Below are 72,089 nucleotides of genomic sequence, written 5' to 3'. Positions count from 1 at the left end.
AAATGACAATTCTACAAGAGTGACATGGAACCACACAAATAGTAGCAGAAATGTTCAAATCCTAGAAGAATGAAAGCATGCAAAAATGGTAAGAACCAGAGAAAGTGTTATGGACCCAGGGAATTATGATAATGGATGGTAGAAAGGATGTAATATTTCTCAAATGATGTCACATTCTTTTAGGCTCTGATAAGAACTGCGACTATGGGGCTGAAAACACAAAAGTGTGTAAGAGTATGGTGAAACCCAAGTTTGGGGAAAACGTTACTGATCCCTTTTGAAATCCAATCTGGGACCAGACTTGGTGGTCCAGTCTATGGATCAAGTGGCATACATTTGCCTATCTCCAAACTTTCTTCCTACTAAGTATTTTTAATCATATTTCAGCAAGTTGATCTTAAAATTCTTGCAGAAGCTACATGATATCATTCTTTTGGGTCAGAAAAACTTCTCCCAATTGCATTCTCTCTTTTACTATCAGAGTTTTATAACTGGATACATTAAAGCTGGTTTTAATTGAAGGTTTAACTGGCTACAGAAGGATAGTTTGTAAAGTCCTCAGCAGGATCCTGTTTATATCTCTATCTCTAGGCAAAGAAATCTTAATTAAGGTATTCCACCTTTACCAATGAAAATTGAAATATGTTGGAGTTTCTTAAGAGTTGTCTAGAGTAATTTCTCTTAAAATAACTTAGAAAAATGAGTGTCATCTTTTACAACAACTATGGGGTTAGCCCATAATCAATACAGCATTTTATGACATTCAAGAACAGGTAAAACTGATCTGTGGGGATATAAATCATAATAGTGGTTGCCAGGATAGATGGGGCAGCGATAAAATGGAAAGGAACCCTAGTGAACTTCCTAGCGTGATAGCATATTCTATTTTTCTTTTTTTTAAAGTCTTTTTTTAAAAGTCTTTTTTTTTTTAAGATTTTTATTTGAGAGAGAGAGTGAGAGAGAGCATGAGAGGAGAGAGGGTCAGAGGGAGAAGCAGACTCCCCGCTGAGCGGGGAGCCTGATGCGGGACCCGATCCCAGGACTCCGGGACCATGACCTGAGCCGAAGGCAGTCGCCCAACCGACTGAGCCACTCAGGCACCCCGTATTCTATTTTTCAACTGGAATGTTGGTTACATGGATACATGCATTTGTCAAAACTCATCAAACTGTCACTGTCACTGTATGTAATTATCCCTCTATAGAGTACATAAAAAGAATATAATAACTCTGGGCAGTGATATAAAGAGAAAAAGGAATGATTTTCTATGATGACTTGACAGTAATTAAATAAAGTTAACATAGTCAAGGAATCAGAGAAAAGCAGAGGCTCAGAGTTTAAAATTACCAGTGCTCTCGAAGTAGATTTAGAGAAAAGTATGTCTCACCAACACCATCGAGTTGTTAATTTCCCATCAGCAAAGTTTTCCCTGTTGCAGAGAAAGGGCATCATTACCTTATACCCAAGTATCAGTGGTTTACAAACTTCCATGCACATAAATATCACCTTGGGTGCTTGCTAAAAATGCAGTTTCTGGGTCCATACCTGGAGATTCTGATAAGGTAAATCTAGGTTAGTGTCTAGGAATCTGCATTTAATAAACACCCTTGGTAGTTTGATGTAGGAAGTCCATGAACCTACACTTTGATCAAACACTTCATTTGAGAATCAAATCATAAAACTAGCTACTACTTCCTCTAATTTCAGGCTCTCCAAGCAATCTTCTGATAATAAACCATTTTTCCACGCCTTCACAGAAAAAAATGTTGCTTCCACCAACACATGTATTCCATCTGACATGACAGTACTTTCTCATTCTAAATATTAAACAGGCATTGGTTTTGTATCTCAGTTTGATGAGCTTGGTAAATATGGTTTGCCCCTTTTAAATGGATGTGTTTGCCATGTGATATTGAAAATCCATGCTTCTTGAATTGTGAGAAAGAGAAATACAATTTGTGCCAAATTTACTGAGATAAAGGGTATTTCCAAAATTTCCTCTCTAAAGAAATTCTATGCTTGACATTGTTACAGCGGCCATTTTTTTTTTTTTTTAATTAATAAACTTTATTTTGGGGGCACCTGGGTGCCTCAGTCAGTTCAGTGTCTGCCTTGTGATTTTGGCTCAGGTCATGCTCTTGTGGTTCATGAGATAGAGCCCCACAGCAGGCTCTGTGCTCAGTGGGGAGTCTACTTGGGATTCTCTACCTCTCCCTCTGCCCCTCCTCCAACTCATACATGTGCACACATGCACTCTCTCTCTCTCAAGTAAATAAATCTTTAAAAAGATAAACTTTATTTTTTAGAGCAATTTTAGGTTCACAGCAAAATTAAGTAGGAAGTACAGAGAATTCCCATATATCCTCTATCTTCCACCCTAACACCACCTTTCCCACAATGGACCTTCTGTACCATGGTTGTACATTTGTTATGTTCCATGATACTACAATGATACATTATTATCACCCAAAATTCATAGTATAAATTAGGGTCCAGGCCACCTTGTACATTTTATGGGTTCTGACAAATGTCACGTTCTTTTAAGCAATTGAACTTAAGAATAAATGTGTAAATTAATAGTTTCATTTTAAACCTAATTCTATGGATTTTTCAAAGATTCGTGTTGTGGCTTTCTGATTCTAAATAAATGTTCATTATTGACATTTTGGAAAGTGGGCACATTTAAAAAAATTACCAGTTATTCTCCTACTCTAGGCTAAGCACTATGAATATTCTAATTTTTTTAAGTCATTATTCTGTCTTTAGGTACATGTATTTATTGTGGTGGTAATGGTTGTTATTTCTTTACAAAACGGGATTACACTATATAAAATCTCCTAACATTGTATCATTATATCATATTTTAACAGTAGTAACTTTCCTCTGATTTTATTTTTCTTCTTAGCATTTCTCACCACCTTACATAATATACTTGCGTATTTATTTTCTGTCATCTCCTGAATGACTGTTCCAGGGGAGTAGTTGTTCCATAAGAGAGTTCTGTTCACTGTGAAAACCCAGTACCTATAATAGTGCCTGACACACATTATTTACACATATTTACAGAGTAAATGAATAAATGAATGAGTGGCATTTCATTGTCAGTAAATATGCTCCAAAATCATGACTTTCAATGACTAAGCAATTTTAACAAATGTATACAACATAATTTGTTTAAACATTCTTCTAGCATTCAACAGTAGGGCTACATTCACCTTCCAATTCTTATAATTGTAATTCACAATGATATGTAAATATTAATTGTAAAAGGGAGTTCATATTTCTGAATATTTCCTTAGGAATAATACCTAGAAATAAAGTTATTATGCCAAAAATTATAAAAAAATCTTAAAGACCTTTTCACATATTGCCAGCTTCTAAGAGTGTGTAGGGGACGAGAATATGCCACCCCAAAATATGCCACTTTGGCATAAGGATTATTTTGAGCTGGAGGCAAATGAGAATTGACAGATGCAGAAAGAAATCTACCCAGAGCCTCCCTTATCTGACTAAAAGTAGGAACTTCTGAGAAATGAGTACTGCCATAACTCCCCTCTCCCAGGGAAGTTTTATAGCCATGAAAAAGACAGAAAGCCAACACTGAGATGGACCTGCACAAACAAACCTACTCCATTAGTTTCCCCCAAACGTTACCTTCCCATAGTATGCCACCCTAAGAAGCCTATAACCCTTTTCATCTTGTCACTTCTCTAGGAATTTATTGTGCTTTTCTAAGATGCTATACAAGCCCAAGTTCTAACCACCCCTTTGAGTTATCATCACTGAGTTCTCCTATGTATATATGCAATGCAGGTGTTATTAAATTCTTCTGTTTCTCTCTTGTTAATCTGCCTTTGGTTGGTCTAATCTGCAGGGCCCTAACCAATGAACCTAAGATGGATAGAGGAAAAAAGCTATTTTTCTCCCCATCAGTGTAAAAGAGGAAGTCGCCAGGACTTTTAAAGGCTTAGATTCAAATGGCACAGCATCACTCTCACTGATCTACTGGCTAAAATCCTGCTTTTGATGTGGGAGGGGACTATACAAGGATGTAGTGCCAACAAGCCTTGTTCATTGGGAACATTTTTATGTAACTATTACATCACCCTTTTTGGTTTTCCAGAGTTCTTATGGCTTTTCTTTTAATCGGATTATTTCAAAAAGATTTGGAGGAGAGAAAAAAATAGTGAATTCTTCGTTTTAATTCACCATCTTCAAAGTAGAAGTTGAGTATGTGCTTTGAAAATGGCTATGTACATTATTTCAGGGTATTTATATCATTCTCTTTTTATATTGTGTAATACAACATTTACAATAATCCTCATTCTCCAATCCTGTCAATATCACTTAATTGAAAAAAATATTTTTTCTTTGACAATGAAATCCCTTAGAATAAGTATATTCAATTCCATAATTCAATAAACATTTTTTAAGTGCCTATTATGAGCTGGTCCTACAATTAAGGTGCCGGGTAATATTTTCAATTCAATAGTCAGTAACTACAAAGCATTTATTTTTTTAAAGTGCATTGAACTCTTGTTAAATGCATGGTACTGAGGGATATAAAGGATTATAAGACACAGCACTCTTCAAGGGACTTTGCAATATGGAAAATTATCAAATGTAATAAAAGTGAACATCTAGTATCCACATGCAAAAGAAGGAAACTGGCCCCTCCATAACACGATATACAAATTTGACTCAAAATGGATCAAAGACCTAAACATAAGATCTAAAACTATAAAACTTTTGGAAGAAAACATAGGGGAAAACTTCATGACATTGGAATTGACAACAATTTCTTGGACAAGACACCGTAAGCACAGGCTACAAAAGGAAAAATAGACAGACTGGACTTCATGAAAATTAAAGAGCTTTGTGCATCAAAGTACACTACTATGATCTGAATATTTGTGTCCCGTCAAAATTCACATGTTGAAATCCGAACCCCCAAGGTGATGGCATGAGGAGGTGAGGCCTCTGGGTGGTGATTAGGGCATCAGGGCAGAGCCCTCATGAATGAGATTACTGCCCTTATAAAAGGGACTCCGGAGAGAGCTCTCATCCCTTCCACCATGTGAGGACACAGTGAATGAAAAGACTGCAATCTATAAACCAGGAAGTGGGCTCTAACCATGCACCGAATCTTCCAGTACCTTGATCTTGGACTCTCCAGCCTACAGAACTGTGGGAAATAAATGTCTTTTGTTTATAAACTGCCCAGTTTACAGTATTTTGTTATCGTGGCCCAAATAGCCTAAGACAGATACTATTAACAGAACTAAAAGGCAACTCACAGAATAGGAGAAAATATTTCCAGATCACATATCTGACTAAGGATTAACAACCAGAATACATACAGAACACCTAGAATTCAACAACAAAAAACACCCCAATTCAAAAATGGGCAAAGGAATTGAATAGACCTTTCTCCAAAAAAGGTACACAAATGGCCATGAAGCACACAAAAAGATGCTCAGCAGGATTTGAATTCTTGAGAGGCAGAAGTGATTTGCCCACCACATTGGCAAAAAAAGGAAATTACAGAGCCTATTAAGTGTTGGCTGGGGTCAGAGGAAAGTGGTCATCTCAAACAGTGTTGATGGGAACATACATTGACATGGCAATGTGGACAGAATTTTGGTAGGACCTATTAAAAATACATAATCTCTACAACCCAACAACTTTACTTCTTTGCATTTTTCACAGAAAAATTCTTTTTTTTTTCTTTTTTAGATTTTATTTATTTATTTGACAGAGAGAAAGACAGCGAAAGAGAGAACACAAGCAGAGGGAGTGGGAGAGGGAGAAGCAGGCTTCCCGCCGAGCAGGGAACCTGATGCTGGACTCCATCCCAGGACCCTGGGATCAGGACCTGAGCCGAAGGCAGACGTTTAACGACCGAGCCACCCAGGCACCCCTCACAGAAAAATTCTTAGACATGTGCACAGAGGAGGGAAACTGAAGCACAGGAAAATTAAGTAACTTGATCAGAGTCATCTCATAATTGACCTGAAGGTTAAAAGTCAATCTATTAGGCATTTAGAAAAACACCTGGGCACATAATAAGCACTACTAATTGTATTTTTTCCACGAATTTTCTGTATAAACCTTTCATGCTTTTGCTTAATTGGATCACAATGTTTTTCTTTCCAATTTGTGAGTAATTTATATATTAAGGATGTTAAATTTGTCACATGTTGGAAATATTTTCCAGTTGGTTGCATGCTTGTTATTCTGTTTACATTGTTATTACATGATGAGGTCAGGAAATCTTTATGTAGTCAATTCTATTAATTATATATAATTATATATATGTCTACATATAATTAAATATATAACTAGTTTATATATCAACTAGAAACTATAAAACCAATTTCATACAACAATAAATACACAAGAAAAGAGTCAGTGGGACAATTGCTATCTAAACTTCAAACACTTTGGGTCCTGGGGCTCTTCTTAATATATAGTGTAACAACTCTGCAAAACACAAGCGGGCATATATTGCAAAACCAGAAATAATCAACATGGGTCCATGGAAAAGGAACGCACACTTTCCATTTAAAGTTTAAAAAAGATGTTTTTTAAATGGTTTAAATAGAGTTTCTTCAGAGAAGCTCATAGAATTGTATTAATTTATTCATAGTTTCCTTTATGACAAGATAACATTCTAATTCTAATACAATTTTCAGAACATTTGGCCAATACATAGACTAGATAACTGGCTGTGGAAGAGAGAGCTGAAAAGATGCTGAGTCCCTGTGTCCATCTCCCACCCCACTCAGAGTTAATCAAGCTTCACTGCCTTCCTGGAGCCTGCCCCAATCCCAGCACATCACACAGCAACTTGCTTGTTTCTCCTAGTAATCTCTTGAGGGCAGAGACAGCCCGAACTAGGTAGGGCCTGGCATATAACTGCTTCCCAATGAATACTGGAAGATAAATGATAATAAACTAATTAACAAACAAACATGATTTCAACAAAAAGCCAGCTATGATTTTTAGCTCCAAAGACAAGTCAGGTATACTTGAAATAAACCCATGAATTAAAATCAACTTTAGCTGGAAATGAAAAAGCCTGTCAAATGAGAAACAGAATGTTGAGCTGGGAAAAATGAGAAAACAAAAGTACCAAAACTGTTTAAACATATTGGACTTTAGCAAAAGATCTATTTCACAATTTATTGCTAACAGTTTTCCTAGTCTTGCAAAATTAATGAGAAAATCAGCTCAAATGAGAAAAAGGAATGTTGGGGTTGTGTAAATGATACTGTTTAAACATAAAACATGTGAATGCCAGGCCTTTGCCCCAGTGGCTGGATGACTACACCATTAAATCAACTTTTCAAGTCATAGATAGCTAGGCTGAGGAAAGTAGTTTTGGAGGTATTCATGCAGAGTGTATGAGAACTGAAATTTGAGAAGTTAAGAACCAGCTATATTGCTAAATAGCTTTCCAAAAGGTTGTAAACTCACTAGCAAACTATGGAAACATGTTTCCCACACACTTTTGGTATTTGGGGAGGTTATGGATTCTTAGTTGCTAATTTTAATACAAAAGTATCACCTTATTTTAATTTGCTTTTATTCATGGGTAGCTCATTTTTCCTTTCATTATTAATTGAGTTCTGTTTCTGTTTCCAGGCACTTTTCCTGGTGCTTAAAGTATGTGAGGGGGCAAAGCAGACCAAGAGCCCTGTCTTCTCCCCTGTCTGCAGGGGAGACAGACACTACACAAGAAACACAACAGATAAATAAAGTAGCATGTTAGAAGACAGTAAGTTTAATAGGGGAAAAAAGGAAAGCAGGGTAAGGAGCATGAGAATGCTGGATGGGGAAGTGTGGGGCATTTTGTCATATTAATAAGTAGGATAAAGGGGTCGGGTTAGGTTTCACTGAGAAGGTGAAATTCAAAGACTGGAGGAGGTGAAGGAGAGGGTTTATCTATCTACAGAGGAGTGTTTCAGGGAGACAACAAAAGACCAGGGCGGGAGTGGACCTGGGCAGTTCAAGGGACAGTCAGGAGTCCAGTGCAACTGGAACACAGTGAACTTGGGGAAATGTGTAGCTAACAAAGTCAGGAAAGTAATGAACAGGAGGAAGGGCATTGTAAAGACTTGGGATTTTACTGATTGAAGTGGGGAACCATTACAGGGTTTTGCGTGTAAATGAACTCATCTGGCTACTGTATTTAGAATAGACTTTAAGGATGCAAGTGTAGAAATATGATGGGCACATGAATGGAGTGACCATGGTGGTAGAGATGGAGACTAGGCAGTCTCTTGGCATGAAATCTCAGTAAGGCTGATCTAGTTACCATCACCTCTGAATATCCAAACTGCCAGAAATAGAGACCACTATTGAATTCTCAGTATAGTACTATTCTTTAAATGATCAACCTGCCACTTAGTGGGAAGTTGACTGTGTTGGGTCATTTGCATACTGGAGGGCCAATTTGTATAGACATTTATTCTTGGGGTAGGTTTACATTTCCTGCCAGCAGAGCTTTAGCCTGTATCATCGTACAGGAGTTTACAGAGTACCTGATCCACAGACATGGAACCCCACCCATCATAGCATCCAACCAGGGGACCCACTTCACAGTGGAGGTTTGGGAGTGATCCCATGATCATAGGACCTGTTGGTCTTTTCATATACCACCCTTTCCAGAAGAGCCAATCTGAGAGAGCAATGGAATGGCTTGCTGATGGTACAGCTGAAGTACCATGTCTGAGGCAATACTGTGCAGGAGGGTTTCATTCTCCAGGATGCAATCTGCACACGGAATCAGAGAACCCTGTAGGGCACTCTGTCCCCAGTAGGAAGACCAGTTGGGTGTAGGAACCAAGGCACGGAAGCAGGAGTAGTTCCATTTACCACTCCCAGTGACCCACTGGGTACCTTTCTGCACCTTTGGAGGGGCACCCTACAGAAGCAATGACCTTGTATCAAGAGCACTACCAACCACAAAGAAGAATAAATTCCCTAACTTCATTCTTTTTGCTCATTCCTATCTCCTGCAGGGACTCCCCAGGAAGGCAGTTGTGGTAGGCCACATAGGTCAGCCTTCTTGGAACCAATTGCTGGGCAAAGAGGGAAGAAAGAATGATGGGGAAAAGAATGAAAGCTACCTGGCACCATTCTCTGTAGCAACTTTATTTCTTCTGAGCACTACAGATCCTCTTCATGTGCTTTTTAAAAAAATACCACTTATCACCTGATAGATTAAAAATATCTTTGATTTTTAGTTCATTATCTATTTATCTACTATCCCACGAGAATATAAACTCCATGAGGGCAGGGACTTTGTTTTCTTCCCTATTGTATCCCCAATACCCAGAAGAGTTCCTGGCATGGAGAGTCTCAATAATTATCTGCTGAATGAAGGGCTTGAAGTCTGGCATTTTTGCACTAGTATTTTCCAAGTCAGCAGTTGCTGCATCTCAGCTTGCTCATCTTCTTCCCTGAAATCATTTCACTGATTTCCAAAAACACAAGCAAAATTACTTGGCTTGTTCCCAAGTACTTGGAACCAATGACTCCCATCCGTCTTTTTATCTTGGCCCAATAGCTCTCAGAGAAGCCCAAGGCCTATCCTACAAGGCCTTGCTCACAAGTATCCTCACCTCGGTGGCCTTTGTGTTGGGAGGGTCAGGGGTGGGGTCCTATCATCTGTCATGTTAACTATGAGACTCTAGGTAAAGGCAACTACGTCTAACAAGGAGGCATAGAGCCTGTCCAACCTGAGCTATTGGGCCAAGAGTGGTTATGTCTGGCATACAGTTTTACCAGAAATTAAAAGAAAACAAAAACAACTTTTCATCTGAACACCATACTTTAGAAAATATATCAGGTGAATCTTTCAATTGGCATTTAAAATCTACTGTTCCTACAACTATTTGGGAGGATACGCTCTTGTACATATCTAGAATATGTCTAAAGACACTCAAAACAATTATTATTTCTAGGAAGTGGACAGGGGGATTTATTTTCAATCGATCCTTTCTATACTGTTTATTTATTTATTTTGCCGTGAGCAAAAGATTTTTTAAAAAATATACACTAATATATGGAGAGGCATCTCTCACCCCCCTTTTTCTGCAGATGGATAATAGCAGTTGTAGCAGAAAAAGGTTTTAATATTATAACAAATAAAGGTATAACAAAATACATTTAATATTATAAAAATAAATTCTAATTTAATTATAAATGAATTAAATTTATAATAAAACTATAATAAATTATAAAATGGTTTCAGATAGTTTCTTACAACTGTTTAAATTTCAACTAAATTGACTCATTTTAATTAAAGTGACTTCACTATTTTTTCAGCCAATGTATATTAAGCATTCACATTGTGCTAGACTCTAAAGATACCATTCTGAACAAGATTGACACAACACTTGGCCTCATGGAGCTTCCAACTGAGTTGAGGATTCAGTCAACATACACTACTGAACACCTCTGTTCCAGGCACTGATCTAGGTGCCTGGGAAAGAGCCGTAAGGCAAGTCCTTTAATCTCTCCTCTCCCCACAAAGCAGAGATGGGAACTGAGTAGTAATGTGAGATAGACCATAAACAAGTTGAAAAATAATAATTTCAGGTAGATCCATGAAAAAATTTAAGCCAGGGTAATGTTACACCTATCTCATGGAGTTTTGTGGGGGCTCAAGTGAGATTGTCCTTGTAAAGTGGATAGTGCCTCACCTAAAGAGTTAATATTTATCATTTATCATTTCAGTTATTAGAGAATTTCTCTCTAAGGAAGTAAAATATGACCTGGAATTTGAAAGATGGAAAGGAGTTAGCCATTCAAAGATGTAGGAAGAGAGAGTTTCAACCTGAAGTGACCTCAACTGCAAAGTCCCACAGGTTAGAACCAGCTTAGCCTGTCTGAGGTACGAAAGAAAGGGAGGTGCAGAGGGTTGACAGTGAATAAGAGGGAGAGAGAAGAAAAGAGGTGAAGCCAGACAATTTGGCGGGAGCCAGATCATGTGTACTCTTCAAAGCCGGGTAAAGAGTTTGAACTGTATTCTAAAGTGTAATTAGGTATTAAGAATAGATGTGACATGATTTGAATTATGGTTGAAAAAGACTACTCTGACTGCTGGGGAGGCTGCTGGAGGGGAAAAGAGTAGAAGCGGAGAGACCAGTTGGGAGGCAGATGATAATGATGGATTAGCCTAGGGTTGGTGAATTAGAAATGGTGAAAATGGCTGAATTTGGGATATATTTTGGAGAATAAAATTGACAGGACTCGATAATGGATTACATGTGGTGGGTGAGGAAATAGGAACAGAGGAGAGATTTACCACAGATGATGACTAGATTTCTGGTCTGAGCACCTGGGTAGATGGTGGTGCCATGAACTAAAATGGGGGAAAACTGGTAAAGGGGCAGGTTTCATGGGGAAGAGAGGTCCAGAGAAAAATCAATGGTTCTGTTGGGCCATGGTAGGCTTCAGCGCTTGTTACACTCTAAGTGAAGGTATTGTATAGGTAACTGGCTAACTCTATCTACAGCTAAGGGGACAGGTCCAGGCTGGAGGTATTTCAAAACAAAGGACAAGATGAGATCACCTGGTGACCAACAGTAGATATACAGAAATGCAGAGGGCAGAGGATTAGATATTGAATTACAATACAGGGACATCTGTTAGTGGAGAGGGAAGTTGGTCAGGGAAAGTTCCATGGAAGGATTATATCTGAGCTCTTAAATACAGGAAAAACCAAGCAGTGATACTGTATCAGTCAGGATGATGGCACAGAGATGTAATTTGCAATTGGTCACATGGTTAGTGATCTAACTGTAACTTTCCTTTATACTTGAACCACCTTATGTCAAATGGTACCTTATTAAGAGGCAGAATAGCCCAGCACCTAGGAGCACATGCTCTACAGTCATTCTGCTTGGGTTAAAATGCTGGATCTGTCACTTACTAGGTGGGTGACTCCAGGCACATTACTCAGCATCTCTGTGTTCCACTTTTTTTTATCTGTAAATGGGCATACTACAAATAGCTAACTCTTTATGCGATTCTATGTTCCTTGTCCTTACATACATTATTCAATACCCCCCACCAATAATCAATGGAGTTGAGTGCTATTATTATTCCTACCTTACTGATGAGGAACTGGAAACACATTTACCATTCCACTAATATTTATTGTGTGCTTGCTGCCAGGCACGTTTTTCCATGCTAGAGATACATCGGTTAACACATCAAAATCCTCGACTTTGTCCAGCTTCAGTCTGGGGCTTCGAGGAAAAGATGACAAAGATAATAAATATCTGTATTATATGGTAACTGGAGGATGATAAATGCTATGGAAATAACAGAATAGGATAATGGAGCTAGGGAAGCTTTGGTTTTAAGCCGAGGATCAGGGTAGACTTCACTGAGAAGGTGACATTTGAGCAAAGATTTGAAGGAGTTGAGACAGTGAGCCACCCAGCCATCTGGGTAAAGAGGAGTCAGAAGCGGGTACAGCAAGTGCAAAGGCAGGCCTTTAGGCGGGAGCAAGTGCCTAGTACCCATCAACAACCCCAAGAGCCAGGGAGAGGAGGGAGATGCGGTGAGAGGCTGGGGCTATGTATCCAGTTCCAAAAACTGTGACTTTGACTTCTCGGTGACAGGAGCCACTGGACAGTTCTGTCCACGAAGGAGTGAGAGAACTTGACCTCCTCTGTGCGTCCTTCTACTTAGGCCCAAGGTCCACCTAGGCAGTCCGGCACTGGGGTCTGCACTCTCAGGAGTAAAGAATCAGAGTCGCCACCACAAAGGCTCATCCACACAGAAAGCTCCCGGTAAGCGCCGGCCCAAGACCGTGGTTACCACGAGCCTTTCTCTTAAAGCCCGCCCCAACCTACCGCCCTCCAGTTCCCCAGCTCCAGACTTCGGCATCCACTTAGCGCGGTCTCCACTTTGCGCTTCCCCGGCTACGGGTTGCGCAACTCAGGCAGCCGGGAGGAGTCTGGACGTAGGCGGAGCAGTGGCAGGCGGGAGAACGCCCCGGCTGCAGACGCCACAAGGAAGCCCCGAGAGCCCTCCAGACGCCCACTGACTGCGTCTGCGCACGCCCGATCCAGGCCACCGACATTCCAGAGCCGCAATCCGCCCCGCCCCAATTCCGGGGCGGAGTTCTTGGCCGCGCCTGCGCACAACCTCGCCGCACCCTACGCCTGCGCGCTTCGCTAGCTCGTTCCCATCCCCCAGATTTTTTTCGGGTGGGGGAGGGGGCGCGTCTCGGCGAGTCACGTTGATGGCGGCCACCAGCCTGTGGTGAGCTAGCGGATTCTCTGCTTGTCTCGCAGAGCCCCTCGTGCCTCCTGCAGACTCAGTGGCCGGCGTTGGGCGCGTGAAGAAGCACGGCGGCCAGAACTCGCGAGGAAGGCCGCAGTCGCGGAGGGAGCGGCGCGGCCTGGGCCCAGGGCTGGGGGAGAGGCCGCTCCGCAGGGCGAATGTGACAAGCCCCCACCCCCACCGCCTTCCTCCCGAGTGCGCGAGGAGCGCGGGCGACCCCGGGGCCCCGCCAGGCCACAGACCCCGCCCAGCGGCCAGCACCCGGAGCAGGCCCGGCAGCGGAGCTGCGCCCTGGCACGATGCTGGTCACTCTGAAGACCCTCCAGCAGCAGACCTTCAAGATCGACATCGACCCCGACGAGACGGTGCGAGCGGCGGGGAGCGTGGGGCCGGGAGGGGCGGAGGCGGCCGCGCGCGGGCCGCGGGGAGCGCGAGGGGCCCGCCGGGCCTGGGCGGGGGGCGGCGCGGCGGTTCTGTGCCCTGGGCCCGGGCCTCAGCCCCGAGCAGGGCCCGGCAGCGCGGCCGAGCGGGGAGAGCCCTCAGCACCCCCGGGAGTGCGCGGCGAGCGTAGGGCTTGGGCCCCGGGCGCTGAATAAGGCCTGCCGGCTCTGGGCACGGGCAGGGCCCGGGGTCCCGGCTCTGGCGGCGTGCGGCCCACCCGAGCCTTCGGAGTTGCCCGCGGGCTTTGTGGCAGTAGTAAGGGAAGCGGTGGCCGGACGCCGAAGCCCTGGGTGGCAGATGGCGTGGAGCACACGGCCGCGGGGCACAGGAGGCCTGGACCTGAGAAGCTCTCGGTAGTGGGGCCGGGGGGGAGGGGAGGTCAAGGCTTCCTCGGTGATGGAGTCCGCCTTTATGGGTCCTTAGGTGCGGGAGGGAGATGTAGGCGTCGTCACTACTCCTGAGTGGACCCGGTTAGGAGCTAAAGTCTAGGAGGTGGTAACTGGAGAGAATGAGCTTTAAAAAAAGAGCAGGTTCCATCAGCCCCAGAGTGAAAGGTGAGTGGTGAGTGGAGAGGGGTGTTGAAAATGAATTATTTGCCCCCTCCTCCCCAGAATTGGTGACCCTTTCATTCGCATATACTATCTTGAATCCTGTAGCCGCAGTTCTCCCGCCACCGAGCCCACACTCATACGTAGATGGCACTTCCAGGCCTCTTCGGTGGTGAAGATTTTTTGTGTTAGAGCCCTTCATATCCAGGTTCAAACTCACCTTCAGATTAAAGACTCCTCTTGTGTTAGAAGTCCTGTAATGTAGGTACTTACCCTGCATTCTTCCCCCAGCACCCAAATAATAGCATTTCAGGGGAGAAAAAAAGAAAATAAAAACTTTGACTCTTTTCTGCAGTTAAACCCTCGAACACTTCAAAAGTCCACGTGGTAGATTTTCGTGCCATCTTCTGTATTTGTGACTGCAAAAAGAGCCACTGTGTTGAAGTCAGTACAACTTTATGCCAAGAATCTAAATATGCCACCGGTGTAAATCTGCTTTTCTTTTGGAATTGTGATTCTGTTCATCATTAAGATTGTCATGTTTAGTTTAAACCAGCTGCTTTCTCCTCATCTATTTTAAAAAATAGTTGATTCTGGGGGCGCCTGGGTGGCTCAGTCAGTTAAGCGTCTGCCTTCGGCTCAGGTCATGATCCCAGGGTCCTGGGATCGAGCCCCGCATCGGGCTCCCTGCTCAGCAGGGAGCCTGCTTGTGTTCCCTCTCTGTGTCTCTCTCTGTCAAATAAATAAATAAAATCTTTTAAAAAAAAATAAAAAATAGTTGATTCTGGTTTTGGTGGAGATCAGGGGTCTTGGTGTTGAATAGATCAGTTCCATTTGTGTCTCTGTGACTTAATTTGCTTTGTACCTACCTGCCTTTCGGAGATGTGAGGATTAAATGGTATTTAATTGGTGGTCAGTAAATGAAATCAGTCGATAACGAACAGATACCTTTGGGTGAGGATATAGTATTATGTTTTACCTGTCTCATTTAATCTGAAGTTTTGTGCCTCTTCAGTTATTTAAGAAACATAGTTCCCAATCTTTTTGGAACTGTGGCACAAAATAATTTTATTGCAAGAATATGTGAAAGTATGCTTTGTGATAAGTTCTTAAAGGTACAGGAGATACCAATTATAGATGAGAAACTTTTCAGTGTTGTCAGAAGTAATTGACAATGCCCTGTGGATTGATGTAATTAATAGAAGTCAGATTTTTCTTGAATTTTTCTTTATTGCCAAGCGTGTACTAATAAGTTAAAGGATGAAAGTTTAAAGTGCAACTGTTTAATGTTCCCTCAGACAAAACTTTTCATAAAACGTCTATTTGGCTTTGGTTCTTTGCAGTAATATTGGTGCGGCAGGAACTTTCCCAGCTTACAATATTCAGAATTAACTCCAGAATTATTGAAACCTAAAGGAGTTTTTGTAAATACCTGTGGGTTTATTGAAGTTATGCAGTAACTTTTCTACATTTCCGCTGAATGTTCTATGATACTTGGATAGCTCTTTAGGCACTTTGTGCATTGATTATCTTAGAGCCAATATTGTATTTGTATATACTCAATATATTTGTTGTTTAGTAGTTTTTTTCCAAGGAATGTCTTGAGTTACATGATTTATAAATATACTTCTAAAAGTGTGTGTTCAGAAAGAACATTGTTACAGAGAGTGGCTTCAGCTTCTTGTTCCTATTTGTCTAAATATATTTTTGTTCTTATTTATATAAATATAGAAACTAATATTGTTAGTCTGGAGCAAGAAATGAAGACAGGAGCATTTACATTAAAATGACTTGTTGGATTTCTTTCTTTTTTTTTTTTTAAGATTTTATTTTTAAATAATGTCTACACCCAATGTGGGGCTCTAACTTGAAACCCGGAGATCAAGAGTCCTGTGCTCTACGGGCTGAGCTAACCAGCCGCCCCTTGTAGGATTTCATTTTACTGGACTTAAATTTCAGAGATGTTTATAGTGGGGTTTTTTGTTTTGCTTTTAAGGTTGTATTTATTTATTTGAGAGAGAGAGCACATGAGAGGGGGGAGGGTCAGAGGGAGAAGCTGACTCCCTGCTGAGCAGGGAGCCCAATGCGGGACTCCATCCTGGGACTCCATCCTGGGACTCCATCCTGGGACTCAGGATCATGACCTGAGCGGAAGGCAGTTGCTTAACCAACTGAACCACCCAGGCGCCCTTTAGTGGTTTTTTTAGTATCTATTTTGGTTACAGTATTTAGGTAAAATTTCTGTAAGAAAAGAAATAATTAATAATATAAGGAGACTCTAAGTGTCCTGTTGTGAAAATTTATTGTGAAAACTAGGTAACCAAGTATATTAGAAATAGATCTAAAATAAAGGGGAGAAAATAGGATTTTAGTGAGACCTGTAGGGAGATCCACATAAAGTGAAGAACAGTTTTTGCTCTCAGAGACCTTGATTTTGGCTCCTCGAAGTTTTGTCCTTGTTTGATTTTTACCTAGAAGGAACTAAGAAAATTAATTTGAAATGGCCAGCATAGAAACTCGTGAGCTTGAGATGAGCAGGAACAAAAATGAATGCAAGAAAAGACTAAGATAAGAGGAATCATGGGAGTGATTCATTTGTTGAACATGTATATGTTTAGCTGTCTTTTGAGTGTCAGCACTGGAGGAGTACAGGCACATGTGGAATGTGGTGGGTCTTTTGGGAACCTTATTGACCTAGTTCTCAAAAGCTATAGAGTAGATGTACAAAGTGGGGAAAGCAGTGGAATTTGTATTTGCTTTAGTTTTTGAATGCTGAAAGTCCTCTCCCCATTTTTCAGATACCAAAATTTTCTTAAGACTTACTAGCCATTTTGTATCATTTACTTGACCATTCCCATGCACCACCTTTAGTGTAATCAGTGCAGGTCTTTTTACTGTTACGATAGTAATCTGTCTCCTCTTATAGTCAAACAGTACAGAAACAAAATGAGAAGGTTGGATGGGAAGACCATTGCTAAAAGAGAATATTCTTAATTGTGTGGTTTTATTTTAAAGATATTTTTTATTTAAAAAATTGGAGAAATTTAATCTATATAAAGCATTCTTTGATGTCTAATAGACTACTACTTGAATAAAATTTTAAAAATTCTGAAAGTTGGTGATGTGATGGATGGACATATAGAGGAAAATGGAGTACACGTTTTTTTTAAAGCTCAAATCCAAAGGCACTTAATTTTGTTTTGCGGTTACTTCAACCCTTAATTAAGAACAAATATATTAAAAAACAAAAATTGAGATGATTGTAATACATTGCAGGTTTTATTGTATCACTAAAAATGATAAAGTTATGTGATACTCAGATATAATTCTTCAATATGCTAACCCTTGTCACTGTAGTGTGCTTTCAATAAGTGGAAGAACAATGCTAAGTGTGAGATTAGACTTTAAATGAAGAAGCTGAAATGCAATTATAATAGTACATAAGTGACATCAAAGCTGTTGTTGGTATATGTTGGAAATTTTGGATAAAAGAACTGTAAAGATATAGTTTTAATTGTTATAGATAGCACATTTAGTGTACTGTAATGTGTAAAGAAATACTTGCTTTGTGGTTTATTTGTATAATATTGGTGGTTATACTGTAAAATATTGTTTAGTACTTGTTCTGTATATGGTATTTGTTAGCCATCATTTATTAGCAACTTGTTCCTGTTGTGGTTTATTGTATTTTAATATAGTTGTGCTGGAGATAGTACTTTATTTTAGGAGTTTCCTAGATTATTAATACATTAAGAGTGATAAATGTATTAAAATACTGTATTACGGGGGCATCTGGGTGGCCAAGTCTGTTGAGGGTCTGACTCTTGGTTTTGGCTCAGGTCATGATCTCAGGGTTTGGGATGGAGCACCAAGTTGGGCACTGTACTCAGCGGGGAGTCTGCTTGAGATGCTCTCTCTCTTTAAAGTAAATAAATAAATCTTTAAAAAACTGTATCACAGAGATGAAATGAAGGTTTCTTGGCATATTGGTAAAGCATAATACGGGAAGTACCTGGAAAATCAGATACGGTTTCTGCCAGACTTTTGCTCTTCCTATACCTGACACATAGTGGGCATTAATAAACATCTTTTGAATGAATTGAATGCATTCTTTTAGTGATCCCTCAATATTTGCATGTTGATTTTTATTTAATATTTGTTGAGTACTTACTAAACTTTCAGTCCTACTGTCACGGTGCATATGTTACAATGGAATAAATCCGTTAAAAAAACAAATTTTAATGATCAGATAATGCTAAGAGCTATGTAGAGAATTGAAATAGGGTGAGGTAATGTGATAGTGTATGACTGGGTGGCTACTTTTAAATTGACTAGTCACTGAAGGCCTTTTTGAATACAGTGACATTTAAACTGATATCTGAATAATAATAAGTACTCAGATGGGGAAGAGTGTTTTCTGTAGGGAAAGACCTTTAAGAGTGTGTTTTGGGACTCAAAAAAGGCTTGTATTGCTAATCTAGTAAGTGAGGGAAAAGAGAGGTAATAGATCAGAGTTAGGCAAGGGGGGGTTTTCAAGGTAAAATAAGCCTTTGGGGAATTTTAAGCAGAGGAGAAAAATTTCTTCTTTGATTTTAAAGGTTACTTTGACTACTGTATGGGAAATGGATAATAGGATGAGCAAGAGGGATAGCAGCGAGACCAGTTAGGCTTATATAGTAGTCTTAAACAGTCAAGGCTTTAACTAGGGAAGTAGGAGCCACAGATATGAAGAAAAATGGATGGATTTGAGATGTGCTTGGGAGCATAGAGTTGAGAGAATTTTTGATGGGTTGGAGTGGGGAAAATTGAGCAATTGAAGATTAAGCCTAGATTTTGGTTGTATAAATTGTGTGAATACTTATGATCTTTCCTGAGATGTGGAGGGCTGGGAAGGGAGCAGGTTTGGGGTTGTGGTGGGAACTCAAGACTTAAGTCTAAGATGCCTATTACGTGTTCAAATAAAGATGACAAGGAGATTTGTTAACGAATCTCGATTCCAGAGAGAAGTTTGAGTTGGAGATAGAGCCCTGACGGTAGGCAGCCTGTGTGGTTGACTTCAGTCCATGGGACCAAATGAGATCATCTAGCAATCTTTTTCAGTGTCCATTGCTTGTGTAATTTGAACCCTAAATTATCCACTATATGTAATTAATTGTATTCTACTAGAATTGAAGAACCATGGTGAGAATGTAGCTGGGTAATAGGATGGGGCCTGAGGTTGAAGCCTGGATTTGGAGCTTGAGTAGTGAAGAGGTCAGTCAAGGAACAATCTTTGAGGTAGGAAGAATCCAAGAAAAAATGTTTCAAGGAGAAGGAAAGGATCAAATGTGTCTACTGCTTGAGAATTCAAGAGACATGCCCTTTGGTTTTGACAGCTTGGAGATTATTAGTTACCCTGACAAGTAATTTCCATGGAATGGTGGAGCCAAAAGTTATGTTTAAGTGGATTGAGGAATGAATGGGAGATGAGGAAATGTAGATAGTAACTATGGACATATATTAGTTATCTTGACATTGTCATTTTCCCTGATGTAGCTGCTTTTATCTTTGTGTTTAAAACATGTGACAATGATCACAATTCTGATCTTCACAGCATGTGATAGACATTGTTTAAAAAAGACATCCACACCAGAATTGTGGAAAATAATGTATTAGTGTATGTTCTAAAAAAAAGAAATGAATGCCAGTGTGATTAGTAACTTGCTGCCATCACACAGTCAATGGCTTCGGTAGTTTCAGTATCTATGAAGGATGGTTTTGCTCATACCCTGGTCTTGTATTCCTTAATCTCTCATCCAGTGATATTTCCTTCTACACTGCCTCAATTATTCAGTCCCATGACTGGTAACTAGATCTTATTGCTAGTAACTGTAGCTATTCCCCCATTCCCAGTAATCTGTTTTTAGTAACCTACTTTACCTTTCTTCTGATTCCAGTTCTAATGAGACCTATAATTCTTTTGATCCACACTTCTTTTTGCTGGCCCTCCCTTCATGTTATTGCTTCCACTCTTGCCCGGCTAAAATAGGGTCAGTGATTATAATCACTCTCTTGGAAGGGTCAGCATAGCATGTCTCTTGAGCCAGACTGCCTGAGTTTCAATCCTGGCTGTAGCACTTGCTCTGTGACCTTGGGCAAGTTACCTAATAATGCGTCTGTTTCCTCATCTTAAAATGAGAGTACTGCCACTGGAAGTACTAACCTCACGTGGTTGTTTGGAAGGTTTTACGAGTTTGAGAGCATACACATAAAACCGTGACCATGCTTGACAACATGGTCCCAATCTCACTTCATTGTTTTTTCTTGGAAAACCCCAAATGTGATTAAATTCAGTTTTGTTTGTACTTGCACTTGTGTAGCTAGAAGACAAACACATAGCCACATTGATTTGTCTCACTTAAAGTTCATGAACATTAACTGTAATTGGGTCCTTTGTACTGCCTGTTAAGTGTACTTCACTGGTGTACACTTTACTAGTCCATCCATTCACTCTTCCACTGTCATAAGCAGATTTCATTGAATGTCCTCATTTTCAGCCAATAACCCTAGCTTTTAGATTTTATTGAGATTTTAGATTTTATTGAGAATATAGAAACAGTCAACTCTTTTGCAGAGTCCTACCAGAACTTCCTACTTCCTATAGTCCCCTTTTGTTGGGGGTTGATATCTATTAGGGGTGGTGCTAAGGCTGGCGCCTCTACTTTTCCACTATACCCTGTACTTGGTCGTCTGTGAAGGACCTCACTCCATCTGTTCTTTTCTCTTCTGCCTCATTGATTTTTCCATTCTAGAATATTCAGACATTTTCATCTTAAACCCCCCCACCTTGTCTCCGTATCCCTCTTTGGCTACTACCTCATTTCCCTGCTGCTCTTCATAGCAAAACTTAAGGGTAGCTCTTGAGTCTGTTTACTTGTTTTTACATCTTGCTCGCATTCAAATACATCACACTATGGCCAACCTAGGGGTGAGTTTTTTCCCATTTTGTATTTGTCCTGTGTCCTTGAGCACTTAAATCTTTTTTCTCCATAGTAAAATAGGAGTAATAGTAATTTTCCTGCCTTTTTGAGTTGGTGTGAAAATCAAATGAGATCATGGATCTGAAAATTTTTAGTGAATTGTGAAATTAAAAATAAAAGTATGCAATTTTTTAAACAAATCCTGCTTTTTCAATGGTTTTCCATTATTTTGATCAGTGCTTTCACTATCTTAAAAAGGTTTGTATAGATGTGGTTTCCTCTCATTGTGTCAACTTGATATAATCAGCAATTTCAGTTTTTTAAGAGTGATGTTCTGCTTTTTTTTAGTTTGGAAATTGTGAGATGATTTGATAGGTAATGTATAAAATTTCTGTTACTTTTGGAAAGAAATGTGCTAAAATTGAGCCTGTCATAGCACAGAATCCTGCTGAAGGACATCACACCATCTGGTCCCTGTAAGTTTGGATAAATTCCTTATGTAGTGTCTCCAAGAGCTAATTTTATAACTCAGTGAACTTTATAAACCCTTTAAACATTACATAAACCTTTTCTAGCAGAGGAGGTAGACTGGCTACAAATGACTAATATATATGAACAGATCCTAAATACTTCAACAGGTGGATAAAAATTGTGTCTCTCCCTCTCCTTTCCCCCTCAAACTTTTGGTTGAATTAGGTAGGTGGCTTTTTTTGTAGTGTGTTAGATCCATTCTCTGCCTATATAGAAACTTTAAAAGTTATAGGTATCTTGAGATTTCTACTTCTCTACTTAGTTTTCAAAGTCTGTGTCTGTTTTTATCTTGTTGAAATCATACTGTTAAGAATATATTTTGGGATAGATTAAATTGGCATGAATAGCTTGGCTTAGGAGCCTAAATATCATAGTTTCTATGGGAAAAATAGATTCTGGATTTCAAATAGCATTTTTTTCAAAGATTATTTGTTAAGTTTATTTATTAGAGAGAGAGAGAGCAGAGTGAGATAGAACATAAAGTGGTGGGGAGGGGCAGAGGGAGCTGGAGAAGCGAGTTCCATGCTGAGTAGGGAGCCTGACAAGGATCATGACCCCTGCTGAAGGCAAAGGCTTAACTGACTGAGCCACCCACACGCCCCTCAGAGTATATTTTAAAATCATAGCCTTTTGGATCATAATCATAATTTGAGAATTAATGGCTTTTATTTACTGTCTACTCACACATTATTAATCCTGTACTCTCGGTAATAAAAAATCTCTTTTGCTACATTTTTCCATTCCGTGGGTCTAGTGGGAAGATTTTTCCTGTTGCACTAGAGTCAGCTGATTCTTTATAATCAATTCTATTTTTAGAATTAGCGGGAGACTACTTTGGAGGAGGAATCCAGGAAATACTCCATGGTGCCTGCCACTTTCTCAAATGGAAGTATACCACCCAAGGAATCCCCCCCCAAAAAAACAAAAAATGCATTGCCCACAGTGTAAATCTGTGAAACCCTTTTGCTTTGGGACTCTCCTTTTGCTAATGGCTAATTGCCAAATTTTGGTTGCTCTTTATTATTTTTCAAAAATTTAGCTAGGTATTAGACTACTGCCTCAGACCTTTCTCTTTTTATTTTTCTTTTTTAAGTAATCTCGGTGCCCAGCGTGGGGCTCAAACTCAAGACCCTGAGATCAAGAGTCACATACTCTACCAAGTGAGCCAGCCAGGCGCCCCAGACTTTGCTTTTTTAATGATGACTCCTCCCAAAATTACAGTGTATTCTTTTTTTTTTTTTAAGATTTTATTTATTTATTTGAAATAGAGCAAGCTAGGGAGAGAGGACAAGCAGGGGGAAGGGGCAGAGGGAGAAGCAGACTCCCCACTGAGCAGGGAGCCTGATGTGGGTGGGGCTTGACCCCAGGACCCGGGGATCATGACCTGAGCTGAAGGCAGACGCTTAACCAACTGAGCCACCCAGGCGCCCCAAAATTGCAGTGTATTCTTGTATAATATTAGTAAGCAATGGTTGAGAGACAGGGTGCAATGATTTTTTTTTAAACTTTTAAAATTTTCCCTTAAATTACTAAAATAATCCAGGCTTGTTAGAGTTAGTAAAGTGTATAAAAAAGCAGAAGGCTTTATGCTCCTGGTCCAGATAACCTCTATGGACTCTATATGCTGCTAGACATTTTTTTAATGTACGTGTAACACATAAACATAACTACACTGTGTTTTTTAAAAATCAACTAGCTTTTGCCCTTTAAAGATAATTATAGATGTCATTTATTCATATATGCATGCATTCAGTGAATACCTTGCATGTATAGCGATTGTTCTTGCATTGTATTCAAATGAATGCCTGTACAATCATGTATTTTACCATTGAAGGTTTAGGGTTTTCAGTATTATAAACAGTAGTGTGGTACACATATTTTGTTCATGTATCTTTGAAGTATTTGTGTGAACATGTCTTTAGCATTGATTTCTAGATGTAGAATTGTTGGATCAAAGGCGTCAGTTTGCTTCAAAATTGCCTGCCTGCATCAGTGCTCACAAATAATCAACTTCCACATGAGTAACTAGCCAGTATTCAAATAAGAGATGTAGCACAGATTAAATGAGTTAAATATTGTGAAGCTCTTCATATACTGCCTGGCATGTGGTAAGAACATGGCACCCATGAGCTGTTAGTCATTCAGCCTCTGTATTTCAGGGCTACCCATTAAAGCTTGCATAATTTTTTTTTTACTACTTATAACAGTAATAAGGAACAATATAGTTAAAGCAGAAATAAGGAAAATATACTGTAACATTGAGGAAGCTGGGTTATCATATGAATATTCAATTGCTAACCTAATCAACAAGCTGTAGTCCTAGAAATCTTGTGCAAAAGTGCTGTGTAAGAGGACTGAGGTGCAAAACATTATGTTACTATCATGGGGATATAATTTGTAAGACATTTTGATATCTGAAACATACAACTTAAATTTGTTGAATGGAAAAGACTACTTTTAATGGTTATTGGCCTGAACTAGGGTAGTGCCAGGGGATGCAATGTAATATTCACAGGGGGAAATAATTAGATGGTAAGTTGGAACCACTGGATGAATGATTTGATGTGAGGAATGTGGAAGAGACAAGCTCCTCATGGGAATGGGATGAAAAAGGATAACTGATCAGCTTTTGTGTTGGCACTTTTTAATAGACTATTATTATTAATTGTGATTGTCTCCCTTTGGGGGAAAAAAGCCATATCAGCCATGTTTAATGTTAGATAAAGAATATGTTTTTCTTTTGAAATGCACATAATTTCATAAGAGAAATATGCGGCTAGGAAAAAAGTTTAGTTTCTTGATAACAATGCTTTGTTGATGGTTGGGTTGATGATAAACTCATTCTTTAGGGGGACCTAAACAGCAAAATGAAAGTTTAGCAAAATGAAAGGATAGCCTTCGTTATTTATTGGGACTGTGGTGATCAATTCTAGATCCATCCTGTTTACTACTTAAAGAAATAGGAGCGCTGGCATGGGGCTCAGCACAGTTAGAGGAGTCATAACTGCATCTGTTGGTGGTCATAACTTTCCCAAGACAAGCCATGTGCAGAGGTGCTACGTCTTCTTTTTTTGCCACATCCAGAAAGAAGACCTTTCTTTTTTTTTTTTTTTTAAGATTTTATTTATTCATTTGAGACAGAGAGAGAGAGCATGAGCAGGGAGAGAGGCAGAGGCAGAAGGAGAAGCAGGCTCCCCGCTGAGCCAGGAGCCCGATGCGGGGCTTGATCCCAGGACCCTGGGATCATGACCCGAGCGGAAGGCAGACGCTTAACCATCTGAGCCACCCAGGCGCCCCAAGACCTTTCTTAATAAGCTGTTTTAAAGTGTGTTCAATTTGATCAGGTTAGGATTTAGACTAACTAGTCTGTAGGCCATCTTTCAGCAAATATATTATGGTTGAATGCCTATGGGATAGAGTTAGGTATGCATGGCTCAAGTTGAGAGGGCTAAGAAGTGACACCTGGATGGTTCTTAAAACTAAAGGAGATGGATTATCTGGGAAGTTTCCATAGAACAAAAGGCAGCCTTGGGTATAATCCTGAGGAGCACTTAAAGGGCTAGCGGAGGAAGAGGATTTCACAAAGCCGTGAACAGAGAGAAAGGAGGAAATCCAGAAGAGAACCTTACAGAAGCCAAAGGGAAGCACTGTGAACAGGAGAAACAGGTTCAGTACTGTTTAATGTGACCAGTCAAGTAAGGTAAGGAAGGACTAAGAAGTGTCTGGTTATGATTCTTGCTGAATTTGGTGATAACTGGTAAGAGCAGGCTTATGGAATCCTGGGGATGGGGAGAAAATAAGCAGCAGAATGAGAATAAAGTGCATTCTTTTGTCAGCAAGTAATAGGTGCGGTGTTACCAGTAAGTTCTAGAGTGTGTGTAGTTAATTTTTTGAAAAATGCGTGAGACTAAGGGGAGGAGAGTGTAGCTGACAAGAGATATGGGGAGTTGGGAAGTTTTTTTGTTTTTTAAGATTTTATTTATTTGACAGAGAGAGACACAGCGAGAGTAGGAACACAGCAGGGGGAGTGGGAGAGGGAGAAGCAGGCTTCCCGCGGAGCAGGGAGCCAGACGCGGGGCTCGATCCCAGGACCCTGGGATCATGACCTGAGCTGAAGGCAGCCACTTAACCGACTGAGCCACCCAGGTACCCCAGTTGGGAAGTTTTTGTTTTGTTTTTAAGATGATAGAAAATTGGGTCTGTGGGGCTTGATTCCAGAGTCCTGGGATTATGACCTGAGCCGAAGGCAGATGCTTAACTGACTGAGCCACCCAGGCGCCCCTAAACACTTATAGTATTAGTCTGTGATTACTTTTTTAGCCAAATTATATAGATAGTGATGTCTGTAGAGTTCTCATTGTTATATTCTTAATACTCTTTGATCACCAATTTGGTTTCTTTGGAGCAAAACAATTGGAGGTGTTTGTTATTGTTGTTCTGCTTTTTTTTAGTCAGACATGATTAGTCCAATGTACCGTCATGCTTCACACGCAGCATGGGGCTCAAACTCACCACCCTGAGATCAAGAGTCACATGCTCTACCAACTGAACCAGCCAGACACCCCAGCAGAACTCTTTAATGTTTGGCTTAATAGAAGATAGGAAGCTTCTCACCTGCTTCTGCATTCAGTCTTTTGTGGAATCACATGCTGTGTAACCTCTGGAAAACTCAAGTATATACTTGTGAGAAAATTAGAATGGAAAAAGGCAAATAATGTCTTTGACCTTGCAGACCACCTGATAAGGTCTTACGAACCTTTATGGCTCCCTGACCATACCTAGAGAATCATTGCTCTAGGCGTTAGCATCCATAGCAGTGCAGGGATTTAATGAAATGATCTTTTTAAAATTTATCTTAGAAATTTGGATAGTATCTTTTATTTCCTGCTCTTATCATGAAGTGCTAGTTGAATGTATAGGTAAAATCAGAACTGTCAACATTAATTTAAAGCAAGGGCCAACTGTAGAGTTATTGAAGCTGTGAAGTCTTTGTACTTCTTTATTCTGAAGCACACATAGCAGAGAGTTTACCATATGATAAAGAACATTAAATGAAATTGAATAAGGCCATGGAATTTATAGCTTGAGTTTACTGATGTTGAGATCTCTGAGTGCTTTTTTTTTAAAGTTGTTACTTGTGTTCATTTAACCTTTGAAATTCAGAACAATAGAAAATAGTGGACTTGGATTCTTGTGATGGATTTCTACTTTGGGGAGCATGAGAATAGTGGTGATGCTGTTCACTCATTTCAGGAAGATCAGTGCAGCAAGTGCAGCAATTTATATGGTGTGTGCAAAATAACTCTGCTTTAAAGCCTGAAGTCAGAAAGCTGTTTTGGGTTTCAGCTACTACGTAGTAGCTGTGTGACCTGGGGAGGAGATTTAACCTCTCTTCTCATCTATAACATTGAGTGGATGATATTCCCATTTGTCCCAGAGTTTTAAGAATTACTTGAAATTGTGTATGTTAATGTACTTAAAGCTGTAGAGGCATTATCGTCTTTTTTTCTTTTGAAAGATACATTGTTGCTTTTTAATTGTAAAAAGGGACCTTCTCTTTATATCTCAGAGGGTTTTTCATCTAAAGCTCAGAACTATCAACTTAGACAATTTTCAGAAGTATTCTGGGAAATTGAAGGAAATGGAATTTTCCCCTTTGATTCTTGTGTCTTTAATGAAACTAGTACTCTCTCTTTGTATCCCTATCAGGCAGTCTTTCCCCTAAAGCTCAGAACTATCAACTGGGACACTTTTTAGAAGTATTCTCGGAAATAGAAGGAATAGAATTTTCTCTCTTGATTCTTGTGCCTTTCAAGTAATGAAACTAGTACCATTATGTCTTCTTGCCTCTTTTACTCCTCTGCCACCCTGTTTTCTGATCAGTGTCAAGAAATTGATTGGACTCATTTTCAGAATACCTTATAATGAGCCTATTGTCACATAAATTTAGGAATCAAAGAGACCATAAAGATCATCTGTTTCAGTCCCTCATACTTTGTAGATGAGACTGATACTTGAGAGAAACCGAGCTACTTGTTTAAGATCATTTAAGTGGTACCCTGGTCCTCAGCCAAGGCTGAACTTTGGAACCACCTGTAAAGCTTTAAAAAAAAATACAGATGGTCACGCCACATTCCCAGAAATTGTTTTAATTGGTCTTTATGAAGTCCCCTTGGGTGTGATTATAATGAAACGTATCCCACTTTTAAAGTGAATCATTTGCCATTTAACATTCATATTTAACTTCTATTATTATTGTAGAAGTGACTATTTCATTTCTTAGGCCTTTTAGGTTAGAGAGTTTTTCTTTACTTTTTTACTCTGTGGGAAGTAAGCCCATAAAGTATAATGAGAATCAGAACTTTCTGATGTTGAAATCTTTATTTTGAATGGATTTATTAAGTCAACTGGTAAAGTCTTTTCTTTTAATCTGTGTATGTCTAGCATCTGTGGTAAAACAAAGTTTATACCTATTATGCCTAGCGATATGTATTAAGAATGGGTCTTTTAATACTGTAAAGACAAGATCTTTAAGTTTTTGGAAATATTAATAATATGCATAAAATTTTACCTTGCATTGTTTATTCAAATTCTGGATTGTCATTTGTTGTTTAGACTTTCTGGAAAAAAATCTTTGTTTTTCCTGTAGGTGAAGGCACTGAAAGAGAAGATTGAATCTGAAAAGGGGAAAGATGCCTTTCCTGTAGCAGGTCAAAAATTAATTTATGCAGGTATGAATTAAATATTGTAAGTAATATGCCATCTTCTTGCTTACAGTGACAGTCTTTGGTTTTAGAAATTGTCATCTTACAATTGTGTATACAAATTGAGTCTGTCAGAAATATATACGGTGTTTGTGTTTGATATCTTTTAGTCAAATGTTAGTGCCTTTTTACCTGATTATATTTCCGTTTATATTTATCTTGGCTGATTAATGTTTTTCTTTGGGGAAAGTATTCATTGATAGAACTGACATTGGTGATTATTTTAACTTCAGTTAATGCGTAAGACAAAGGTTATGGGCTTCAAATAATGTGTTCTTTTTTTCTTAATGTACTAGGCAAAATCCTCAATGATGATACTGCTCTAAAAGAATATAAAATTGATGAGAAAAACTTTGTGGTGGTTATGGTGACAAAAGTAAGTTTGAGCCTTGTTCTGTATATCTTTATGCATGTGAGGGTTTTTTGGTTTTTTGGGTGTTTTTTTTTTAAATAGTGATCCCAACTGTGTATACAGTTTGTGCACATCCATATGGCAGGTACTTAAACTGTTATTTAAAGATTTTAAGTCTACTTTGGGTCAGCCATAAAGTTAATTATTTTATACATTTATAGCTTAAACATAATTTTAAATGAAACAGTTGATAAAATGTCATGTAAAAATTGTTAAGTTTTGCTGGAGTAGTAAAATCGGTAATTATGTAATTTAAAGTGTGACTCTTAGTAATTGAGTAAATAGTTCTTATTTTGTGTTTTTAATAAGGGTGCCTTAAAGGGACTTGCTAAATTATGTACTAGATCTGACTGACTCCTCAGGCAGAAAAGGCATGTAAACTCATAATTTCAGTGATATTCCTTAGTTGAGGAGGGGTAGATTTTTAGATGCTAAAAAAGGAAAAGGCAGCTGAAGAAATGATAGAATGATTGTTGTGAGAAAGGTTTTGGTTTGGTGGTATTTTTTAGAGGGGAGGGGCAGAAGGAGAGAGAATCTTAAGTAGGCTTTCTGCCCAGCACAGAGCTGGACGTGGGGCTCAATCTCAGGACTCTGAGATCATTACAAACCAGAATTCGGACACTTAACCAACCAACTGAGCCACCCAGGCGCCCCTTGAGAAAGTTTTTTAAAGGGAATTTTTTGTGACTTGCTGGATTGAAATATATTTGGGACAGTTTATAAAAGTCAGAGTTTTTCTCTAAAGCAGAGAGTGAATTTGGGTTCTTTCAGAGGTTCTGTTACATTTTTGTTTAAAGATACATAAGCATGCAGTGGAGAGTTAAATAGGGATGTGGTGGTATTCATGACATGAATTTTTAGGATTGAGTTGTAGTCTGAGAAGAACAGTGATACTTGTGACACTGAAAATAAGTTTAAATAAGTAATTGGAAGACAGTTTATCAAAGACTGAAAGAATAAATGAGGATTTTTTTTAAGTTTAAGGTAATATATGCATAGAAAATAGTTGAACAAGTAAATTTTAATTAACTGCATATTTTTGTCCTGAGAAAAAGCAGCTAAACATAGGTGTTGGATTTAAAAGTTTTTAATCCATTAAGAACCATAGTGATTTTGCTATATTAAAGCACTTATTCTCACTAAATTTCTCACTAAATGTTAAACTTTACATATAGAGAACAGAATCATGTGAGGAAACTTTGTCTCAGTCTAGTATTTTTAATTGTGATAAAATACACATAACACAAAATTTACCAGTTTAACCATTTTTAATTGTACAGTTCAGTGGCATTAAGTACATTCATATTCTACAACCATCATCACCATCCTCTCTAGAACTCTATACCCACTAAATGGTAACTCCCATTTCCCTCGCCCCCCAGTCCCTGGTAACCACCATTCTACTTTCTCAGTTTAACTACATACTTCATATAAGTGGAATCATACAGTGTTTTCCTTGTGTGACTGGCTTATTTCCCTTAGCATAATGTCTTCCAGGTTCATCCATGTTGTAGCTACATGCCAGAATTTGTGTCCTTTTAGAGCTGAATAATATTCCATTGTCTCTTCTAGTTTTATCATGTATAGTACATAATGGAAAATGTGGTAGCCACATATTTGGATATGTATGTTATTGGTCTTATTTCCTTTAGTATTATAATAACCTTGATTATTTAGAACATAGCTAAGAATTATGCAGGATAGGTCTCAGAATAGATCCATGCATTTGAAGAATAGCTACTTAGAGCCAAGCCTTTTCTTATTTTACATAGGATTCTAATGATATTTCCGGTTGTTTTATTTTCAAGTTAATAGAAGCCAGCTATTAGAAGGGGAAAAATTAGGCATTATGGAAGCAATGAGAAATGACCGTATTATAAAGAAGAGACGGGAAAAAGCTATTTAGATCAAAAGTAGGCAGAAAAACTTCAAAAAGTAGATGGGTTTGATACCATTTAGAATGAGGCTTAAATAGCTCTATGGCAACAAGAGACCTTGAGGGTGTGGAATGTGACTGTTTATATTGATCACAAGTAATCTTAAGGGAAATAATAAATGAGCGTAGTAATGCATTTAAATTTCATTTCATCTAGATTGGAGTTTTAGAACATTAATAATTTGCAGAGTATTGGCAGTTTAAAAGTTACAGGGCTAAACACAGGTCTCTTAGAATAAAGAAAGGAGGGAATGAACGCTGCTAGTGTTTCTTTTAATTCCCCTGCCCTACCTTGCACAAGCCATGCTTTCTCCCGTGTGCTCTATACCAGCGCAAATCAAACAAAGTTATTTTGGTGACGCTTTTAAATGACAATAAATACTTGAAAATTATAACCAAGGAACTTAAAGTGTAATGTTTGGGGATGGTGGGACAGTAATTTTATGGTTCTTGTTCTCAGTACACATTCTGTATATTTCTGACTAGTGGCTGATTATGGTTCTTTTTCATATTAACTTGATAACAAAGACTGACACTATTAGCTAAAGCTAATTAAGGTTGATAGATAATATATACGCTGTCACTGGCTTTGAAAGAGTAACGTTAAGTAGTGATTCAGATGGCTAATATTGATCACTTATTATGTTACTTATGAAATTATTTTCAAGTTTGTGTTAGTGTTAACGTTTGTAGCCTCCTGTAACTATACAGTCTACTTAGAGATCAGGTAATGTATTTTATCATAATCCATTGTTTTACTTTTTTAATGTGTTTAGCCCAAAGCAGTGACAACACCAGCACCAGCTACAACCCAGCAGTCAAATCCTGCCACCACTACCACAGTTAGCTCCTCCACAGCTCCAGCTGTGGCTCAGGCCCCAGCCCCTGCTCCCACTCTGGCTCCCGCTCCTTCCCCTGCATCCGTCACTCCAGCACCAACGACAGCATCTTCTGAACCTGCACCTACTAGTGCAGCGCAACCAGAGAAGCCTGCAGAAAAGCCAGCAGAGACACCAGTGGCTACAAGTCCAACAGCAACTGACAGGTAAGACCTGCAACCTAGGAAATCATATCTCAACACAAGTTCATGACAAGAATTTGACGCGAGTATTGATTTTGATGATTGTTTTGATCAAACTTTGTTTCTGCTATGTTAAACTTTTTCTAACCATTGAACTGTGACTAAAACAGCATGCTTGTGCCTGTTTAAATTTCCATAATTCAGATTTGTATACTCTGCACTTTTTTCCCCCAGGGGCAAGGGGAAAGAGGGTCAAAGTCATTATTCATTTTGTGTAGAAAAATTAAGAAATACAAATGACTTATAAGAATAAAAATAACTTGCTCTTTTATTATAGTTTGACAATATAAATAACTTGACCTTGACCCCTAACATTATTTATATTTTGATCCATATTCTTTTCTGATCATTGTCATTTATATTGTAAATATCCTTCCATGCCACTAAATATTTCCAGTTGCTGCGTAGCATTGTGTTTGGATCTAACATTTGTTGGCACTTAACCTTAGAAAAATAACATCTTTGGGTATTTTCCTCATCTGTAAAATGTGGATGACATGGGGCGCCTGGGGCTCAGTTGTTAAGCGTCTGCCTTCGGCTCAGGTCATGGTCCTAGGGTCCTGGGATCGAGCCCCACATCGGGCTCCCTGCTCAGCAGGAAGCCTGCTTCTCCCTCTCCCACTCCCCCTGCTTGTGTTCCCTCTCTCGCTGTCTCTCTTTCTGTCAAATAAATAAATTTAAAAAAATGTGGATGACAATAGGACCTATCTCTTAGAGTTGTTATATATATCTCTTGTTATACCTATCTCTTAGAGTTGTTATATCTGTCTCTTGTTATATCCTATTTCTTAGAGTTGTTATAATTATTAAATGAAATAATGGATGTATAGGACCTATCTCTTAGAGTTGTTACGTCTATCTCTTGTTATATCCTATCTCTTAGAGTTGTTATATGGTTGTTAAATAATGGATGTTAAATAATGAATGAAAGTTGTTAAATAATGGATGTATAGGACCAGTCTCTTAGAGTTGTTATATCTATTTCTTGTTATATCCTATCTCTTAGAGTTGTTATAATTATTAAATGAAATAATGGATGTAAAGGCTGTGAAATAGCACATGTTCACAGCAGTTAAGTATCAACTATTATGCATAGTAACCTACCTTTTGTTGAACATATGGATTGTTTGACTTTTCCACTGTTTTAGCTATATTTTTGTGAACTTTTGTAGAAATTTAAATTTTACCAGTGTAGCTCTTTAAAACAAAAGGTGCAGGATATTTGAGGAGCAAGAAATACTTTCTTGTGGGAAGTTGGCAGGATTATCGAGTAGTTTATGACAAAGGTCTTTTTCCCCCCAAGGATAAATAAAATAACCAAAACAAGTGCTTTGGTTCTCTTGGGTGGACTCGTATAGAGAATTTCTCCTTTATCTGAGAACATGGGTTGTATTTAGTCCAGTGTGCACTGGCACTGGAGCTGTTTGTCTTTTGTGACTTCAGTACAACTTGGGACCTCAGTGGCAGTAGTTAGAGTCCTTGGAATCAGAACCAGATGGAGTAGAGATTATACAGGAATTGGAAACACTGATAGGAAAGCATGTTTGTGATAAAGACAACGATGATTAGAAAAAAATTAGTTAGGATCCTTCATTTTAGTGTTTGCCTTTATGTCTGGTTACTGTGTCTGACCCAGTCCACAATGTTTGGAGGGGTTTGAGTCATCTGATTAATTGGTCACTTAGGGCCTCTTTCCAGGGAATTGATTCCCTGTGAGGAGAGCATAGGCTCAGGTAATAAAATACTTCCCCTATGCCTGCTTGCTGAACTTCGCTTTAGGCATTCTGAGACACTGTTGCCTAACTTGATGCTTATCCCATGTGTATTTAGAAATGCATTCAACACTCTTACCTAGTGGGAGACAACCTAGACTCAGGTTAAGCTGTTCTATCAAAAGGTTGTTCATCAGTTCTGTATATGGGAGGGAACTGAACAAATTTAACACGTTGGTTTTCCAGATCATGTGAATATTGTAACTGTAATTAAATATGTCTTCATTCAGGGCAGTATATTTTATTTTCTTAAATGTTTTCAGCTCTTTGAAAAGTTCATAGTGAGAATTTCAGAATTGATCAATAATTTTAATGTGCTAATATGATCTATCCAAATTTCTTTATTATCTCTTTAAAATTTCTTTCTGGGTGTACAGTTCCATTTACCCATTCTCAAGAGTCAGTATTACATTTTCAGACCTATAGAAGTTGCATAAATCAGTAGATGGTCAGTGATAGAGCAGACACTAGAGTTACTTACTTGGTTTGGCCTTACACACCAACTGCTTATTTTTATGTCCCCAAATTATTACCTTAGAGAAGGATAACACGGGAAAGGAAGGATGAGAGAAGCTCAGAAAACTGGCTGCTTAAATGTGCCTTCGTCCTTTCATCTGTATTGTACAACGTGGAGTGTCCTATAAAGCACGAAACTTAGTGAGATAATTGTTGATAGACATGTTGGTATAAATTTGAGGGACATCAGAAAGTTTATTCATCACCACTGGCCTGACATTTCAATAGGCATTTGTGTCTTTAGGCCAATTTTGTTCTTTAAAAACCACCAATTACAATGCAAATTCTACTTGTTTATCTTTACCTTAGAGAAACTGCCCATGTACACAAGACTACGTTATTTATAGTTAAAGGCAAATTGGAACCAACCTCAATACATTAGTAAGGGAATGACTTGACCTGTAATTTATTCATATTAGAGAGCAGTGCTACTCAAAGTGTTGGTAAGCAGCATCAGCGTTAGTGAGAGTTTCTTTGAAATTAAACCCCTGACCTAAATCAGAATTATCTGGGGGTGGATCCCAGAAATCTGTATTTTAACAAGCTCTCCTGGTAAATTCTTGGGCTTCCTAAAGTTTGAGAAGCCCTAATGTCCAATATTACCGGCCAGTTAAAGTATGTAGTATGTATCATATTGAGTGAATGTGGTTTCAAGGCTTTGTTATCAAGTGAGAAAAAGAGATTACAAAACAATATGGGAAATAACCATAAACCAAGCAAAAGCTACAAAACAACATCGTATATTTTCTTTTCTATGGCTGTGTATAGTAATGTGTAGAAGAACAGTAGCAACGGGACAGCACACTGATAACTGCAGATGAGGAAGGAGAAGTGGTGAGGTGGAATCAAGGTTGAAGAATTGTGGTTCAGCCATACCCCACTCTTATCTGAGATGTGTAAAAAGAAATTTCAAAGCAGTGTGCAAAACAGCACAAATTATCCTGTAAGAGAACTGGAATGAAGGAGATTAATCCTGCCAGGTAGTAAAGTGTATTATACGTGGTGGTAATGATTGCAATAATTTACAATGGCTCTTACTAGAAAGACTGCTTAGGTAAATAGATGGTAGTCTAGAAACAGACCAGAATACATACCTGGGACTTAACGTAAGATAAAGATGTAATTTCAAACCACTGTGGGGAAGATGCTGTTGGGATTAATGCCTAGCCAGATGGAAGAGGGAAGATGGATCACTTACCTTATACTCAGAAAAATAAATTCTAGATAAAGAATCAACATAAAAGGAAACCGTAAACTAGAGAAAATGGGAAAAATAAAAATCTTAATCAAAAAAGTCATAAAAGGGGGCGCCTGGGTGGCTCAGTCATTAAGTGTCTGCCTTCGGCTCAGGTCATGATCCCAGGGTCCTGGGATCGAGCCCCACATCGGGCTCCCTGCTTGACGGGGAGCCTGCTTCTCCCTCTCCCACTCCCTCTGCTTGTGTGCCCTCTCTCGTTGTGTCTTTCTCTGTCAGATAAATAAATAAAATCTTTAAAAAACAAAACAAAATTACCCTTATTAAAAAAAAAAAAAGTCATAAAAGGAACAATTGATAAATTTGACTGCAGAAAGAATTTAAAAGTTGAGAACCAAACTAAAAATTCCCTATGAAGAGCTTGATTTGGTCAATTAAGTTGAATACTGTGTGTCTGTGGGGAAAATATGAGGTCATTGTTATGCTAACATGAGATAATTAAGTTAAATAAAACACACCCAAAGGTAAGGCATAGTCATTGTTATATAGAAACTGGTAGTAGTGATTGTTCCCTGGGTAGGGATCTTGGGCAGGAGAATTATTTTTTCTATATATAATTTTTTCAAAGTTTTGTCTTCTATATAAGTTAGCTTTACTATCTAGTTAATGAAGATAATTTAAAAATTACACCAGAAAATTAGTTTAATCATACTGGTTGTTATGATGCCAGGCACTTTGCTAAACACTTTACCAGCAGTAACCCTACATACAGAACTTTGGGATACATGGATATTACTGTTTACTTCATTGTATTGATGAAGAAACTGAGGATTAGAAAATAATTTATGAATTCAAACTTAGATATATCTCTTGCTCTTCCTATGCTACAGGTGGGGGGGTGGGTAGTGCAGAGGAAGAAGGAGAGAGGCAGTCTTAAACAGGCTGCACACTCAGTGTGGAGCCTGACATGGGGCTCGATCTCACGACCCTGAGATCATAACCTGAGCCGAAATCAAGAGTTGGACGCTTAACTGACTGAGCCACCTAGGCACCCGTACTGTGTTTTATTTGTTAAAATTGGGACAGAGGTATAAGTGTGTGTTGTGTTGTATGTATGTTTTAATCTAAACTGCTAACTGCTACCTTTACTACTTTGTAAATTTCAACTTATTTTTCTTTGGCCTACTCTTCATGGTCTTTCATAATCTTGTTTTTGTCTACTTTGTTTTCCAGACTCATCTTCTGCAGTTGCCCAACAGAAACTTAGTCCTTTTAAATTGGTTTACTTTCGGTTACAACTTGGATTTTATCACACCTCTCCGTTTTTTGCTTTTGCCATGTTCCTTGACTTGAATGTCTTCTTTCAGCTCCTGTGTTGAAAACTTAACCTATAAGACCTAACTGAAATTCTGTTATGTAAAGATTTCCCAGGCCTTTCCAGCCTAATGTGGTTTCTACTTCGGCTGTTTATTGTGTACAGGTTTCCCCCACTATTGGAAAGTAAAGCATTCCTATGAAACCTTTTGTAAGCTGAAGTGGCATAAAGCAAAGAAGCAATTACCATAAACTTACGTGGAAAAAGTTTTGATCATTCCCAGACCCATAAAATAACCTCTCAGGCTTTTCAGATACCTTAGAACACACCTTGGTAATGGAGGCACAAAATAAATTTAGATGAAGCACAGATGCTCACAGACACAGCTCAGAATTGATGCTGAGATGCTAAGTACAGTTCTGGGGAAGGAGCTTGGGGGCTGCTCTTGCTTCTCAGGGTGTGTGCCTCTATAAAGGCTTGCCGCAAAACAAATGAAACACTACTTTCACTTTTCTTGTAAAAGCAGAAATCCTCTTCAGAGAAAATTCTCTTCAGATTTCTTCTAGTTAATGAAGACGGGTAGATCTTTTGTAAAAGCAAAATGTGGTGGAATGTGAACTTTGGAAAAGTGGAGGATACTAGTATTGTTTGGTATTTCTTCTATTGTGACTTGACTTAGAGATTATTTAACCTATCATTGCAAATTCTTTTAGGGAAATAGTTGTGCATTATCTTTTTGTATTCCTTAAATGGTAAGCATTCTGTTCAATTGTTATTTTATGTCGTTGGACATTTAAAATGATGCATTTGCAGAACAGTATGAATATAAAGATTGAAAATTCTTCACAAGCCATGAATGTTACGGAAAAAGCTTTGGGGTTTAATGTAGAAGATGGTTTAAACACTGTAGCCAGACCTTTACATTTAATTAAAATCAAACAATCTCTTTAAAATTTGGACAGTTACTCTAAACTAAGGTTTATATACTTTCTGATACACAGTTTTCTAAAAACCTTTTGCAGTACATCAGGAGATTCTTCTCGGTCGAACCTTTTTGAAGATGCAACAAGTGCACTTGGTAAGTATCTACATTGTAAATAACCTTATAAGAGATAGGGAAGAGGTTCAAATTTCACTTTTCTAGATCATGAAAATGTGTTCATTTTCATGGTTGCTTATAATCAAGCTGTTAAATGATTTAGATAATTATTCGATTAATGTTACTAAAGACTGTGAGTTAATGTGTTATATATTGAATCCTTTAAATTGTACTATTAGAGTTAAGCATATTCTTTGGGTTAAAGCAGATAATTTTCCAAATGTGAATTTTAAACAAGGTCTTAACAAAGTTTGAACTGTGTACAGGTTTATTACAAAATGTTTGTGAAATGGGTATAAAATGTTACTAAATCTGTCTTACACTTTATCTTTATTCCAGTTTGAAGCCCTTTCACGTCCCATCTCTGTCTTGTTGCTTCTATGGTACTTGGAGTGAACGAACCGTTCTGTCCCAGCTTTAACTATTGGATATTGCTTTTTCATCTCCCCTTCACACTTAGTCTGTCAAAATCAGTTTTGTTTTTTTTCACTGTTTTCCTCAAGAGAGCCTCATTAGCTCTCTCTTGTGTTGTCCATTGTCTCTAGTTTTCCTATGAGTCATTTGCCCTTGTACTATTACTATCTGAAGAGTATCAAACTGCTTATAGGCATTTCTTTTTGAGTTTTATAATTTAATTAGGAGGCATGATTTTAGGAGGTGTAGCTTGATGACTAGGTGTGGGAGCTCTGTACTCTGACAGCCTGTTAGTCTGTACCATGACTTACCAGCCATTGTTAAACCATGATCACAATAAACCTTTCTCATGGAGTTATTGTGAGAATTAAATGAGAAACATCATGTCAAAATAGTGTAGTTCAGATACTCCACAGCTCTTAATTTTGTTTATGTTGATGCTGATTTCTGTACCTGGGAACTAGATTACTGAAAGGGTATTGGCACTCAGGTGACTTTGTGCTAGAATCATATGAATGGGTAATTAAGAAATAAAAATACATTAACAAGTCCTTTATGGAAGGGGAAAGGAAAAGTCATTACTCTAAAGTCATTACTCTAAAGATAAAAAATAATTTCCTCAATGATACTTAGTTTTTTTAAAATATACTTTCATAGCTATTAAATGCCTTTATTGAAAATTTTGCAGAAAAAAATAAATCATTCACCTGTACCAGGGAAATGGTGATGCAAAATGACAGGGTCCCTTTCACAGTTGAACTTTTCATTCAGACGGGGGAAATAAAGAAGGGTGAAACAAAGTAAATTGCAAATCATGATTAATGATTTTAAGGAAACTAATGGCTTCCATAAAGAAAAATGGAAGGTACCTATACTTAGGATAGTTAGGTAATACATCTCTGAGATGTATTCTCAGTTTAAATTGAGAACTGGAGCCTGTGAAGGAACTGACCCTCAGAGAAGCCGTGTGTGTGTGTGTGTAAGTGTGTAAAGGTTCTGGAACTGGTTCTAAAAGGTATGACTTGTGAAGTGAACTGGAAAACATCAGCTTGGTTGGAGTGTGGAGTACAGAGATTGTTGAATATTGGGAGCCCGAAATGAGATGAGGGTTTCTTTTTAAAAAGCTTGCTTTTCCGGCTGGCAGAATAGATTATAGGCTCGGGGGCAGGAGAGGAAGTAGAGTGTAATCCAGATGAGAGATTGTTGTGGCCTGGTCTTCAGTGAAGGCAGTGGACAAAGAGGGAAGTGGGTAGTTTTGCACTGTAATTCAGAGATAGGACCTAGCAGAGGGAGAGGGAACTTGGCAGTCACCAGGGTTCCTGGCTCTTGTGCTTGGGTGGATAGAGGTGCTAGTTATTGAAAGGGAGAAGTCAGATAATGGTGGGGTACATCTGAGGGGGAAATCTTTTGAGATTCAAAGTCACGTATCAGTATTGACTAAGGAGTGGGTGGAATGTGAGAAGTGGACACAGCCTGTGCAGATAGCTATGGCTGGAAAGGGAAGGCAGCAGACAGATGGACCAGTTCCTGAAAGAGGAATTGAGATGCGACCAAGGGGGTAGGCTTCTGTTTTTAGGATGACGTTCTCAGGTATGGTTAACTGCTGATCAGGATAATTAAGTGGAGAGTGAAGGATGGGAGGTGGACGAGAGAGAGGATAACTAAAGCGTCCAGTTCTTTGAGGAGACAAGAAAGGGAATGGTACCCAGAAAAGAAGTAAAAGAAAAGATGACTTAAGTGAGGTAAGTTAAGTGTAGAGAGTTGGCTTTCTTTTGGACTGTTGTCTGTGGCCTGCCATTTCTGTAAGAGAGAGTTTGGTTTGGAGACAGCGTGTGGGAAATGACTTCCTGGGATAGTAGTGCTTGGGGCATTGCACCAGCTCTCTATGGTATATGAAAGTCTGACTTTCCTGCTTCTAACCTCCTTTTTTCCTCTGCTTTGATAATAAAAGATGTCAAAGGAAAACTGAAGTTGTTAAATAGAATCGATTGCCTGAAACGTCCCTCCTACTTGGTTTTAAAAATTAGTTCATCTGTCTCTTCCAGGTTGCCTTCTCTGACCTGCTAATTCTGTTCTATATTTATCATACATTTGTGTCTGATGTTTTTATTGTACTTATTAAACATACTGTGTTAGTTTTCTGTTGCTACTATTATTAATATGTTACCACAAACTTCCTGGTAGGAAACAACAGATTTATTATCTTAAGGCACAGTAGTTAGGAGTCTGACATAGTCCTCACTGGACTAAAATCAAGGGGCTACCATCCTTTCTGTACATTCTAGGGGGAGAATCTGTGTCCTTTCAATGCTTCTGGAGGCTGCCCGCCTTCCTTGGCTTAGAGCCCCTTCTTCTGTCATCAAAGGCAGCAGCATAGCATCTGTGACCTTGCTTCTTTCCTCTTGTCCTAACATCTGTTTCTCTGACCCTCCCATCTGTTTTCCTTCTACTTTTAAAGACCCTTGTGATTACACTGGGCCTACACAGATAATCTGGGATAATTTCCCTATCTGAAAGTCAGCTGATGAACAACCTTAATTCCACTTTGCCTTGTAACCTATCATATTTATAGGTTCCGGGGATTGGCAGGGGGGCATTATTCCACCTACCACATACATGTTGTAGTTTGTACTGTTACTCATCTTTGTACCCCTAGTCCTGTAGTGCCTGAAACATTACATACATATACACTCAAGAAATATGCGGGAAATGCATATTTATTAAATGTTTCCTTTCTTTCCCTTCCTCCCACCCCACACACCTTTTCTTAGTGACAGGTCAGTCTTATGAGAATATGGTAACTGAGATCATGTCAATGGGATATGAACGAGAGCAAGTGATTGCAGCCCTGAGAGCCAGTTTCAACAACCCCGACAGAGCAGTGGAGTATCTTTTAATGGTGAGAAATATTTCACTTTATTTATTGTAGTTTAACACCAAAATATCAAAGATTTTTAAGGAACAATATCAATTCACAGGAGAATGAGAATATATGCTAGTAATTTATGTAATGTTTTTATTTTTCTTAGTTTGTTAATATTTTGTGTTGGTAAAATGTAACCTCTTCCAAAAGATTTTGATGTGATTTTTAGTTAGGAAACAACATAGCTAAATGAGTTGTAAAATTGGCTCTCTATTTGCTACCCCATTCATGTTATCCTCAAAGGATGACAGTTTGTGTGTTTGGAGAGTAGAAGGGGACAGATTTTTTAAATCTAATCTACCATTTTAGTAGCTTTTTTGATGGCCAGCATACTCCTGAGTGTACTTTTTTTTTTTAAGATTTTAATTTTATTTTATTTGACAGAGAACACAAGCAGGGGGAGCTGCAGGCAAAGGAGAGGGAGAAGCAGGCTTCCCACTGCAGGGAGCCTGATGCAGGACTCGATCCCAGGACCTGGGGATCATGACCTGAGCCAAAGGCAGATGCTTAACCAACTGAGCACCCCTCCTGGGTATACTGTTGAGGGCAAAAGTATCAAGTTGGAAGCCCAAGCCTAATTTTACTTGTCTTGTACTGTGTACATTTTTGTAATTAGTCGGCAACTTTGAAAAATGAAGAGATTTCACTTACAAATTCAGATAGCTAAGAAAAAGAAAAAAACTGACATCCTAAATAAAAACTTGGTAGAGGGGGGTGCCTGAGTGGCTCAGTTAGTTAAGCGTCCGACTGTTGATCTCAGATCGGGTTTCAGTCTTAGGGTGGTTGTGAGTTCAGGCTCTGAGTTGGGCTCCATGCTGGGCATGGAGCCTATTTATAAAAACTTGGAAGATTAATTAATTAACTAATTAATTCAGAGAGCTGGTTTGTCTGGACAACTTGGATTCTGGATTTTTGTAAGGGTTTAGGAAAAATTTTAGATCATAGACTATTTAATTCATTGTCTTCCCATCCATTCCCTGTTACCTGACATAACATCATTGCATTTAATTCAGTGTATGATGTTATTTGCCTGGTTCCATTGGCATTTGAGTTGTTAGCTTATTTATTGTCAGTAGTAGTCAAGGGATTCTCAGAAACATTTGTTTCTAATGCCTGCAGCCATTACCCTTAATGTGGCTCATTATGCGTAATTCTTTATATGTTTATGATTTTGACTTCTGATTTATTGGGAAATGGAAGCATTTACCATTATCTCTTACCCAAATGTAATATTTCCTTCTTCATTCTCTTCCTTCACAGTCTATGTGGATTTCATAAAGACTTTTTTGTATATGAAAAGTCTTGTAAATCATGCATCAGTATAGTGTTCCAGAAGTCTCAGTGCAGTTTTAAATTATAACTTCAGAAGACAAATGCTATAAACTTAGAAAATATTGAAATATTTAAGGTTTAAGGTTCTTATATCTACTTTTGTGAATTTTGAATAATCAGTGTTAATTTTTTGTATGTGATACTTTCTGGAGGACGCTTTCTCAGAACCATGGATCAATAGAGGAGATCCTTCTTGCTTGGCCATTGTTGCCACCTGCTCTGTTTCCATTAGATTTTTTTTCCCCGGCGTTCATTTCAGAACTGTACATGCATCAAAACCTGTTTCTTTGGACAATTTTAAGACTAGGGCTACAAATGCAAACCTTTCTATGAGAGCTGGTGAGTTTCTATGAAATTCAAAAATTAGAGTAATATCTAGCATAAAAACCAAATATGTCCAATTTTAATAAGGTTTGTATTGATATTTTAAAATTTTTTAATAGCTTTTTAAAAATGTACGTTATTACTTATATACAAACTTAGGATCTTTGATGTTAGATATAATGTGTTGCTATATGTAAACATTGTTTTATGCATGTTTTAAATTACAAATCTCTTTATACCTTAGATCTGCACTGTCTAGTAAAATAGCTATTAAGTACTATTCAGGACAAGTAGCTATTTGAATTTAAAAAAATGAAAAGTATATTAAAAATTAGTTTCTTTAGTAGCAGCCACATTTCAAGTTCTCAGTAGCTACATGAGATTAATGAGTATTTTATTAGCACAGATACAGAATATTTTTGTCATAATGGAAAATTCTGCTGGACAGTGCTGCCTTACATTATTGCAGTATGGGTTCTTCTAGACCACACTCACGTGATTTCTAATGTAATTCGAATATATGCAGCTTTCAGATAAGTCTTAATCCTTTACTTTTAATAGAAGCAGACATCTGTTTGATGCTTTTGTAAATTAGACAAGCACGTTAAATAGATCAATAAATCTTTTACTTTGTATAGTATTGAACTAACTTTGAATGACAAGCTATTTTAAAGCAGGGAAATTGTATTGTAGGGGATACCCGGAGATAGAGAGAGTCAGGCTGTGGTGGACACCCCTCCTGCGGTCAGCACTGGGGCTCCTCCGTCTTCGGTGGCGGCCGCTGCGGCGACTACGACGGCATCAACAACCACAGCGAGCCCTGGAGGTTAGAGTGGCCTGGGGCGGTGCGGGGCACAGTCCTGAGTTTCTCGTGTGAGCTGAGGCTTTTTCCTGGAGCATCTGAAGGACTCTTCACACAAGTTCTCTATCCATTGATGTTAGAGAAGGACCTAAAACAAATTCTCTTGAGGGGCTTTTGCATACCTTCTCACTGAGACCTTGGCGCCATAGTTTGGGCAAAGGGCACATTCTGTTTAGCCCGTTCTGAGGAAGAGATGCTTCCCAGTTCACATTTTGTGTTAACATTCTGAAGCGATTCAGAACGTTTGCTCACTTTGTCTCTTCTCTCTCCCTGTGAATGTCATAAAGTATGTGTCATTTCAAAGCCAGGACAATCTTAGTGGCTGTTATACAACCAAAGAAATAAAGCACTGAGAAGTTTGAAGACTTGGGTCTAGAGGTGAAACCCAATCTTGAATCCACCTCTCTTTACTGGTCGGCACCCACCCGTCCATTGCTGAAGGTGTGACTACAGAGGAGGCCCTGGAGCCTGTGGGGGGCCCAGGAATTACTTCATTCTCCTTCAGTCCCTGTTCTGTGTACAGTAGTAATAAAGTAATTTAAACTGATAATTTTGAAGAGGCCCTTCTTTGATGCTTTTCCTAGCTCTACTTATGACTGTCAGCTCTAGTTGACAACAAGCCCTGAGCATTTTGTGGACAGTCTCCCAGAGGACAGGCTTTCATTTCTATGGGATTGGCATAAAAATGGGAAGAAGAGGCCACTGCTTTGGTTCAGATACAGACTGTTGTCCCATTTAGCAGCCCTTAGTGGGTTAATTTAGTTTCTGAGTCTCATTTTCTTCATCTGTAAAACCAGTGTCACAGAAGGAAGGGTACTTCTCATACTCATGTGGCCATTTTAATTTGGATAATTTAGGAAATAACATCTAAAAAATTCTCATAATTCATTAGCAACCTCAAAAACATAATTATATGCAATTTTTGGTTTCACGTAGTATAATCAGACAACCACCACTACCCCCAAAAGTTGCAAGTTCTATCTTACTTGGCATCCTTAATATTTATTATTGTCATGGGATTTTGGACTAAAGAGTTCTAAATGTATTAGTACTAGATTGATTTATAGTTTATTTTTTTTTAAGATTATTTATTTATTTGACAGAGCGTGTGCTCACAAGCAGGGAGGGGGGCAGAGGGAGAAGCAGGCTTCTTGCTGAGCAGGGAGCCCCATGTGGGACTCCATTCCAGGACCCTGAGATCATGACCTGAACTGAAGACACTTAACAACTGAGCCATCCAGGCGCCCCTACTTACAGCATATTTATCTCAAGCTTTTATAGATTATAAATGTTTGAAGTTTAATGGTAATAACCAAAATTGTCTTTCTAATAGTAATTTAAATTTGTATTAATAAAACTTCTTCTGATCTGCATATCTGAACTCTTTTAAATACTATCTTTCATTTATTTGGTTTAGAATTTCTCAGGAATTCAAGCTCAGATCGTTTTTGTTTTGGGGTTTTGTTTTTTTCCTTAAAGGTTGGGGTTGTATTATAGGTGGAGTTTTTGGTTTTGTTAGTTCTAGGTAGATATTTTTCTTAGGAACAGTGTTAGTACTTTTTATTTTGATAGAGTGCATGCAGGTCATAAATTCTCATTATTTGATGATAATTGACTGCCCGGGACAATTATAGGAAAACTTCATTCTTTCAGTGTTCTGTACCTCTCTACCTTTGCTAATAGGAGTAATTTCTATAGTATAAGACTTGCACGTTTGTACGGTTGAAAGATTTTTGTCATTATTTACTTCATTTTTATATACATCTGCGAACTCATCATATTTTTTACTTGTCAGTGTTTGCTGTCTAATATTATGATTGAACCAGCTCTTTGTATATGTAATTGCTGCGTTTGTTTAAAAATGTTTATGTGTTTTTTAGGACATCCTCTTGAATTTTTACGGAATCAGCCTCAGTTTCAACAGATGAGACAAATTATTCAACAGAATCCTTCCCTGCTTCCAGCATTGCTACAACAGATAGGTCGGGAAAATCCTCAATTACTGCAGGTAACTATTTAATCAGAGTTAATTTCAAAAGTGGGTTTGTAGAGTATATCATACTTTTTTTAAAGTCCATGTGTACTCCCTTCCCTTCCACAAGTTCTATAAACTCTTCTTCCGAGCTGCACTCAATAGAATATGCTATAGATTAGATGTACTAAAAAAGGGTCGGGGGGGGAGGTTAATTTAAGTTGGTCAAATAATAATTTGGGGAAACACTTTATTAAGGAATTGGAGAAACTCTTTATCAAAGAAACCATTTATAAAATCTATTTTCCCCAAACTTATTATTAGTGGAGCATTGCCTTTTAGAGACATACCCATGGGCTTATTTAATGCTCAAGTCATGAAGTATTTTGAGTTTTATACAGCGTTGTACTGCCTACTAGTGTGGAAGATATAGAAGTTTTGTTTCTTTTTATAGTCCCCAAGTAGTTTTTTAACATTGATTTGGGGGGACAGGACGCATTTATGAAAGAGAATTTGAATTCTCTTATTTCTTCACTGTTTGCCTCACTGAAAAGTACCAAGTTTCTTTAATAGTATATAAGAAATCACATCCTTCCAAAGATTAAATAACTCAGAATCAGTCTAAAAATAAGGCAGTTATAACAAAATTCTAGCTTTCTCTCCTATTTGTATTTAGAATTCTTAGTTTCCTGAAGATACTTTATATCATTGTATTGTTGTTGTTGTTTTTTTTCCTGTCCTTCAAATTACCACAGCAAATTAGCCAGCACCAGGAGCATTTTATTCAGATGTTAAATGAACCAGTTCAAGAAGCTGGTGGTCAAGGAGGAGGGGGTGGAGGTGGCAGTGGAGGAATTGCAGAAGCCGGAAGTGGTCATATGAACTACATTCAAGTAACGCCTCAGGAAAAAGAAGCTATAGAAAGGGTGAGTTGAAGTAAAACTGAAAATTTAGTTCCGTAGTCAACTAGCCACATTTCAGATGCTCAGTAGTCACATGGGGCTACTGGCTGCTGCGTTAGGTAGCACATCTGCCACTGGAGATAGTTCTATTGGACAGAACCAAATACAGCACTGTCCTAAGGATTGCTGTAAAGACTGTGTATTTTCATCCCCGCTCTCACATCTTGGCCTTTGTGCTAGCCAAGGGACTAATAATGAATGCCAGTCAGCTTTATAAGATAGTTATAAACATATTTTAAAAATTAAAAATTTCATTTATGTCTTAAAATTTATGCAGAAAATGACCTGAGGGGAACCTGGGTGGCTCAGTCGGTTAAGCATCTGCCTTCAGCCCGGGTCATGATGCCAGGGTTCTGGGATCAAGCCCTGTGTCGGTGGCGGGCTCCCTGCTCAGTGGGGAGCCTGCTTCTCCCTCTCCCTCTGCTGCTCCCCCTACCTGTGCTCTCTTGCTCTCTTTCTTTCGGATAAATAAATAAAAATCTTTAAAAGAAGGAAAATGATCTTAAAGTGAAGGCCTAACTCAAGATTATCCATTTTTAAAAATTTTACTATCACTAAAATGTAATATGTATATGAATTATATATAAAAAATATGTACAGTTAACATCAGAACCTGATAATGTGATTCTGTTTCCATCTTAGTAGGTCAACCAGTTCTCGTGAGGCACTGCAGTAACTTAGTTTATATGATATACTCTGACAAGTCATTCGTTTTTCTCTAGGCTCCATTGTTAATATTTGTAAATAGGGAATCACAGTACTTGCCCCATCTTATCTTTTGAAGTGTTTTGAGATAGAAATCTGGTAAAGTTCATTTTAACTTAATATTTAGAAAATCATCTGAAAGATAATTTGTCCATATTTATGATAAAAACATTTCAAGTGTTCAAGGTTTATAATTACATATTTCTTAAAAGATATTTTATAATGCTAATATTTTTCCCCTTCAAATAAGGGAAGTGAGTGAATGACACTTGCCTCAATTCTATAGCTTTTTTTTTTTTTTTTTAATGGTTAGGGGTATCTGTTCTTGATTTCTGTTTTGGAGAAGAAATTTTTTTCTTTTGTTGCTTGCGCCTTTGGTGTCTTACTAAGAGAAGTTGCCTAATCCACGGTCAAAGATTTACTCCTATCTTTTGTCTGAGGAGTTTTATAACTCTTGTTGTATTTAGGTCTGTGATCTATTTTGAGTAACTTTGTTTATAGTGTGAGATGTAGGAGTCTAACTTCATATTTTTTGCTTGTGGATATCCAGCACCATTTACTGAAAATTCTACTCTTTTTCCATTAAATTGTCTTGGCATCCTTTTGAAAATCAACTGGCCATAATTGTGAGGGTTTACTGGGCTTTCAGTTCTGTTCCATTGATCTATATGTTTATCTTATGCCACTACCTCACGGTCTTGATTAATGTGGCTTTGTGTAGTAAGTTTTGAAATCTCTGGTTTTCTTTTCTCAAGATTGTTTTGGCTCTTCTGGATCCTTTGCATTTCTATATCAATTTTAGAATCCACTTGTCTGATTTATGTAAGAAAAGTGAAACAGAAAACTGGGATTTTAATACTGTGTTTTTTCTGCAGATCAGTTTGGAGAGTATTGCCATGTTAGCAATATTAAGTCTCACCAAACCATGAACATGAGATGCCTTTCCATTTTTTTTAATAATTTCAGAAATGTTCTATAGTCTTTGGTTTGTGCTTCTTTTGTTAAATTTATTCCTCAGTATTTTTATTCTTTTTGATGCTGTTATCAGTGGAAATGTTTTCTTAATTTCATTTTTGGATTGTTCATTGCTAGCTGTATAGAAATACAACTTAATTTTATGTGTTGATCTTACATCTTGCAACCTTCCTGAACTTTATTCTGATAATTTGTGTGTGTTTCTTAGGATTTCCTAATTATAGAATATCATTTGCAAGTAGTTTTAATTCTTTTCCAGTATGGATGCCTTGCCTTCTCTCTCTTCTCTCCTCTTTTTCTTTTCCTTTCTTTCCTCTCTTCTCTTCTCTTTCTCCCTCTTTTTTTTTTTTTTTTTTTTTTAAATATTTTATTTATTTGTCAGAGGGCGTGCACAAGCCAGGGGGGGAACGGCAGGCAGAAGGCAAAGCAGGCTCCCCACTGACAAGGAGCCCGATGCCGGCCCAGAACTCTGGGATCATGACCTGAGCTTAAGGTCTGACTGACTGAGCCATCCAGGTGTCCCTCTTTGTCTCTTTCTGTCTCTCTCTCTCTCTTGCACTCTCACCTAATCGTCCTGTTTGCAGCCTTCTGTGTATATGTATTGTTGAATAGAAGTAGTGAGAGCCAACATCTTTGTCTTGTCCCTGATCTTAGGAGAAGGCAGTAAGTCTTTCACCATTAAGTATGATGTTAGCTCTGGGTTTTACTAGATTTAGGTTCCCTTTATCAGTCTGAGGGAGTTCCTTTCTGTTCTAGTTTATTGAGTGTTTTTATTACAAAGAGTATTGATTTTGTCAGATGGTTTTTATGTGTTGAGATGATTGTGTGGTTTTGTTCCTTTTGTGTTAATATGCTTTATTAATAACATTGATTGATTTTTGTATGTTGGACCAGCCTTGCATTCCTAGGATAAATCCCGCTTGATTGTGGTGGATAGTCCTTTTTGTATGTTGCTGGATTTGGTCTGCCAATGTTTGTTGACGATTTCTACATCTGTATTCATAAGGAATATTGGTCTGTAGCTTTTTGTGTATGTGATGATTTTGTCTGGTTGGGTGTCAGTAATATTGGCCTCATTAGAAAATGAGTTAGAAAGTGTATTCCCCTCTTTTCTGTTGGTTGGAAGAGTTTATGATGAATAGTTTTAATTCATTCAACAGTTGGTAGAATTCACCAGTAAAATTCTCTGGGCCTGGCTTCTCTTTTGGGGAAATTTTGTGATTACTAATTCAGCCTCTTCATTTGTTACAGGGCTATTCAGATTTTCTGTTTCTTGAGTCAGTTTTAGTGATTTTGTCTTTCTAGGAATTTGTATTTCATCAGCGTTATCTAATTTGATGGCATACAATTGTTCACAGTATTTTCCTAAAATAGTTTTTATTTCTCTAAAAAATAGTAGTGTTCCCACACTTCTGATGTTAGTAATTTGAATCCTCCGATTTTTTTTTTCACCTGTTTTTTCACCTAAAACATTTGTCAGTATTGTTACTCTGAAGAAAAAAGAACCAACTTCTGGTTTTACTGATTGTATTTTTCTAGTCTCTATTTTACTTATTTTCTCTCTAACCCTTGTTCTTTTTCTTCTTCTGCTTGCTTTGGATTCTGTTTCCTCTTTTTTCTCATTTCTTAAACTAAAACCTTAGATTATCTATTTAAGATCTTACTATAGATAGTTACAGCTATAAATTTCCCTCAAGGGACTGCTACAGCAGCATCCTATAAGTTTTAGTGCATTTGGCAGTGTTTTCATTCATCTCAAGTATTTTCTAATTTCCTTTGTGATTCCTTCTTTCATCCATTGGTTAAGGATTATGTTAACTTCCACATATTTTGAATTTCCCAAATTTCCTTCTGTTGCTGATTTCAGAGTTCATTGTGTTGTGGTCAGAGAATGAATGTACTTCGCACAATTTTAATCCTCTTAAATGTATTGAGTTCTGTGGGCTGACATCGTCTTTATGGAGAATGTTTGATACATACTTGAAAAGGACGTGTGATCTTCTGTTAAGTGTTCCGTAAATGTCTTTTAGGTCAAGTTGGTTCATAATGTGGCTCAAATCAGCTTTCTTGTCAGTCTTCTGCCTGGTCGTTCTGTCCAGCATTGAATGTGGGGATAGCGAAGTCTCCCAACTACTGTAGAATCACCAGAACCTTCAGTTCTGTCAGTTTTTGTTTCATGTGTTTCAGGGTTCTCTTGTAACATGTGTTTATAACAAAGTCTTACTGGTGGTTAATCATAAAATGTCTTTGTTTTTAGTAACAGTTTTTAATCTTAATGTGTATTTTGTCTGATATTAATGTAGCTACTCCAGCTTTCTTTTTCCATCCTTTTACTTTCAGCATATTTGTGTCTTTGAATCTAAAGTGTGTGCCTTGTAGAAGCATATAGTTGAATCGTCCCCTGTCTACCTTTTACTTCAGCTAGCCCAGCTTTAATCTGGATAAGACCTAGGTAACAAAGTCATTTTTGAGTTTTATCTTCTCCTTTCATGAATCATGCTGAATTGAAACTTAAGGTCATTTCTTGGTATAATAGTCTAATGCAGGTGGTTTAGACAGTTGAACAGAGGCTTCATAAAAAATACTTGGTTGACAAATACATAGTACCTAGTGAATTAGATAATTGACCTGAGTGCTTAAAGACTTTTAAAAGCAGTGATTTTGGAGTCACAGTAATAGACTAGGAAAACAAAACTAAGTGGCTGGTATCACCATTTAAAGTGCTGTAAAAAGTAAGCAGATATAAATAGAACACCATATGTCTTGATCTCAGAATATATCATGTAATATTAATAATTGATCACCCATTTTTCTACGAAGTGAAGTGTTTCAAAAGGTGAGGAGATGGAGAGTGATAGTTGACCTGACTGACCTTCTTTACAAGTAATTGGATGAAGTTGTTAAACTCCTCACCTGTTGCTCTCATCTTTATCTTTGCCCCCCCTTACATAGTAAAAACTGTTTGATTTACACGTTTCTGTAGGCTCTAGGGTCATTTATTTTTAAACCATCATAGTCAGCAACTAATTTTTAGTGTCAGTGCCATTGAGTGTTAGCAGAGTAGCTGTTCGTCTCATAGCTTTAACTAGGAACAGAATTTCATCGGTGGTTGATAAAGGGGTCTAGGCTCCATCTAGCTGCTTGGGTTGGACAGTGAATCCGTACTCAGGCAGGCATGTGTTCACCTAATGTCTTCAAGAGTTTTGTCGTGCCTTTCGTATTTTCAGTGCTGATCTGCCCCTATTGCTGTGCTGAAACCCATGTGTAAAGTTTTCTCTCTTTTCTTCCAGTTAAAGGCACTAGGATTTCCTGAAGGACTTGTGATACAAGCGTATTTTGCTTGTGAGAAGAATGAGAACTTGGCTGCCAATTTTCTTCTACAGCAAAACTTTGATGAAGATTGAAAGGGACTTTTTTTTTATCTCACACTTCACACCAGTGCATTACACTAACTTTGTTCACTGGATTGTCTGGGATGACTTGGGCTCATATCCACAATACTTGGTATAAGGTAGTAGATTGTTGGGGGTGGGGAGGGAGGGATCTAGGATATAGGGCAGGGATAAATACAGTGCATGTCTGCTTCAATTAGCAGATGCCGCAAATCCACACAGTGTGTAAAATACTATACAACCAAAAATCAGCTTTTGCAGGTCTTTATTTCTTCTATAAAACAGTAGGTAATTTTTCCTAGGTTTCACTCTTTTTAGTGTACTAGATCCAGAAATTTAGTGTAATGCCCTGCTTTATATTTCTTTGACTTAACTTTGGTTTCAGAAAGAATCTTTGCTACCTAGAATTTACAGTCTCTATTTCATGGCAACACTGGATAATGGCTTTGTGAAATTGAAAAAATTTTGGAGCAACTGTAAGCAGAAATGCCAAATTATTGATGGTTATTGTTGCTGCTTCAAATACGTATTGAATTAATGTGTAAGAAAGCCCATTCTTTCATGTTAAATACTTGGGGTGGGGGAGGAAGAAGGGGAACCTTTTCTTAAAATGAAAATAATTACTGCTATTTTAAAATTTCTTGATCATCAAATGTGAGACCCTTCTAACATGATTTGAGAAGCTGTACAAGTATAGGCAGAGTTATTTTCCTGTTTACATTTTTTTTTTTTGGTTTGTTTTGGGAAGAAATTGGTAGTTGTCTAATTACTGTTTACTTCATTGTTATATTGCAGTAAAAGTTTTAAAGCCACCATTGCATGTTTGCTTTTGATGTATCCCTTTGTAAAATTAGCACTTTGGGGCCAATGGAGAAATGCAGCATTCACTCTCCCTCTCTTCCCCATCCCTCTGCAGAAATGTGTTTGTCAGTAAGTCGTGAGTTCAAATTGCTGCCTTTTTTTAAACCCACAAAATGCTGATTCAGTTCAAAAGTAATGCAAATGTTCCAAAACTGGGTTTCTGATATTTGTGTTTTTCCTTATTAGATAAGAATGTATGACCATTAAAGTCATTAGGATTATATTACTTTCAAAAAGAGGAGGTGGACAAAAGTATAATCCAGCATCTTTTATTGCATTGGAAAGACTGGCGGAATCTTCTGGAAGGGTTGGGAGATGTAGCTGGAAAAGTACTTTGGAAAATATACAATCAAGAATATCTCATGGCATATTAAAAAAAAATCTTAATAGCAGTGTTGGCTTTTATTTGGATTTTTTTCAACTCTGTTTTTTATTAGAATCTCCTTCATTGGCATTACTATTTGATCGTAAAGAGGGGGAATATGTCTACTTGTTGTTTTTCAGATATTTTTTCCTCAATATAAACAAGACTGTTTAAAGGAATTATTTTTTCCCCTACCATCTGATACTGAGTAAATGAATTTGCACAGATTTCTCCCTGCGTAATGTTTTGCAATAATCCTTAGCAAAGTTTGGGGATGACTTTTAAGCTTTCACGTCATGCACTCGTACCTGTCTCTCACGAAAATAAATGAGACCATGGTTTCTCCCCACAGTGTTATCATGCAGTTTAATCTTCATTTGTATACTCCTTCAACACGGCACACCTTTGGACTTTGTATTACCTGTATGTTTTATAATGGATCATGCAAAATGTCTCAGGAGAATAAAATGAGCATTTGTAAATATGTTCATCCTTCAAGGCAGAGCAATGAGTTGGGAAGAGGGTGGCATTTCTGGTCGAATAATGGAATATTTTCATTTATTTTATGTCATTCTGTCTGCTACCTAATTGCTCAGCATAGCGAAAACTGGAAAAAAGGAAAAAAAAAAAACAACACAAAAAAACCCCAGCAGCAGCCTCTTTTCTCTGGAAAGTGACAGCAGAAGTTGGTGGCATGGAGTTTTTGTCCTCAGACAACAAAACCACAAATAGTGGGATTAATCATTACAAGAAAACAGTTGAGGCCAAGTTTTGATCATTCTTTACCTTGTTCTATCGCTGTGAAAAATATAGGCTTTTTGTGACCTTTTGCTGTTATCTTTTAATTTACAAACAGTTTTGGTAAATCTCAATGTAATTGGCTCTTTGATTTTGGAATTTTTACGTTTGAGGTATTCTGTCATCTATTTCTTGAAATATTTTTATTGTTTAGTTGCTCTGTGGAAAATGTGAGGAAGCTTAATTTTAAATTTGTTAAATTCTTACTGCCATCCTTTAGTCAAATATGTCTTTACATTGTTTAAAAATACTGAAGTGTTCCACCATATAATTTTTTCCTGTACTACATGGCTAGGATTCTAGAGAATTAATTATAAAATATTTTCAATATATTCACCATTGCATTTCTCATTTTTTAAAATGATCCTTTTGCCATATAGAATCTTAGATTGAGAGTTGACGATGCCTCTGTCACCCATAGTTCTGTTTTCTTCAGTGATTGGCATGTAGGGGGCCAGGTGCTAGGTCAGTTACATTGGGTCTCCTGTTTTTCTCCATCAACACATCAACACAGCTGGAATACTTGATGGACCATAAATCAAGGTTCAAAAGGGCTTTTAGAAATTTTAGTTCAATTCCCATTTTTCCCATGGTCTTGTATTATAGCAGCCAGCTTAATAAGACTGGTACAAAATATTCAACCAAAATTAAGCCATTTCAGGGTGTAAGAACTTCCTGACCAAGTCTGTTCTGGTGAGTCCCTTAGCCATGAGGCTTGGGTACATGTCCTTTTAGTTGACCTCCCATGTCCATTTTGTTCTACTTTGATCTTCTAAGCCAGGGGCTGGCAAACTTCAGTCCTGTGAGCTACCAACGGTCTTTACGTTTTTAAGGGTTTTCAAAAAAGGATTTTATGATGGGAAGATGATTCAAATTTCAGTGTCTGTAGTTTTATTGAAACACAGCCATGCTCACTTGTTTACGTATTGCCTGTAGCTATACTTCTGGGCTGCGGAGGTTTGCCGTCGAATAGTTGGACCTGAGACTGAGACCTATGAAGCCCAAATAATTACTGTCTGGCTCTTTCCAGAAAAAGTTAGCCACCCCTGTTCTAAACTGTGACTTGCCCACCCTGTATCAAAGTATATGATGCTCTCTCTTGCTTTTTTGGTATCTTGGCCTCTTGACTTTGGGTCTTAGCTTCAGTTTGGATTACTTGTGACCATCACAGGTTCTTTCCAGAGGAGTGGTATCAAGCAGTGTGTTCCATATGTGCTTGCCTCACATGTATGTGGGGGCTTAGGGTACCACCTTGAAATTAATTCATTGCTGTTGCTGCGCTATTTCTTGCGCTTAAAGTCAGAGAATGCCATTCAGCACTAAACACACTCAGAAGCACACAGCATGGCGATAAATTGGCCAGAACAAAGCAGTCCGATGAATACATCTGGGAATCTTTGGGCCCTAGGATCAGAGTTCAGACAGCTGGAGGAAGCACCTTAAATACGGCTGGAAGAAGAGAGTGGGTAGAACCCCAGAGGGGGAGTATAGCTGCTGGACCTGTTTGGGTGGCAGACTAGGTTCCGGAAGGGTGTGTGGGTCTTTTGGGAATGGGAGGGTGGGAGGGGCGGTGACAGGGAGAGAAGGCCTGGGCTTGCTAGGAAAAAGATCAAGCGCTGAAGCAGTGTTTGGGGAACCACGGGGACGGTGGTGGTGACAAGTTGGCTGTAAAAGGCATTTCATGATGTTCAGTATGGAAAGCAATGGTCCCCCGGGGAGGGTTTTCAGTGGAGAGGAGGCTGGATGACCAAAGAAACATCAGTGGTGACAGGTTTGCTTCATGTGCCTGGTGCTGCCAATTCCAGAATGACGAGACCAGGTCTCTGCCATTGAGTTTGAAATTCTGTGACATTTAACTAGTAATGATTTCTTTTACCAGGTGTAGCAGAACTTGTCTTCCAGGAGCACAGATGAGAAAATAGCCATCCTAGACTTGGGGCCTACAAAGAGATCACTTAAACTTTATTTTCCATTCTTCTTGACCTAGGCCCTCATCCTTTCCCAGCTGGCTTGCTATGAGTTATTGATGTTGAGAGTGCGTAATCCCTTCCCAGGCAACGAGGTGGTCTTCAGAGCACTTGGGGAAGTTGATCTCAACCCTGGCTGCCTTTCAAGCAGCCTTGTCTTTTTCCCCAATGTTTTGGACAACTATTAATGTTGGCCGTGACAAGAACATTGGGAGGCTTTATCTTTTGTGCTAGCTCTCCACACTTGATCTTAGCCAATGGGCCTTCCGCATGGAAGCCTGTGGAACTGACAGCTTCCATCTCTTTAACAAAGTCCACAGTTGTCTCAAAACTGCTCCTAAAAGTTCGGCAGTAAGTTCTAGAAGCCAGTCTGGGTTTTAATTTGCCAGCAATAGCGGATTAGGAGAATACTTGATTATTCAAAAGTGATTGACTACAAACTGGATGAGAATGATTGGGGCTGGTGATGCTATGCCTTGGAACAGCTGAGGTGGAGGTCTTGAACGATGTTAGGAACCCTTGAGTGATTTTTGCAACTTTTAGGAGGTTTTTTGGGGGTGGGAGGGGGTTCAAATTTCTTTTTTGGTCAATTAGGCCTACCTGTGCTGGTTTGATAGCAGTTTTGCTAATTTTTATTTTGTCTCCAGTTCTAAGGAAATTAAAGGAAAGTTCAGTAGTTTCATATTTTTAACTTAGGTGTTAAAATTTTTAGACCGTGTTTGCGTTTTTGCAAAGAGCGTTAACAGCTTTTCACCCCTAAACAATTTCACACTTACAGAAAAGTCCCAGGGACAATACAAAGTGCTCCCAATTACCCCCGAACCCATTTCAGTGTGCGGGTGTCCCAGGAAGTATCTTTGTAGCAAAGGGACCGGATCCAGGATAACAAACCACATTTGTACCTTCCTTAGTCCTTACTTGGTCTTCATGACCTTAACTTTTTATTTTAACATTACAGGACTGTTGTCTTCCAGGATGGCCCTCAATTTATGTTTGGTTGTTTCCTCGTGACTGGGCTCCAGTTCTGTGGTTTTGGAAGAAATACGGAAGTGCTGCTGTGCGTTTTTTTGCTGCATCCCATGAGGGCACAGGGTGTCAGCTTGTCCCACTTCTGGTTCACTCTGATTATTCAAGGAAGGTGGTGTCTGCCCAGCTTCTCCACTGAACAGTTGTTACTCACTGTCCTTTTGTACTTAGTGTTTTATGATAAGGTATTTTGAGACAGATTATCTTATTTCTCATGAAAATTGGGCCCATTAATTTGAGTATCCATTGATTTCTTGCCTGAATTACTACTAAGATGGTTGCCAAGTGATTTTCAGACTGCATAGTTTCTTGTACATTTATTAGCAATCTCCTGGATTCTGGCGTTCTTTCCCCCGCTCACAATCTGCATCGGTATGGGCTCAGATCGCTGTTTTATTCAGTAGTATATAATCCATTAGTGTTGCAGTTTTGATGCATACGTTGTCCCAGCCTTTGCCTTCTGAGGGCTGCCTTCTGTGCTTGGCCTGCTCTCATCACTCTTTCGAGTCCTTCCTTGCTTTGTGCCACAGTATTGTGTTCCAGGCTCTCGTCCTCCCTGTGCCCCAGCCCTGGAATTGGCCATTTCTTCAAGGAGCCCTGGTTCCCTTCCAGGGAGATTGTATTTAGAAACCACAACTTGGTGCTAGGTGTGCCCCTTGCTACTGGAGTCTCACTGCTCCCAGGTCTTCTGGGCAGGTAGACCCGTGGAAAGTAAGTATACGAGTGTGCGCACACAGTTGCGTCTGAATTTCCGTATCTGCATATAAATACTGATAAGTTCACACTGGTACTTTCCATTGTAGTCCAACACCACAGGGCCCAGTCTAGCTTCTCACTGCCCGTGGTCTGCTTTCTTGGACAGGGAGAAACTTGGCTCTCCTCATGCTCCGTGTGTAACCCATCTCCTTAGGCACTCAGGCTGCGTTTCTCGTTTGGGCGCCAAGCCATTAGCTGTGCAGCCACTTCTTTGCACAGCTGGAACATGAGTATTTTAAGTGTTATTTTTCACTGGACTTAAATAGAATTGATAACATAGATAAGTTCTGAATTCAGCACTCCAGTAATAGCACCTGTCTACTCTGGAGAAGGCCTTATTTGTTCCCATTGTTGGGCCACCGGATCCATCTCTAAATGCCCTGGGAGTTTAAATGCTCATGGAGTTTAAAGGCTGGGTGAATTTTCCCAGTTTCTTCTACTTGGGACCAACGTGCGTTCTGGGTGCCGGTAACACTCAGGGAGCCTGCAGGAGGAGCCAGCTGGGGGAGAGGAGGGCTCTTCGTGGTCTCCAGTCCCCCCGCCCCCATGAATTGTGCTCTCTCCTGTGTCTGTCTCGGCACAGGGCTGCTTTCCTGATTCATACATTCAGCAAATATATATCTGAAACTTTACAAGGCCCCTCTTCCTGGAAACCCGTGCCTCTCATCTCTGTATCCCCAGAACCTGGTGTAGGGCTAGACCAAAGGAGATGCCCAGTCAATATCAGATACACATGGGCCGTGAACACATAGTCGGGACGTCTGTCATCTCTCCTGGGGCTCTGGGCCCTCCTGTGCCTTCTGCCACCCCTTCTGTTCTAAAAGCTAAGAAGTTGAGGGACAGTGAACAGTATCCTCAGGGCTGCTGTCTTGTGTCCTCACCCCAGGGACCTTTGCAGCAGATTCTGGAAGACTGACATAATCCAGTGAGCTGGCTGGTTGTAGACACAGCGGCAGCTGGTGACACATTCCAGATGGGTCTCCATCTGAGACTTAGGGGGAGAGCAGACCAACAGCTGCACTCTCCAGAATCCCAGGCCAAGGCCAGGTCAGAGGGACTTGGGGGTCAAGACCTGGACTGATCAGGCCTGGCTTTCTGCCTTCACACCCTGCCCCAGCTGTGTGACGTCAGCCATGCCTCTCTCCCTCTGGGTCTGGTTTCCTCATCCATCAAATCGAACCTGCCTCGAGTGAGAGGCTGGATGGGAGGGTACCCTTACCAAGGCTAGGCCTGTGTTCTGATGTGGGTGCTGACTGCCCATCCTTCAGTCTGGAAGAAGCTCGCCACCTCTCTCCAACGATGAGAAGGTTGCCACGAGAGGACTGAGCGTGGCTAAGTTATTTCCGATAGCGCTGAGTGTGTCTGATTCGGTGCCTTTGTCTTCCCTGCTTTAGTGGTCTCACTATATTCACACGAGGCCGGTGGGCTTCCCACTAGGCTGGGCAGCACAGCTCAAACACTTGGCATTTCAGGCACGGAAAGATGTCATTTCCATGAACTGTTTCTGAGCAATGCTGAATTTTTGCTGTCAGTTTCCAGGCCAAGCAATTGGCGTTACATCTCATCTCCAGATTAAATTTGGCAGAGAACGTAGCCAACCTGCCTGACAAAATGGCGACTGCGCCTCTCACACGTCCCTGGCGACTCTCTTCTCCATGTTTCCTTTCCATTTCCCCTGACAGTCTTTCCAGCCTGCCAGAGACAGAGGAACTCAGATTTGGAAGGGGTCTGTGGGTGCCTTCCAGTGATGAAGCACAGTGCCTCATTCATGCCTGACCTCCAGCCTCCACTTGAATACTTCCAGTGATGCGGCACTTACTGTCGTCTCAGACTCCTTAGATTTCAGACACTCTAGTGGTTGTCAAACCCCTCTGCTTCTCAGCAGAGGCCAGACTCAGGCTCTAGTCCCTTCTGCCAATCACTCTGTCAACCTTTCAGGTCTTGAAGAGTGATTGTCTCTCCCTGACCGCCTCTCACCCTCTGGCCAAGTCTTGTAGATGCTGAAAAAAATCCTTCACTTGGAATGAATTATGTAAAGTCCCTTCCCCATCCTGATGAACAAAATACTCCAGGGAGGGTCTGAGCAGTATGAACTCTAGGAGGAGCTCTCGCCTCCCTTGTTCTGTGCGTGATACCTCTATTAATGCAGCCTGATTTTGAGGTTGCTGGTTTAACAGCCACATCACACCATAGCAGCTATGCTAATATACCGGAGTTTTCAAGGTTTCCATTCATCTGGAGTCCACATCTGATCTGTGTTACAGAAGCAAAAGCAGCCTGCCACAAACTCACATGTATTTCCTAGCTCCTGAACAAATGCTGTTTTTACAAAGTCCTTTTCTGGCCCCAAAGGAGAACAAGTCCAGGTGTCTTGCCCTGTGCTCAGTGCTTTATTTGCACTAGGATTGTTGCCATTTTACAGGTGGGCCAACTGAGGTCAATCAGACCAACGTGGCAGAGCCAGGAGGCACACCGATGTCGATTGGCTCCCAAATCACCCTAGGTGCCTCACATTTGTCTCTTCCTCTTTGTGTCCAAGAGTTCCTCCTGTGATGATGTTTTGTTTTGTTTTGTTTTGATTCCTCCTCGCTGTTCAGACAGCTCTTCGCTCCTCTGGGGACCTGCCTGGCTGTTGCTGGGCCAGCAGTTCTTGCCGGGTGGCTTGTGGGCCACTCCCAGGGGGTGTCTGTGAGGTCAGAAGTACTTTTAGAACAGCCCTAAGACTCTGCTTGCTGCTTGCACTCCCACCCTCTGAGGCCTGTAGGGGAGTTTGCCCGAGGCTGTATGAGCTGGGATAGGAAAGGAGCAGAGGTGGCCATCTGGTGGGCCTCTCTCTCAAGCCAGACCAACAAGGAGGTTTGCAAAAACCAAATACAACACCATTCTTCTCACTCACTGTTTAAAAATAATTATTTTTCATGAAGACTTTTTAAAAATTTTAACATGTGGGTTTCTCTTAAATAAATTAATATTTTTTAGATTTCTCAACTTTAATTTCTGATCAAGTACATACTGATAGAACCCACATGAACAAAAAATCTTGGGCTTCTCAACAATTTTTAAGAGGGAAAAGAGGTCCTGGAAAGTTTGAGAACTGCTCTAGGTGATGGTTTTTCCACTTTTGACCAGTTCAGTGACCCAGAAAACACTGGGAAGGTGCCTGGGGCACTGGTGAAGTTTGCCTCTTGTCTGCTGGAGACACAGTTGGGATATCAGACACCTGGAACTTTCTGAGGCCCTTCTGCCGTACTGCCCTCCATTCCTACTTTCAGGATAACAAGCACGAAACTCTTCTGCTTGACTTCCCACATCCTTTTCAGTCCAGGCTGCTCCAGTTTACACCTTCACCTTGTCTCCTTGCCTCTCTACCACATACAGCAGGACCTCATCACCCACGCCTTTTCACACTTCTACACCTTTACATATGCTGGGCTCTTTCTGCTTAGAAATTCTCCCATGTTCCTCTCTCCTCATGGGAACTCCTATTCAACCTGCAAAACCCATGTCACTGTTACATGCTCTGCGAAGGCTTCCCTGCCCAGGAGCCAGGGGAGGCCTGCCCCCTTGTTCTACTCTCTGATCATGTAGCACACAAAAGGTGCCTAGCTGAGCATAATTGTTTATTTGCACATTGGCTTTTTGGACATTGTTTCCCAAAGCCAAAAGCAAAACTTGCCATACCAATCGGTGGCAGTAGGAGCTCAGCACCAATGGCTAACAAGGGAACTGTGAGGAATTGTGCTTTGAAGGCTTGGGTATGGGGTTGGGATGGGAGGAGGGCGGCTCTGACATTGTAAAGGAAAAGTAAAATGAAAAGCCCAGGTGAGTGACGGGGAAAAGCCAGGACCTGACAGAGAGTAGGCAGGAAAGGTGAATGCCCGCCACCATGCCCTGACATGCCCCCTTGTGGTGAGGGAGAGCCGTGCAGTGTTTCAGGTGGGAGGGCGAAGTGGGGCACGCCAGGCAGGTGAGGAAGACCCAGCACCTCTGGGTCATGGAAAAGTCGAGGCGAGCTGTGGGGACTCCATCCAGAGGGAGGAGGGGAAGAGGCCAGGCTAGAAAATCCAGCCCTTCTGGACTTCTACTGCCCACGCCATGCAGGGCAACGGAGGGAAGGGAACCAAACCTCCAGGCAGGACCGTGGGCACTAAGCTTTATCTGCACTGACTCACTGAGTCCTCTTCGAGAACTGCCTGGCAGATGAGGAAGCCGAGGCTCCGAGAGAGTGAGCATCTGCCAAGTTCTCATTAGAATGTAGCCGAGGGAGACTGGGAGCTCACACCTGGCTCCAGGCCACCCCCGAGTCCCCCTTTATGCCAACTTTCTGTCTATACGAGTGTTGAGGGTGGGGAGACTGCGGTTTTCTTCTTTGGAGTTGCTCTTGGACCTTCGCCCTCCTGCGACATGGATGGAGGGAGAGGCACATGGAAAGCCCACGGATTTTAAGTCAGATGGGTCTTTTTTTTTTCCTTCCAATGTGTATTACTGTACATGGAGCGGTGTGGGGGTGGAGGAGCCCCTCTCTTTAGAAAAATCAGCCTGGGGGCACCTGGGTGGCTCAGTCATTAAGCGTCTGCCTTTGGCTCAGGTCATGATCCCAGGGTCCTGGGATCGAGCCTCGCATCGGGCTCCCTCCTCCACGGGAAGCCTGCTTCTCCCTCTCCCACTCCCCCTGCTTGTGTTCCCTCTCTTGCTGTCTCTCTCTCTGTCAAATAAATAAATAAAATCTTTTTTTAAAAAGAAGAAAGAGAAACCAGCCTGTTCACCTTCAAAACCCATCCAGAGACAGCTGGTGCAGCGAGTGCTGGATCTTCTGGCCCCTCTGAGGGGCTATGAATCACCTGAAGCTCCCTGCTCCGTGCTGGCTGTCCCTGCCCCAGTCCAGGAGCCACCTTCCAACTGGAGGTGGAATGGCCCTCACGTGACTGTGGATTCTTCAAGCAGAGGCCCCTACAGCCCCCAGGCAGAGGAAGGTGCCTGGAAGAAGTGAACTGACAACATTTCCAAAGGGCCATTCTTTTCCTGTGGCCTGGAATGCTTTTACAACCTTTTTGTGTCCCTTTCTTAATGACTTTACAGAACTAATCATCTCAAACTACACAATGCAATTCTGAGCAACGTTGGACTTGCACGAACCCCAGCAACTGACTGAGGCCTCATAAACTTCCCACTGTGGGCTTGGAACATACACACTACACCGATGGCTGTCTGTCCACCTGTTCTCAGGGCCTTCGGAAAAGGCCTGGCCTCCAGACCTTTGCACAACTGCTCTAGGGTCTTCCTGGGCACTTCTTCCCCTTGCTCTCCCATTCAGCCTTCTAGAAGATTCAGCCCAGATAGCCCTTCCTCCCCAAGCCTCACAAGATCTCCTGACTGGACCAGGAATTTCTCATGATGCCCATACTGGCTAAAGAGTTTCCCACAATCCTCCACCCTGGAGGGAAACCAAGAGTTTCCCACAATGCCCCAGACTGTCATAGGAGCTTCCCGTGATCCCCCATACTGGATGGAGAACCATCTATGACCCACCCCCCCGCTGCTGAATGGAGAGCCTCCTGTGGACTCTCCTGTCACACTTGCCACTGACACAAGCTTTGCCTTTGTCTGATTTTTTTTTCCCCCATCACTAGACTCTGCGCTCCTTCAGGGAAGGTCTGTATCTTACTCTAAGTACTCTTTAGTGCCTGGCGTCCAACAGGTGCTCAATACATTTTGGTTGAATAAATGAACCAATGTTCAGGGATTTCAAGTCTCAGGTTAAGGATCACACCCCTGAAGGCTTCCCTGATGCTTGCCTCCCTCCATGAAAACAAACAAACAAACAAACAAACAAACATACAAACCAGGGAATGGCTTTTATTTTCAAGGTTCCTACAACAGAGGGACGTGGGTTCTGACGGCAGAACTGTGGAAATTTGGGCAAGTAATTTTACTTCTGTAAGCCTTAGTTTCCTCATCTAAAAAATGGGGATCTTTATACTTGCTCTTCAACAATCTGATGAGCAGGACATCACCATGTATGACAGCATCAAGTGTCTGGCATCAAACTGGTGCGCACTGAAAGCGTACCTATGTATATAGCCAACCACAGTGTCACTGATACCATTGTCTCTCTCCCCCTGGTGTGGAGCTCCTCATGGCTCTGTCCCTGCTCCAGGGCTGGCTAGAGCTTGTTGATGGTTTTGGTGACCTTTCTGTGTTCCCACAGATCTGCTGGGCAGTTAATATTCACTGAGCCTCTAAGACAAAGCCCAGCACGAGGCACCCCCAAGGGCCAGCAGAGAGAATGATTAATAAGGTAGGACCCAAAACCTCCAGAAGGATCACTGTCTGGAAAGGAGCCTCAGGCAAGTTCTCCGGGATCAGAGGAGCTGTTGGTATCTGCCCATGAACAGCCGACTACGAGACTCCAAAGAAAACTCGGGACTTAGAATGAGGAAGGGGCTCTTTCCCAGGGTGGTCCAGAGACTATGGAGGTAGGAGTGATTTCTCTAAGGCCCAGGTCAGGGAAGTGTGGGTGCTGGAAGAGAGGAGTCCTCAGGCAGGAAGAGGCCACACCCCTGCAAGAACTGACCCTTGATTGGCTGCCACTTCACGGCTATAGATGGTCCCAGCCTGTGACCTAGCTACAGCCACCTTCCTGGGGCTTGCCGCACATGGCTGGATTTTGACCCCTGCTGGTCCTTCTCGGACGGCTGTCCTGGGCTGGATTCTCCCATGGCCGACCTCCAGTGGGTTGACTAGTGTCTCCATATTCGTGTATTGATTCACTTCTTCATTCCTTTATATACATAGTATTTGTTGAGCACCAAGAGACTGAATGCTAGACTGAGGATGGGGAGAAAAGGGCCTGAACCCTGCCCTGAGGAGTTCTGGGACAGAGCTTTACCAGCCCATAACAAGTACAGTAGCAGGTACCCAATTAGCACAAAGATGGACTTCCAGGGCAGCTGGCAAGAAATCCAGGGATGCTTCATGGAGCGGGGGATGTGTGAGCTGGGTCATAAAGATTTGGTGGTTCACACAGCATGAGACGTGGAGGAAGAGACACTCCAGGTTGAGAGAACTGCTTTTGCAAAGACACAGGTACAAGAAAGGACTGGGCACATTTGGGAAGGGTGAGCTGGTTAGCATGGCTCTGGTGTCCGTCTAAGAGATGGGAGGTTAAGGTAAGACACGGCCAAAGTTAGGCTTTTCAGTGCCATCATGGAGGCTCATGCTTGACTTCAAGGTCAGTGGATGACAAATGGGTTCCATGGACAGGCCCCCCAGCCTACTTCATCAAATCCGTACATATTTACTGAGCACCTACTGGGTGTCAGGCACAGGAGGGAGCTGAACAGATCTACATTTTAGACTTTAAAAGCTACACTTTAAAAGTGTAGCTCCAGAAAAGCTCTTTCTGTCCACGGGTGCCGTCCCTGTGCTTTAATAAAATGACTTTTTTACACCAAATAAATAAATAAATGAATAAATTAAAAGTATGCTTCAATAAAGCCACACTTTATTGTTTTTCATTTGGGGCTTCTGCATATGATTCTATTATAGGGGGAAAAAAGAGATTTATCCACTAAAAAGAAACGCAAACACAAGAGTCTGCAGCCTATCGCTTGCTTCATTGCGGAGCCACGGCGGGTTTTATTTTTTCTTGGTGGGTGGTGGCAGGTGGGTGTGTAGTGTTATTTCTTTATTTTGTTTTTAGCAGAGGAGACAGATGTGGTCAGATCTATTTTCAAAAAGATAAAGATAATTCTGAGGTTTCTCAGCCCTCGCTTGCAGCCACAGTACAGGAAGCATGAAGCCCACTTCCCGGAGGGCTGTTTCTCTGGGCCCTGAGCTCAAGGCCGCTTCTCTCTACCCTAGTGGGTGCTCCCAAGGATAAGGCTTCTCATCCTTTGGTTCCAGGAGCCAAAAAGAAATGTCAGTTCCTTCTGGGAAGAAACGTGACCTCCTTTGATGCCAGAAGCATGAAGCCAATGTCATCAAAATACCCTCCTTCCCAGGGAAAGAGACAACTCTGAGGACAGCCTGGAGGAGTGGAAAGAGCCCAATCTTTTAAATAATGCAGACATGGGTTCAAATCCTGGCTTGGCCATTTATTAGTCATGTGATCTTGGACAAGTCACTTAGATTGTCTGAGCTTGGGTGTCCTCAACTGTAATGATAATAATTATCACTCACGCTCACCTCACTCACCAGCTATTAAGACATATTACAAAACCATAGCCAAAGAAGTAGGCATGGGACAAAGCAGAAAATGGAAGAAAACATAACTGTGAAACAGATCTAACAATACATGAGAGCTTGTTGTATGAAAGAAGTGACACCAAGAACGAATGGACAAAGGATGGAATCTGTAGTAAATGGTGCTAGGGAAGCTGACTTCTATCCAGATGAAAATAAAGGCACCTTATTATGTGTGTGGTTCTTCAGTTACCTTTGGTTGACTAAAGACCTAAATGTGAAACTTATAACTGTAGAAACTAATAAAAGGGATTTACAGACCTGGTTGAGCAGGTGGCACCATCATGGGAGGTGACATCCGCCACAACAGGGACTGAAAGGTTTGGCGCAAGGAGCCCAAGAGCCAGGACATCTACCAAAGCTATTGGTAAATCTGTACAGATCTCTGGCTGGACAAACCAGCTCTACCTTCAACCAGTTTGTGCTGAAGAGGTTGTTCATGAGTTGCACTAACTGGTAGCTTCTGTTCCTTTCCTAGATGCTCGAGAAGATGAAGCTTGCTGCCAGGAAGACAAAACAACTGTGCTTGTAGGAACTGTAATGGATGATGTGCGTGTCCCAGAGGTCTCCAAACTAAAGGTGTGAGCATGAGCCACATCAAGGCCAGGAACAAGATTGTCACCTTCAACCAGTTGGCCCGGGACTCCCACAAGGGCTGTGGCACCATCCTGTTCTCTGATCCTCAAAAGGGCCCAGAGGTATACAGGCATTTCAACAAGGCCCTGTGAACCCTACACAGCCCCACCAATCCCTATGAGTGCTCCAAGGACTAGAAGTCCCAGTGCACCAGAGGCCAACTGGCCCACCGTGGCTACAAAAACTAACTTTAGATCCTGCCTTGTTATTAAAAAGATTTTGGATGCTGGAAAAAAAATAAACTGATAAAAGGAATATAAATACCTCTCTTTGCCAAATCTGCAAGAATGAAGACCATTCTGAGCAATCAGACTGTCGACATTCCAGAAAATGTCAACATCACTCTGAAGGGATGCAGTGTTATTGTGAAGGGCCCCGGAGGAGCCCTGTGAAGGGGCTTCAGTCACATCGATGTAGAACTCAGTCTCCTTGGGAAGAAAAAGAAGAGGCTCCTAGCTGACAAATGGTGGGAAAAAGAAAAAGACTGGCTACTGTTCACACTATCTGTAGTCATGAACAGAACATGATCAAGGGCGTGTTATACTGGGCTTCCCTTACCAGATGAGGTCTGGGAATGCTCACTTCTCCATCCAATGTTGTTTTTCAGGAAAATGGTTCTCCTGTTGAAATACATCCACAGGGCTCAGATGAGGCCAGGTGTTGCTTGTTCAGTATCTCAAGCCCAGAAAGATGAGTTAATTCTTGAAGGAAATGACATTGAACGTATATAAAACTCAGCTGCTTTGATTCAGCCAGTCACAGCAGTTAAAAACAAGGATATCAGAAAAGTTTGGGATGGTATCTATATTTCTGAAAAAGGAACAGTTTGGCAGACTGATGAATAAGATCTAAGTCATCTAGCTACAGAAACAGCAAGATGCCAGATGATTTTTCAGACTTATTTGTGGTATCTTAACGATACAATAAAAGCTGTATTGATTCTTGGTGGAAAAAGGAATGTGAACATTCTTTTAATCTCAGGGAAGGTTAAGGGTTTATTAAAGGAGATTCCAGATGGGGAAGAGGAGGTTGAAGTGGGCCCTGGAGAGTGGGGTGGGGCATATTTGCCTTGCAAATAGAGACCTCAGTATTGTCTTCAGGGGAGGGGAAGGCTGGACCATGCTTCTGGTTCAGAAGGTTCAGAGGAGTCTGGGGAATTGAAGCATTCAGAGGCATCCACCCAGGTGTCCCTAACTCACTGGCCAGGATCCCAGGCCTTTACCTTGGCCTAACAGACTTCCCCTGGTTGGGCAGTCAACTGTCTTTGAAGTTTAGCCGCTCAGACTACTTTAGGCTTGTCCTGAATTCATTCCCCCTTCCCTCTTTGAGGGATGCAAGTTTCCTTGGATGCAATTAAAGAGGCCCTGTGGCTTCCATTCCTGACTTTCCATTATCTGCTTCTCGGCCTCAGCTATTCATTAGCTTTCTGTAGGGGCATCCATAGTGCTTACTATGGCCATCTAATACTGTGATCTTTAGAGCCACTATTACTCAGCCCCCACCTGACCCCCAAGTCTCCAATGCCTGATGCATTCACTGCCTGCTACCACACTCCACCCACAGCTGCACCATCCAACTCAGCACTGCTACAGTGTGGGGTTTAAGATTTATTTATTTGAGAGAGAGGGAGAGACAGAGTGCAGCGGGGAGAGGGAGAGTCTTAAGGAGACTCCCCGCTGAGCACAAGGCCCGACACAGAGCTCGATCCCAGGACCCTGAGATCAGGACCTTTCAGCTGACTGACTGCGCCACCCAGGGCCCCCAACACTGCCACAAGTTTTAACATTGGGAAGCCACCTTGCGCTAGGGCCTGCCTGCGCTTCACCCCCCCCGCCAGTGATGGGGTCCTCCTTGCCAGCTGAGAGGGGCTAGCACAGCTCCCAAGCCCCCATCTAACCACCTGCTTTCTTGGACCACTCCCAGCACCAGCTGCAGCAGGTAAGGTTCTTGGCAAGTAAACAATGAAATGGGGTTTGGATGGGGGTGGGGGCAAGAGGTGGATCAGGAATCAATGCCTGTGAGGAACTGGGCAAGGGAAGTCACCTGTGACACAGGCCTGACAAGGCCTTGGCTGGTCCCCTGGGAGGCCTGGAGCAAGCCTGGCTGGGCAGAGTTGTCCCCCATCTGGCTGAAGTGGTAGAGTCTTTATACCACCCTTCCCCCCATCACTCGGCCCCCTCATGACCTCATGAAGGGCTGCTCTTTGGGGCTGGGCAGCAAGTCCTTCCTTGAAGGGGGTGCTGGGAGCCTTCCCCATGTCAGCCACAACCCGGGAACGCACTTTACACTTGAAAGCAGACTGTACTGATCATAATAACAGTTAACATTTATTTACAGTGCAGGCTGAGGCTCAGTATCGCATATCCTCAAAGGCAGGGACCATTATCATCCCCATGCTTGTGGGCACAGATGAAGAAATTGAGGCACAGAGTGCTTGAATGACTCGGTCAAGATTGCATAACATGGGACACAATTGAGACTCATTCTGTCTGGAGATGAAAAAAAAAGTCTAATAAAATTCTTTTTTTTAACTTTTTTTAAAAGATTTTATTTATTTGTCAGAGAGAGAGCGCACAAGCAGGGGGAGTGGCAGACTCCCCACTGAGCAAGGAGCCCGATGCGGGCTCCCTCCCAGGACCAAAGGCAGACGCTTAACCGACTGAGCCACCTAGGCGTCCCAGTTTAATAAAATTCTTTTGGAATTTAAAATTTTCAGGAATAGGTAATACAGAGATCTCCTGAACACCCTTCACCCAGGGTACCCTGATGTGAACATCTTGCACAAACGTGCTACGCTTGTCACAACTGAGAAATTAACACGGGTATATTACCATTAACTAAACCAGAGGCTTTATGTGCTTTCCACTAATATACTTTTACTGTTCCGAGATCAAACCAAGATACTACCTTGCATTTAGTGTCCCACAGATTTGGACTCTCCAGCATAAACTTTTGACCTGTCCCCTCACCGGCTACCTGCCGTTCCCACAAAGTCTCTGTGGCTATAAACCCCTCAGGGGCCGCTCACCGCCCCAGGTGTGTGTGGGCAGCCCCAGAATGTGACCTGCTGACTGGCTCACTGTTTTCTCTGTGTCTCCTCTCTGCTGGCCTGTGGAGGAAACTCCCGCCTCGGTTCAGTCATGTGCTTGTTTTGATTTCACCCCTCAGACGTTTCCCGGTGCTCTCCTGTGTGTCTGGAGGCGGGTGCTGTCTCGGAGCTTGCAGCTCCCGGCTCACTACCCCCCTTCTCTCTGATCTGCCCGCTGCCCAGGCTCCCCGGCCCTGCAGGTTTGGTGTGAAGAAAAGAGCGAAGCAGGGGATCCCTGTTCTTGCCCCCACACCATGCAGCCGCCTCACAGACCACATAGCTCCCTGCCGTGTGTCTGCCCTGGGTCCTGGGCCCCACGGGGAGCTGCCCACGGAAGGCACATGACCGTTCTGCTCTGGAATGACAGAGAGAGACCGAACTCTGCGGGCTGGGAATTGGACAAGATCTGGGTTACTGCCCTCCACTCCCACCTCTGCCACTCACCACTTACTTGGGAGACTTTTGCATGATTCCACGTCCAGTTTTCTCACGGAGCCAAGGAGAACAGCATCTTGCTTAGGGGTTAAAGAGGCCACACCGAGGCCCGACGATTTGGGGCTCTGCTGTTTCTCGGCTGTGCGGGCAGGGTCGCGTGTGACTCCCAGTCCTCAGCCCCCTCATCTGTACCACGGGGAGAATAACACCTACTTTTTAGGGCTTTTGTGAAGATGAAGGGACTCAATAAAGACAAAGCATCCAGAGCCATGCCCGGCATGGACACGCTCTCAACTAATATTAGTTATCGGGTAATTTACATGGATGTTTAGAGAGAATCAAATGAGATCATTATTGGAAAGGTGCGTTGTAAATAGCAGAGCGTGCTATAACATGGTTAGTGTTATTATTTTTAAAAATCACTTTATTATATCAGGGGACACAAGTAATCTGTTGGACACTATTGTCTGTCTGGGGAGATTCCCACGGTCAGGACAGCTGGAAAAGGGATGAGTTCACAAAGTCTACAGCCCCTTATGGAGCTCCTATTGTGTGTTACCTCGAATTTTGGGCATGTTTACTTATAGTTTTTCATTTAATCATCACCAAACTGGGATGGCTATTTTTTTTTCTTTTCTTTTCTTTTTTTTTTTTTTTTAGACAGAGAAGGGGGAAGGGGAGGGGAGGGGCAGAGGAAGAATCCTAAGCAGGCTCCACACCCAGGGGGGCTCGATCCCACGACCCTGAAACCATGATTTGAGCCAAAATCAAGAGTCAGAGGCTTAACCAACTGAGCCACCCAGGCACCCCGGGATAGCTATTTTTATCCACATTTAATGGCTGTCTAAACTAAGCCTCAAATATGTCCCGTCCCTCAAGAAGCAGGAATCAGCCTATTTATTTGAAAGCCTCCCATGTTCTGACACTTCTAGGTGCTGGGCCCCTGCTTTAAATGACCCTGCATTCCAGCGGCAGATTCAGTGAACTCTGCATTTCAGTGGCTCTGCCTACTGGCTGGGGACCTGCGTCTGCCCTTCTGTTCTCAGATCCTTCCCGACATTCCCTCGCTCCCTGGTGCGTCCCGGAGGGGCGGCCCTGGAGAAGAGAAGCGACTTTCCCCATCCAGTGCCTGCACCGAAGCACCCAGCAGAAGCCGGCTGTGAGGACTACTGTTACTGCTGCCGTTGCTGTTGTTGTCAGCTGCGCCTGGGTGCAGCCTGGCTCGCAGCTGGGGCCCAGGCAGAGTTCCAGCTGCGGGGATGGGGTCGCCCACAGCGGGGGCTCCCTGAGGGCTGCATGTGTTTGGAAGCCTCCTCTCAGAATGCGCTCGCCGTGCCTTCCCTGTGCGCGAGTAATGCCGTAATTGCAGCCTTCCCAGCTGTCGGCCATGGAGACAGCCCAGAAAATGAGGTTGGCGCAGTAAATATTGAACCGAATTATGCAAATGAGCTCCACAAGAGACTCAGCTGCAGAGACAGGGTCTGATTGGTGGGCCCAGCTTGCAGGAGACCCTTCCCCTTCCGCCCCCCCCCCCACCGCTCTATCAGCTAAAGCAGCCCCCTGGGGCCCGTCACAGAGCCTGGGGCTGGGATGGGGCCTGGGGTCACTCCCGCCTGCTCCTGAGGTCCATCAGGAAGGAGGGTTGAACGACTTTGCAGAGGTTAGTGGGGAGTATTGTAATGGGACAGGGCAGGGGGCGGGGAGGGATGGTATTGAGTTCCTGCCACATCCTCACCTCTCTCCAAAAGAGGCTGCTTTGCAAGTAAGTCTTTGAGGGCACACGGGGCAGGGGGGTGTAAGGTGCTGATGTGCCCAGATGCAGATGAGAAGCGGGATGATGGGACCCCCTCTCCAGAGTAAAGCATTTCAGTGGCTCTTCCTACTGGCTGGTCAAGGTCCTAAGACCCCCATGTGGCTGAGTTCACTGTGGAGGAGGTAAAGACTCTAGAAACATGGGTGAGGGAGCCGTGTGGGGCAAGTAAAACTCTAAAGCTCTTTTGTAGCCATGGAAAGGCATCCCTGTGGATTAGCAGGGATGAAAACGTGCCTGGCATGTCTGGTGAGAATGGATGTAGGGGAAAAGTTGAGTTTGTGTACATGATGCTCTCTGGCTGAAAGAGCGGGGCAGGTCACAGCAAGAGCCTCTGGGAGAGGAGGGACGGACAGATCCCACTCC

General features: G+C 40.9%; 1 protein-coding gene and 1 pseudogene across 2 annotated transcripts; both read left to right on the top strand.

Annotated features, from left to right (window-relative positions):
- The first annotated feature begins 13,225 nt into the window (after positions 1-13,225).
- RAD23B (RAD23 homolog B, nucleotide excision repair protein) lies at positions 13,226-53,323 on the top strand. Of its 2 annotated transcripts, XM_027615497.2 has the most exons (10): positions 13,231-13,673; positions 28,437-28,518; positions 28,848-28,927; positions 31,676-31,944; positions 37,801-37,856; positions 41,063-41,190; positions 43,564-43,696; positions 45,613-45,740; positions 46,460-46,630; positions 51,637-53,323. In XM_027615497.2, the coding sequence occupies exons 1-10, from the start codon at positions 13,608-13,610 to the stop codon at positions 51,748-51,750; spliced, it is 1,227 nt and encodes a 408-aa protein (XP_027471298.1). In that variant the 5' UTR covers positions 13,231-13,607; the 3' UTR covers positions 51,751-53,323. The 2 variants fall into 2 exon arrangements, with proteins under 2 accessions (XP_027471299.1, XP_027471298.1); XM_027615498.2 differs by lacking the exon at positions 46,460-46,630 and having other exon boundaries at positions 13,226-13,673.
- Positions 53,324-66,038: 12,715 nt separating this feature from the next.
- On the top strand, positions 66,039-66,578 carry LOC113935036 (annotated as a pseudogene).
- Positions 66,579-72,089: the final 5,511 nt, after the last annotated feature.

Source organism: Zalophus californianus, chromosome 13 (genome assembly GCF_009762305.2).
Source record: "Zalophus californianus isolate mZalCal1 chromosome 13, mZalCal1.pri.v2, whole genome shotgun sequence".
NCBI lineage: Eukaryota > Metazoa > Chordata > Mammalia > Carnivora > Otariidae > Zalophus > Zalophus californianus.
Note: the sequence above shows the minus strand (reverse complement) of the source record. Positions and strands in the feature narration are given on the sequence as shown.

What these genes read in the sequence shown, in the direction of transcription:
- RAD23B (XM_027615497.2), top strand. Translation starts at nt 13,608, where the DNA reads ATGCTGGTCACTCTGAAGACCCTCCAGCAGCAGACCTTCAAGATCGAC. An exon ending in CAGTGGAGTATCTTTTAATG is followed by an intron (nt 41,191 to 43,563) that starts GTGAGAAATATT and finishes ATTGTATTGTAG; the next exon opens with GGGATACCCGGAGATAGAGA. An exon ending in AACCACAGCGAGCCCTGGAG is followed by an intron (nt 43,697 to 45,612) that starts GTTAGAGTGGCC and finishes TGTGTTTTTTAG; the next exon opens with GACATCCTCTTGAATTTTTA.